The 69,020-nt window shown below is 46.7% G+C and overlaps 3 protein-coding genes and 1 long non-coding RNA gene across 6 annotated transcripts; 1 reads left to right on the forward strand and 3 right to left on the reverse strand.

Moving 5' to 3' along the window:
* Positions 1 to 29,182: 29,182 nt before the first annotated feature.
* LOC109785094 (uncharacterized) lies at positions 29,183 to 30,710 on the reverse strand. The gene is made up of 3 exons (XM_020343700.1): positions 30,633 to 30,710; positions 30,385 to 30,531; positions 29,183 to 29,863 (listed from the first exon to the last, which is right to left on the reverse strand). The coding sequence occupies exons 1-3, from the start codon at positions 30,708 to 30,710 to the stop codon at positions 29,183 to 29,185; spliced, it is 906 nt and encodes a 301-aa protein (XP_020199289.1).
* Positions 30,711 to 31,215: 505 nt separating this feature from the next.
* Positions 31,216 to 36,361, forward strand: LOC141028607 (protein synthesis inhibitor I-like). The gene is made up of 5 exons (XM_073506102.1): positions 31,216 to 31,635; positions 34,631 to 34,728; positions 34,842 to 35,636; positions 35,784 to 35,955; positions 36,311 to 36,361. The coding sequence occupies exons 1-3, from the start codon at positions 31,495 to 31,497 to the stop codon at positions 35,626 to 35,628; spliced, it is 1,026 nt and encodes a 341-aa protein (XP_073362203.1). The 5' UTR covers positions 31,216 to 31,494; the 3' UTR covers positions 35,629 to 35,636; positions 35,784 to 35,955; positions 36,311 to 36,361.
* Positions 35,632 to 40,442, reverse strand: LOC141028608 (uncharacterized). Of its 3 annotated transcripts, none has more exons than XM_073506103.1 (7): positions 40,285 to 40,442; positions 39,878 to 40,104; positions 37,499 to 37,695; positions 37,346 to 37,412; positions 37,165 to 37,259; positions 36,809 to 37,090; positions 35,632 to 36,724 (listed from the first exon to the last, which is right to left on the reverse strand). In XM_073506103.1, the coding sequence occupies exons 1-4, from the start codon at positions 40,338 to 40,340 to the stop codon at positions 37,386 to 37,388; spliced, it is 507 nt and encodes a 168-aa protein (XP_073362204.1). In that variant the 5' UTR covers positions 40,341 to 40,442; the 3' UTR covers positions 35,632 to 36,724; positions 36,809 to 37,090; positions 37,165 to 37,259; positions 37,346 to 37,385. The 3 variants fall into 3 exon arrangements, with proteins under 3 accessions (XP_073362204.1, XP_073362206.1, XP_073362205.1); XM_073506105.1 differs by having other exon boundaries at positions 35,836 to 36,724; positions 36,853 to 37,090; positions 40,295 to 40,422; XM_073506104.1 differs by having other exon boundaries at positions 36,437 to 36,724; positions 36,853 to 37,090; positions 37,346 to 37,695; positions 40,295 to 40,422.
* A 1,001-nt stretch (positions 40,443 to 41,443) lies between these two features.
* LOC141028609 (uncharacterized) lies at positions 41,444 to 59,149 on the reverse strand. Its single transcript, XR_012190836.1, has 3 exons — positions 58,872 to 59,149; positions 53,781 to 53,820; positions 41,444 to 41,633 (listed from the first exon to the last, which is right to left on the reverse strand). It is a non-coding gene; the product is annotated as an uncharacterized lncRNA (long non-coding RNA).
* Positions 59,150 to 69,020: the final 9,871 nt, after the last annotated feature.

Genomic DNA, 69,020 nt, shown 5'->3' on the forward strand with positions numbered 1-69,020 from the left:
AACATAGTTTACAACGCTGGTGTGCAAATTAAAGGTTCTAATACAGTTTATGTATCCAGATATTTTGAGTCATGCTGATTAATGTACTTCACATATTTGTTTTTAAGCTAAGAGCTCCTAATAATCGTTTATCCTCTGTGTAGTTGCTATTTCAGTGATAGCTCCTAATAAGTGGCTCCTAAGATGTATTGTCAGGAGTTGTCTCTCGACGATGAGATTAGGTATATAGCTTCTTGCATAGTTTTTTTGTTAGTATCATTTTCTCTAGATTTGGTTAGCTTATAGAGCTAAGAGATAATATGGTAAGAAGTTTCTATCAAGTGGTTGAACTCCATTTCTCAAGGTCATTTAGGTAAGAAAGCGTCATTGTACTGCAACCAATAACATAAAACTGGATTATCTAATGGGTAATGAAACTAGCATTTTCCCTATTTATGATGGTCGAGATCATTACTCATTTGTGCTATGTAACCTTATTTCACTTCTAGAATTGTCCAAAATTTTCATACTTCAGTACAGGTTCACCTATCGTATCCTTTTTAGAATCCATCTTATATGAGTACATTTTGTTTATCACGTGACACATGTAAATCTAGAAGAATGGTTGATTCTTGTTATGAACTATCTTCCAGCTTTGTGTTATGCTCAGTTTGTATGTTAGGTACTGAACTATGGATGGTTTGGTTTGAGCAGCTCCATTTTACAGATATCATAAAATAGAAATTTCATTATCATCTGAATGCAGTAGTATTGAGTTTAATGGTCAGTAAATGATCCCTTGTTTCATTTTAGTTAATGTTTGTGTCGTGAAAGACAGAGTTACAAATCTACATGAGTACAAAGGGTTTGGAATTCAAAATTGAGAAAGATCTAGATAATGTAGGTTTATTTCTGTTGGCGTGAAGATAATTGATTTTACTTCATTTATCTCCTCTAGACGTGAGGTGTTTTTCTTTTTGCCGGCTATTAAAGATTTTGAACATGCTCAAACTATATCAAATCCAATAAAAGTGAACAAGCTACACACTTCTCTTGACCCTCCCACCCCCTTGGGTACTTTTGTACCAGGTATGCAACATAGTAATTGAACGCGGATCTAGATTGCTTAATTTATGACTTTATGATGGTGGGTGGTTTGATCTCAGGTGCTTAGATGTTTGGTGTATTTGAACAAAATATTCTACCATAGTTTTGTAGTTGAGCAAACTGAAATTTTCCTATTGACTACTGTTGAAGTGTTAAATTATTGTCTTTGTTGGGGAACATAGTATTTCAGAAATTTCCTACGATCACACAAGATCTATCTAGGAGAAGCATAGCAATGAGCGGGAAGAGTGTGTCCACATACCCTCGTAGACCGAAAGAGGAAGCGTTTATCAACGCGGTTGATGTAGTCGAACGTCTTCACGATCCGACCAATCCTAGCACCGAACGTACGGCACCTCCGTGTTCAGCACACGTTCAGCTCGATGACGTCCCTTGTACTCTTGATCCAATTGAGGCCGAGGGAGAGCTCCGTCAGCAGGACGGCATGGCGACGGTGATGATGAAGTTACCGGCGCAGGGCTTCGCCTAAGCACTACGATGATATGACCGAGGTGTGTAACTGTGGAGGGGGACACCGCACACGGCTAAGAGAAACTTTGATGTGCTATTGGGGTGCCCCCTGGCCACGTATATAAAGGAGGGGAGGGAAGAGGTGGCCGGCCCAAGGGGGGCGCGCCAGGTGTGGGGAATCCTACCTGGACTCCCTAGTCCAAGTAGGATTACCCTCCTCTTTCCTATTCCTAGTAGGAGAAGGAGGGAACGAGGAGGAGGGGAGAAGGAAGGAGGGGGCACCCCCCTCCTAGTCCAATTCAGACCAGCCCATGGGGGGGCGACCACCCCTTGAGGCCCTTCTCTCCTTTCCCGTATGGCCCACTACTTCCCCCGACGAATTCCTGTAACTCTCCGGTACTCCGAAAAATACCCGAATCACTCGGAACCTTTTCGATGTCCGAATATAGCCTTCCAATATATCGATCTTTACCTCTCGACCACTTCGAGACTCCTCGTCATGTCCGTGATCTCATACTCCGAACTATCTTTGTGTTGGGTAACGTAGCGGAAATTCAAAATTTTCTACGCATCACCAAGATCAATCTATGGAGTAATCTAGCAACGAGGGGAAGGGGAGTGCATCTACGTACCCTTGTAGATCGCGATGCGGAAGCGTTGCAAGAACGCGGATGAAGGAGTCGTACTCGTAGCGATTCAGATCGCGGTTGATTCCGATCTAAGCGCCGAACCACGGCGCCTCCGCGTTCAACACACATGCAGCCCGGTGACGTCTCCCACGCCTTGATCCAGCAAGGAGAGAGGGAGAGGTTGGGGAAGACTCCGTCCAGCAGCAGCACAACGGCATGGTGGTGATGGAGGAGCGTGGCACTCCAGCAGGGCTTTGCCAAGCACCGCAAGAGACGAGGAGGGAGAGGGGTAGGGCTGCGCTATGAGAGAGGAATTCTCATGTCTATGGCAGCCCCAAAACCCCCACTATATATAGGGGAGGGGGAGGGGCTGCGCCCCCATCTAGGGTTCCCCCCCCAAGGGGTGCGGCCCGCCCTAGATTGGACTTGGGGGGCGGCCAAGGGGGGGAGAGAGGGGGGCGCACCACTAGGTGGGCCTTAGGCCCATCTGAGCCTAGGGTTTCCCCCTTCCCCCCTTCATGCGCCCTGGGCCCCTTGTGGGAGGCGCACCAGCCCACCTAGGGGCTGGTCCCTTCCCACACTTGGCCCACGCAGCCCTCTGGGGCCGGTGGCCCCACCTGGTGGACCCCCGGGACCCTCTCGGTGGTCCCGGTACGTTACCGATAGCACCCGAAACTTTTCCGGTGACCAAAACAGGACTTCCCATATATAAATCTTTACCTCCGGACCATTCCGGAACTCCTCGTGACGTCCGGGATCTCATCCGGGACTCCGAACAACATTCGGTAACCACGTATATCTATTCCCTATAACCCTAGCGTCATCGAACCTTAAGTGTGTAGACCCTACGGGTTCGGGAACCATGCAGACATGACCGAGACGTTCTCCGGCCAATAACCAACAGCGGGATCGGGATACCCATGTTGGCTCCCACATGTTCCATGATGATCTCATCGGATGAACCACGATGTCGGGGATTCAATCAACCCCGTATCCAATTCCCTTTGTCAATCGGTATGTTACTTGCCCGAGATTCGATTGTCGGTATCCCGATACCTTGTTCAATCTCGTTACCGGCAAGTCTCTTTACTCGTTCCGTAACACATCTTCCCGTGATCAACTCCTTGGTCACATTGTGCACATTATGATGATGTCCTACCGAGTGGGCCCAGAGATACCTCTCCATTTACACGGAGTGACAAATCCCAGTCTCGATTCGTGCCAACCCAACAGACACTTTCGGAGATACCTGTAGTGCACCTTTATAGCCACCCAGTTACGTTGTGACATTTGGTACACCCAAAGCATTCCTACGGTATCCGGGAGTTGCACAATCTCATGGTCTAAGGAAATGATACTTGACATTAGAAAAGCTCTTAGCAAACAAACTACACGATCTTGTGCTAGGCTTAGGATTGGGTCTTGTCCATCACATCATTCTTCTAATGATGTGATCCCGTTATCAACGACATCCAATGTCCATGGTCAAGAATCCGTAACCATCTATTGATCAACGAGCTAGTCAACTAGAGGCTTACTAGGGACATGGTGTTGTCTATGTATCCACACATGTATATGAGTTTCCTATCAATACAATTCTAGCATGGATAATAAACGATTATCATGAACAAGGAAATATAATAATAACCAATTTATTATTGCCTCTAGGGCATATTTCCAACAGTCTCCCACTTGCACTAGAGTCAATAATCTAGTTCACATCACCATGTGATTAACACTCACAGGTCACATCACCATGTGACCAACATCTAAAGAGTTTACTAGAGTCAACAATCTAGTTCACATCACTATGTGATTAACACTCAATGAGTTCTGGTTTGATCATGTTATGCTTGTGAGAGAGGTTATTAGTCAACGGGTCTGAACCTTTCAGATCCGTGTGTGCTTTACAAATATCTATGTCATCTTGTGGATGCTACCACGCGCTACTTGGAGCCATTTCAAATAACTGCTCTACTATACAAATCCGGTTTACTACCCAGAGTCATCCGGATTAGTGTCAAAGTTCACATCGACGTAACCCTTTACGACGAACTCCTTTTCACCTCCATAATCGAGAAAATTCCTTAGTCCACTAGATACTAAGGATAAGTTCGACCGCTGTCATGTGATCCATTCCCGGATCACTATTGTACCCCTTGACCAACTCATGGCAAGGCACACTTCATGTGCGGTACATAGCATAGCATACTGTAGAGCCTACGTCTAAAGCATAGGGGACGACCTTCGTCCTTTCTCTCTCTTCTGCTGTGGTCAGGTCTTGAGTCTAACTCAATACTCACACCTTGTAACACAGCCAAGAACTCCTTCTTTGCTGATCTATTTTGAACTCTTTCAGAATCATGTCAAGGTGTGCGTTCTTTGAAAGTATCATCGGGCGTCTTGATCTATCTCTATAGATCTTGATGCCCAATATGTAAGCAGCTTTATCCAGGTCTTCCTTTGAAAAACTCCTTTCAAACAACCCTTTATGCTTTCCAGAAATTCTACATCATTTCGGATCAACAATATGTCATTCACATATACTTATCAGAAATGTTGTACCGCTCCCACTCACTTTATTGTAAATACAAGTTTCTAACAAACTTTGTATAAACCCAAAAACTTTGATCACTCCATCAAAGCGTACATTCTGACTCCGAGACGCTTGCTCTAGTCCATGGAAGGATCGCTGGAGCTAGCATACCTTTTAGCATCCTTAGGATCGACAAAACCTTTCTGATTGTATCATATACAACCTTTCCTTACGAAAACTGGTAAGGAAACTTGTTTTGACATCCATCTGCTAGATTTCATAAATGCAGCTAATGCTAACATGATTCCGACGGACTTAAGCATCGCTACGGATGAGAAAATTTCATCGTAGTCAACTCCTTGAACTTGTGAAAATTCTCTTTGCCACAAGTCGAGCTTCATAGACGGTAACATTACCGTCCATGTCCGTCTTCTTCTTAAAGATCCATTTATCTCAATGGCTTGCCGATCATCGGGCAAGTTCACCAAAGTCCATGCTTTGTTCTGATACATGGATCCTATCTCGGATTTCATGGCTTCTAACCATTTGTCGGAATATGGGCCCACCATCGCTTCTCCATAGCTCGTAGGTTCATTGTTGTCTAGCAACATGACTTCCAAGACAGGATCACGTACCACTCCGAAGTAGCACGCATCCTCGTCGTCCTACGAGGTTTGGTAGTGACTTGATCTGAAGTTTCATGATCACTATCATAAGCTTCCACTTCAATTGGTGTAGGTGCCACAGGAACAACTTCCTGTGCCCTGCTACACACTAGTTGAAGTCATGGTTCAATAACCTTATCAAGTCTCCACCATCCTCCCACTCAATTCTTTCGAGAGAAACTTTTCCTCGAGAAAGGACTCGTTTCTAGAAGCAATTACTTTTGCTTCCATATCTGAAATAGGAGGTATACCCAACTGTTTTGGGTATTCTATGAAGATGCATTTATCCGCTTTGGGTTCGAGCTTATTAGTCTGAAACTTTTTCACATAAGCGTCGCAGCCCCAAACTTTTAAGAAACGACAACTTAGGTTTCTCTAAAAGGTGTCGTCTTAATGGAATTGCGTGGTGCCCTATTTAAAGTGAATGCGGTTGTTCTAATGCCTAACCCATAAACGATAGTGGTAATTCGATAAGAGACATCATGGTATGCACCATATCCAATAGAGTGCAGTTATGATGTTTGAACACACCATCACACTGTGGTGTTCCAGGCGGTATTAATTGTGAAACACTTTCCACAATGTCTTAATTGTGTGCCAAACTCGTAACTCAGATACTCATCTCTATGATCATTCATAGACATTTTATCCTCTTGTCACGATGATCTTCAACTTCACTCTGAAATTACTTGAACCTTTCAATAATTCAGACTTGTGTTTCATCAAGTAAATACACTCAGCATCTACTCAAATCATCTGTGAAGTAAGAACATAACGATATCCACTGCATGCCTTAGCACTCATTGGACTGCATACATCAAAATGTATTACTTCCAACAAGTTGCTCTCTTGTTCCATCTTACTGAAAACGAGGCCTTTCAGTCATCTTGCCCATGTGGTATGATTTGCATGTCTCAAGTGATTCAAAATCAAGTGAGTCCAAACGATCCATCTGCATGGAGTTTCTTCATACCAATAGACATGGTTCGCATGTCTCAATCTTTTCAAAAACGAGTGAGTCCAAAGATCCATCTACATGGAGCTTCTTCATGCGTTCTATACCAATATGACTCAAATGGCAGTGCCACAAGTATGTGGTACTATCATTACTATTTTATATCTTTTGGCACGAACATGTGTATCACTGCGATCGAGATTCATTTTAGGTGCAAGACCATTGAAGGTATTATTCAAATAAACAGAGTAACCATTATTCTCCTTAAATGAATAACCGTATTGCGATAAACATAATCCAATCATGTTTATGCTCAACGCAAACACCAAATAACAATTACTTAGGTTTAACACCAATCTCGATGGTAGAGGGAGCATGCGATGCTTGATCACATCAACCTTGGAAACACTTCCAACACATATCGTCATCTCACCTTCAGCTAGTCTTCGTTTATTCCGCAGCTTTTATTTCGAGTTACTAACACTTAGCAACCGAACCGGTATCTAATACCCTGGTGCTGCTAGGAGTACTAGTAAAGTACACATTCATATAATGTATATCCAATATACTTCTGTCGACCTTGCCTGCCTTCTCATCTACCAAGTATCTAGGGTAGTTCTGCTTCAGTGACCGTTCCCCTCATTACAGAAGCACTTAGTCTCGGATTTGGGTTCAACCTTAGGATTCTTCACTAGAGCAGCAAATGATTTGTTGTTTCATGAAGTTTCCCTTTTGCCCTTGCCCTTCTAGAAACTAACGGTTTTACTAACCATCAACAATTGATGCTCCTACTTGATTTCTACTTTCGTGGTGTCAAACATCGCGAGTTGCTCAAGGATCATCTATCTATCCCTGATATGTTATAGTTCATCACGAAGCTCTAATAGCTTGGTGGCAGTGACTATGGAGAACCATCACTATCTCATCTGGAAGATTAACTCCCACTCGATTCAAGCGATTGTGGCACTCAGACAATCTGAGCACATGCTCAACGATTGAGCTTTTCTCCCTTAGTCTGCAGGCTTAAGAAACTTGTCAGAGGTCTCATACCTCTTGATGTGGGCACTAGTCTGAAATCCCAATTTCAGTCTTCGGAACATCTCATATGTTCTGTGATGTTTCAAAACCGTCTTTGGTGCCACAATTCTAAACCGTTAGCATTACGCACTGAACTATCACGTAGTTATCAAAACGTGTATGTCAGATGTTTCGTAACATCTACAGACGACGATCGAGGTTCAGCACACTGAGCGGTGCATTAAGGACATAAGCCTTCTGTGCAGCAATGAGGACAATCCTCAGTTCACGGACCCAGTCCGCATAACTACTACCAACTTTCACCTAAATTTTCTCTAGGAACATATCTTAAACAGTAGAACTAAAGCGTAAGATATGACATAATTTGCAAAGACCTTTTGACTATGTTCATGATAATGAAGTTCATCTGATTATTTAATGAACTCCCACTCAGATAGACATCCCTCTAGTCATCGAAGTGATACATGATCCGAGTCAAACTAGGCCGTGTCCGATCATCACGTGAGACGGACTAGTCATCATCGGTGAACATCTCCATGTTGATCGTATCTACTATACGACTCATGTTCGACCTTTCGGTCTCTTGTGTTCCGAGGCCATGTCTGTACATGCTAGGCTCGTCAAGTTAACCTAAGTGTTTCACATGTGTTCCGAGGCCATGTCTGTACATGCTAGGCTCGTCAACACCCGTTGTATTCGAACGTTAGAATCTATCACACCCGATCATCACGTGGTGCTTCGAAACAACGAACCTTCGCAACGGTGCACAGTTAGGGGGAACACGTCTCTTGAAATTTTAGTGAGGGATCATCTTATTTATGCCACCGTCGTTCTAAGCAAATAAGATGTAAACATGACAAACATCACATGCAAATCATAAAGTGACGTGATATGGCCAATATCATCCTGCGCCTTTGATCTCCATCTTCGAGGCGCGGCATGATCACCTTCGTCACGAGCATGACACCATGATCTCCATCATCATGATCTCCATCATCGTGTCTTCATGAAGTTGTCTCGCCAACTATTACTTCTACTACAATGGCTAACGGTTAGCAATAAAGTAAACTAATTACATGGCGTTATTCATTGACACGCAGGTCATACAATAAATTAAGACAACTCCTATGGCTCCTGCCGGTTGTCATACTCATCGACATGCAAGTCGTGATTCCTATTACAAGAACATGATCAATCTCATACATCACATATATCATTCATCACATCCTTTTGGCCATATCACATCACATAGCATACCCTGCAAAAAACAAGTTAGACGTCCTCTAATTGTTGTTGCATGTTTTACGTGGCTGCTATGGGATTCTAGCAAGAACGTTTCTTACCTACGCAAAAGCCACAACGTGATATGCCAATTTCTATTTACCCTTCATAAGGACCCTTTTCATCGAATCCGATCCGACTAAAGTGGGAGAGACAGACACCCGCTAGCCACCTTATGCAACTAGTGCATGTCAGTCGGTGGAACCTGTCTCATGTAAGTGTACGTGTAAGGTCGGTCCGGACCGCTTCATCCCACGATGCCGCCGAATCAAGATAAGACTAGTAACGGCAAGTAAATTGACAAAATCGACGCCCACAACTACTTTGTGTTCTACTCGTGCATAGAAACTACGCATAGACCTAGCTCTGATACCACTGTTGGGTAACGTAGCGGAAATTTAAAATTTTCTACGCATCACCAAGATCAATCTATGGAGTATTCTAGCAACGAGGGGAAGGGGAGTGCATCTACATACCGTTGTAGATCGTGATGCGGAAGCGTTGCAAGAACGCGGATGAAGGAGTCGTACTCATAGCGATTCAGATCGCGGTTGATTCCGATCTAAGCGCCAAACCACGGCGCCTCCGCGTTCAACACACGTGCAGCCCGGTGACGTCTCCCACGCCTTGATCCAGCAAGGAGAGAGGGAGAGGTTGGGGAAGACTCCGTCCAGCAGCAGCACAACGGCATGGTGGTGATGGAGGAGTGTAGGACTCCAGCAGGGCTTCGCCAAGCACCGCAAGAGACGAGGAGGGAGAGGGGTAGGGCTGCGCTATGAGAGAGGAATTCTCATGTCTATGGCAGCCCCCAAACCCCCACTATATATAGGGGAAGGGGAGGGGCTGCGCCCCCATCTAGGGTTCCCCCCCCAAGGGGTGCGGCCAGCCCTAGATGGGACTTGGGGGGCGGCCAAGGGGGGAGAGAGGGGGGCGCACCACTAGGTGGGCCTTAGGCCCATCTGAGCCTAGGGTTTCCCCCTTCCCCCCTTCCTACGCCCTGGGCCCCTTGTGGGAGGCGCACCAGCCCACCTAGGGGCTGGTCCCTTCCCACACTTGGCCCACGCAGCCCTCTGGGGCCGGTGGCCCCACCTGGTGGACCCCCGGGACCCTCCCGGTGGTCCCGGTACGTTACCGATAGCACCCGAAACTTTTCCGGTGACCAAAATAGGACTTCCCATATACAAATCTTTACCTCCGGACCATTCCGGAACTCCTCGTGACGTCCGGGATCTCATCCGGGACTCCGAACAACATTCGGTAACCACGTATATCTATTCCCTATAACCCTAGCGTCATTGAACCTTAAGTGTGTAGACCCTACGGGTTCGGGAACCATGCAGACATGACCGAGACGTTCTCCGGCCAATAACCAACAGCGAGATCTGGATACCCATGTTGGCTCCCACATGTTCCACGATGATCTCATCGGATGAACCACGATGTCGGGGATTCAATCAATCCCGTATACAATTCCCTTTGTCAATCGGTATGTTACTTGCCCGAGATTCGATCGTCGGTATCCCGATACCTTGTTCAATCTCGTTACCGACAAGTCTCTTTACTCGTTCCGTAACACATCATCCCGTGATCAACTCCTTGGTCACATTCTGCACATTATGATGATGTCCTACCGAGTGGGCCCAGAGATACCTCTCCGTTTACACGGAGTGACAAATCCCAGTCTCGATTCGTGCCAACCCAACAGACACTTTCGGAGATACCTGTAGTGCACCTTTATAGCCACCCAGTTACGTTGTGACGTTTGGTACACCCAAAGCATTCCTACGGTATCCGGGAGTTGCACAATCTCATGGTCTAAGGAAATGATACTTGACATTAGAAAAGCTCTTAGCAAACAAACTACACGATCTTGTGCTAGGCTTAGGATTGGGTCTTGTCCATCACATCATTCTCCTAATGATGTGATCCCGTTATCAACGACATCCAATGTCCATGGTCAGGAAACCGTAACCATCTATTGATCAATGAGCTAGTCAACTAGACGCTTACTAGGGACATTGTGTTGTCTATGTATCCATACATGTATCTGAGTTTCCTATCAATACAATTCTAGCATGGATAATAAATGATTATCATGAACAAGGAAATATAATAATAACCAATTTATTATTGCCTCTAGGGCATATTTCCAACACTTTGGTCATCAAATCACATAAGTCATAATACAAATCGTCATCAAACGTTAAGCGTGCGGACCCTACGGGTTCGAGAACTATGTAGACATGACCGAAACACATCTCCGGTCAATAACCAATAGAGGAACCTGGATGCTCATATTGGCTCCTACATATTCTACGAAGATCTTTATCGATCAAACCACATAACAACATACGTTGTTCCCTTTGTCATCGGTATGTTACTTGCCCAAGATTCGATCGTCGGTATCCTCATACCTAGTTCAATCTCGTTACCGGCAAGTCTCTTTACTCGTTCCGTAATGTGTCATCCCGTAACTAACTCATTAGTCACATTGCTTGCAAGGCTTATAGTGATGTGCATTACCGAGAGGGGCCCAGAGATACCTCTCCAATACACGGAGTGACAAATCCTAATCTCGGTCTATGCCAACCCAAAAAACACCTTCGAAGACACCTGTAGAGCATCTTTATAATCACCCAATTACGTTGTGAAGTTTGATAGCACACAAGGTGTTCCTCCGGTATTCGGGAGTTGCATAATCTCGTAGTCAGAGGAACATGTATAAGTCATGAAGAAAGCAATAGCAATAAACTAAACGATCATAGTGCTAAGCTAACGGATGGGTCTTGTTCATCACATCATTATTTAATGATGTGATCCCGTTCATTAAATGACAACACATGTCTATGGTCAGGAAACTTAACCATCTTTGATAAACGAGCTAGTCTAGTAGAGGCATACTAGGGACACTTTGTTTTCTCTATGTATTCACACATGTATCAAGTTTCCGGTTAATACAATTCTAGCATGAATAATAAACATTTATCATGATATAAGGAAATAAAATAATAACTTTATTATTGCCTCTAGGGCATATTTCCTTCAGTCTCCCACTTGCTCTAGAGTCAATAATCCAGTTCACATCGCCATGTGATTTAACACCAATAGTTCACATCACCATGTGATTAACACCCATAGTTCACATCGCTATGTGACCAACACCCAAAGGGTTTACTAGAGTCAGTAATCTAGTTCACATCGCCATGTGATTAACACCCAAAGAGTACTAAGGTGTGATCATGTTTTGTTTGTGAGAGAGGTTTAGTCAATGGGTCTGCCACATTCAGATTCGTATGTATTTTGCAAATTTCTATGCCTACAATGCTCTGCACGGAGCTACTCTAGCTAAATGCTCCCACTTTTAATATGTATCCAGATCGAAACTCAGAGTCAGATCAGTGTTAAAGCTTGCATCGACGTAACTCTTTACGACGAACTCTTTATCACCTCCATAACCTAGAAATATTTCCTTAGTCCTCTAAGGATAATTTTGACTGTTGTCCAGTGATCTACTCCTAGATCACTATTGTACTCCCTTGCCAAACTCAGGGCAGGGTATACAGTAGGTCTGGTATATAGCATGACATACTTTATGGAACCTATGGCTGAGGCATAGGGAATGACTTTCATTCTCTCTCTATCTTCTGCCATGGTCGGGCTTTGGGTCTTACTCAACTTCACACCTTGCAACACAGGCAAGAACTCCTTCTTTGATTATTCCATTTTTAACTACTTCAAAAACTTGTCAAGGTATGTACTCATTGAAAAAAACTTATCAAGCGTCTTGATCTATCTCTATAGATCTTGATGCTCAATATGTAAGCAGCTTCAATGAGGTCTTTCTTTGAAAAAACTTCGTTCAAACACTCCTTTATGCTTTCCAGAAAATCCTACATCATTTCTGATCAACAATATTTCATTCACATATACTTATCAGAAAGGCTGTAGTGCTCCCATTCACTTTCTTGTAAATACAGACTTCACCGCAAGTCTGTATAAAACTATATGCTTTGATCAACTCATCAAAGCATATATTCCAACTCCGAGATGCTTGCACCAATCCATAGATGGATCACTGGAGCTTGCACACTTTGTTAGCACCTTTAGGATCGACAAAACCTTCTGGTTGCATCATATACAACTCTTCTTTAAGAAATCCATTAAGGAATGCAGTTTTGACATTCATTTGCCAGATTCCATAAAATGTGGCAATTCCTAACATGATTCGGACAGACTTAAACATCGCTACAAGTGAGAAAATCTCATCGTAGTCAACACCTTGAACTTGTCGAAAACCTTTTGCGACAAGTCGAGCTTTGTAGATAGTAACACTACCATCACCGTCCATCTTCCTCTTGAAGATCCACACTTTGTTCTCATACATGGATCCCATCTCAGATTTCATGGCCTCAAGCCATTTTGCAGAATCTGGGCTCATCATCGCTTCCTCATAGTTCGTAGGTCCGTCATGGTCTAGTAACATGACCTCCAGAATAGGATTACCGTACCACTCTGGTGCGTACCGTACTCTGGTGGACCTACGAGGTTCGGTAGTAACTTGATCTAAAGCTTCATGATCATCATCATTAACTTCCTCACTAATTGGTGTAGGCATCACTGGAACTGATTTCTGTGATGAAGTACTTTCCAATTCGGGAGAAGGTTCAATTACCTCATCAAGTTCTACTTTCCTCCCACTCACTTCTTTCGAGAGAAACTCCTTCTCTAGAAAGGATCCATGCTTAGCAACAAATATCTTGCCTTCGGATCTGTGATAGAAGGTGTACCCAACAGTCTCCTTTGGGTATCCTATGAAGACGCACTTCTCCGATTTGGGTTCGATCTTATCAGGTTGAAACTTTTTCACAAAGCATTGTAACCTCAAACTTTAAGAAACGACAATTTAGGTTTTCTTGCCAAAACACAGTTCATACGGTGTCGTCTCAACGGATTTAGATGGTGCCCTATTTGACGTGAATGCAGCTGTCTCTAATGCATAACCCCAAAACGATAGTGGTAAATCGGTAAGAGACATCATAGATCGCACTATATCTAATAAAGTACGGTTATGACGTTCGGACACACCATTACGAAGTGGTGTTCTAGGTGGCGTGAGTTGCGAAACTATTCCACATTGTTTCAAATGAAGACCAAACTCGTAACTCAAATATTCATCTCCACGATCAGATCGTAGAAACTTTATTTTCTTATTACGATGATTTTTCACTTCACTCTGAAATTCTTTAAACTTTTCAAATGTTTCAGACTTATGTTTCATCAAGTAGATATATCCATATCTGCTCAAATCATCTGTGAAGGTCAGAAAATAACGATACCCGCCGGAGCCTCAATACTCATCGGATCGCATACATCAGTATGTATTATTTCCAATAAGTCAGTTGCTCTCTTCATTGTTCCGGAGAATGGAGTCTTAGTCATCTTGCCCATGAGGCATGGTTTGCAAGCATCAAGTGATTCATAATCAAGTGATTCCAAAAGCCCATCAGCATGGAGTTTCTTCATGCGCTTTATACCAATATGACCTAAACGGCAGTGCCACAAATATGTTGCACTATCATTATCAACTTTGCATCTTTTGGCATCAATATTATGAATATGTGTATTACTACGATCGAGATTCAATAAACCATTTACATTGGGTTTAAGACCATAGAAGGTTTTATTCATGTAAACAGAACAACAATTATTCTTTGACTTAAATGAATAACCATATTGCAATAAACAAGATCCAATCATATTCATGCTCAACACAAACACCAAATAACATTTATTTAGTTCCAATATTAATCCTGAAGGTAAAGGGAGTGTGCGATGGTGATCTTATCGACCTTGGAATCACTTCCAACACACATCATCACCTCGCCCTTAACTAGTCTCTGTTTATTTTGCAACTCCTGTTTTGAGTTACTACTCTTAGCAACTGAACCAGTATCAAATACCGAGGGATTGCTATAAACACTAGTAAAGTACACATCAATAACATGTATATCAAATATACCTTTGTTCACTTTGCCATCCTTCTTATCCGCCAAGTATCTAGGGCAGTTCCACTTCCAGTGACCATTTCCTTTGCAATAGAAGCACTCAATTTCACGCTTGGGTCTGGCTATGGGCTTCTTCATGGGAGTGGCAACTTGCTTGCAATTCTTCTTGAAGTTCCCTTTCTTCCTTGCCCTTTTACCTGAAACTAGTGGTCTTGTTAACCATCAACACTTGATGCTCTTTCTTGATTTCTACCTTCGCCGATTTAGCATCGCAAAGAGCCCGGGAATTACTTTCGTCATCCCTCGCATATTATAGTTCATCACGAAGTTCTAGTAACTTGGTGATAGTGACTAGAGAATTTTGTCAATTACTATATTATCTGGAAGATTAACTCCCACTTGATTCAAGCAATTGTAGTACCCAGACAATCTGAGCACATGCTTACTAGTTGAGCTATTCTCCTCCATCTTGTAGGCAAAGTACTGTTAGAGGTCTCATACCTCTCGACACGGGCATGAGTATGAAATACCAATTTCAACTCTTGGAACATTTATATGCTCTGTGGCGTTCAAAACATTTTTGAAGTCTCGGTTCTAAGCCGTAAAGCATGGTGCACTAAACTATCAAGTAGTCATCGTACCGAGCTTTGTCAAACGTTCATAACGTCTGCATCTGGTCCTGCAATAGGTCTGTCACCTAGCGGTGCATGAAGGACATAATTCTGTGCAGCAATGAGGATAATCCTCAGATCACGGACCAAGTCCGCATCATTGCTACTAACATCTTTCAACTTATTTTTCTCTAGGAACATACAAAAAATAAACGGGGAAGCTATACACGAGCTATTGATCTACAACATAGATATGCAAATACTATCAGGACTAAGTTCATGATAAATTAAAGTTCAATTAATCATATTACTTAAGAACTCCCACTTAGATAGATATCCCTCTAGTCATCTAAATGATCACGTGATCCAAATCAACTAAACCATGTCCGATCATCACGTGAGATGGAGTAGTTTTCAATGGTGAACATCACTATGTCGATCATATCTACTATATGCTTCACGCTCGACCTTTCGGTCTCAGTGTTCCGAGGCCATATCTGCATATGCTAGGCTCGTTAAGTTTAACCCGAGTATTCTTCGTGTGCAAAACTGGCTTGCACCCGTTGTATGTGAACATAGAGCTTATCACACCCGATCATCATGTGGTGTCTCAGCACGACAAATTGTCGCAACGGTGCATACCCAGGAAGAACACTTATACCTTGAAATTTAGTGAGGGATCATCTTATAATGCTACCACCGTACTAAGCAAAATAAGATGTATAAAGGATAAACATCACATGCAACCAATATAAGTGATATGATATGGCCATCATCATCTTGTGCCTTTGATCTCCATCTCCAAAGCACCGTCATGATCACCATCGTCACTGGCTTGACACCTTGATCTCCATCGAAGCATCGTTGTCGTCTCGCCAACTATTGCTTCTACGACCATCGCTACCGCTTAGTGATAAAGTAAAGCAATTACATGACGATTGCATTTCATACAATAAAGCGACAACCATAAGGCTCCTGCCAGTTGCCGATAACTTTTACAGAACATGATCATCTCATACAACAATTTATATGTCATCACGTCTTGACCATATCACGTCACAACATGCCCTACAAAAACAAGTTAGACGTCCTCTACTTTGTTGTCGCAAGTTTTACGTGGCTGCTACGGTCTTAGCAAGAACCGTTCTTACCTACGCATCAAAACCACAACGATTTTTTGTCAAGTGTGATGTTTTAACCTTCAGCAAGGACCGGACGTAGTCACACTCGATTCAACTAAAGTTGGAGAAACTGACACCCGCTAGCCACTTGTGTGCGAAGCACGTCGGTAGAACCAGTCTGATGAACGCGGTCATGTAATGTCGGTCTGGGCCGCTTCATCCAACAATATCGTTGAATCAAAGTATGACATGCTGGTAAGCAGTATGACTATTATCGTCCACAACTCTTTGTGTTCTACTCGTGCATATAACATCTACGCATAGACCTGGCTCGGATGCCATTGTTAGGGAACGTAGTATTTCAAAAAAATTTCTACGATCACGCAAGATCTATCTAGGAGAAGCATACAACGAGCGGGGAGAGTGTGTCCACGTACCCTCGTAGACCGAAAGCGGAAGCGTTTATCAACGCGGTTGATGTAGTCGAACATCTTCACGATCCGACCGATCCTAGCACCGAACGTACGGCACCTCCGTGTTCAGCACACGTTCAGCTCGATAACGTCCCTCGTACTCTTGATCCAGTTGAGGCCGAGGGAGAGTTCCGTCAGCATGACGGCATGGCGACGGTGATGATGAAGTTACCGGCGCAGGGCTTCGCCTAAGCACTACGACGATATGACCGAGGTGTGTAACTGTGGAGGGGGACACCGCACACGGCTAAGAGAAACTTTGATGTGCTATTGGGGTGCCCCTGGCCACTTATATAAAGGAGGGGAGGGAAGAGGTGGCCGGCCCAAGGGGGGCGCCCCAGGTGTGGGGAATCCTACTAGGACTCCCTAGTCCAAGTAGGATTCCCCTCCTCTTTCCTATTCCTAGTAGGAGAAGGAGGGAAGGAGGAAGAGGGGAGAAGGAAGGAGGGGGGCACCACCCCGTCCTAGTCCAATTCAGACCAGCCCATGGGGGGGTGGCCACCCCTTGAGGCCCTTCTCTCCTTTCCCGTATGGCCCATTAAGGCCCACTACTTCCCCCAACGAATTCCCGTAACTCTCCGGTACTCCGAAAAATACCCGAATCACTCGGAACCTTTTCGATGTCCGAATATAGCCTTCCAATATATCAATCTTTACCTCTCGACCATTTCGAGACTCCTCATCATGTCCGTGATCTCATCCGGGACTCCGAACTATCTTCGGTCATCAAATCACATAAGTCATAATACAAATCGTCATCAAACGTTAAGCGTGCGGACCCTACGGGTTCGACAACTATGTAGACATGACCGAGACACATCTCCGGTCAATAAACAATAGCGGAACCTGGATGCTCATATTGGCTCCTATATATTCTACGAAGATCTTTATCGGTCAAACCGCATAACAACATACGTTGTTCCCTTTGTCATCGGTATGTTACTTTCCCGAGATTCGATCGTCGGTATCCTCATACCTAGTTCAATCTCGTTACCGGCAAGTCTCTTTACTCGTTCCGTAATGCATCATCCCGTAACTCACTCATTAGTCACATTGCTTGCAACGCTTATAGTGATGTGCATTACCGAGAGGGGCCCAGAGATACCTCTCCGATACACGGAGTGACGAATCCTAATCTCGATCTATGCCAACCCAACAAACATCTTCGGAGACACCTGTAGAGCATCTTTATAATCACCTAGTTACGTTGTGACGTTTGATAGCACACAAGGTGTTCCTTCGGTATCCGGGAGTTGCATAATCTCATAGTTAGAGGAACATGTATAAGTCATGAAGAACGCAATAGCAATAAACTAAACGATCATAGTGCTAAGCTAACGGATGGGTCTTGTTCATCACATCATTATTTAATGATTTTATCCCGTTCATCAAATGACAACACATGTCTATGGTCAGAAAACTTAACCATCTTTGATTAACGAGCTAGTCTAGTGGAGTCATACTAGGGATACTTTCTTTTGTCTATGTATTCACACATGTATCAAGTTTCCGGTTAATACAATTCTAGCATGAATAATAAACATTTATCATGATATAAGGAAATAAAATAATAATTTTATTATTGCCTCTAGGGCATATTTCCTTCAGTCTTTGCATACTACACATGGACAATACTCACGAACCTTTTATAAGTTATTGTTCTGTTTTGGAGTGTCCATAAGCTATACGGTGCCGTGAGCATAACAATGATTTCTGCCTGTTACTGTGTTCAATGATCAATTGATCATGATCATTATATGCCGCAGATGCACAACACACTGTAGATAGAAATTACATATATCTGGGTTGGATCTTTGGAACATTTGGTTTGATCTAACTTAAATATATTTATTCTTTTACTTTCAGTTATTACTTTTCATCTAATATTATACCGTGTTGCTTCACAACTTCATCTCATCCGATGTTATATTACTGGTCTACTGCAATTCTTTTCTGATACTCTTGTAGGTCATACTTGGACTAATTGGTTTGTTTTACTGACTAAACTCACGTATACCTTCCACCTTCAAGGCTTGGACAAACCACTTAGTTCATCTAGCAGTTGATGTTAGATCATACTGGATGGAATATAAACACATTCATAGCATTTTAAGTTGTTAAAGCTTGTTTGGAATTTTCAGGTACCGGCGGCGGCGGCTACGATGGCGACGACGAACGGGACGCAGAACAATGGCTACAACAACATCTCGGCATCCACAAAGGCAGACTTGGTGAGCTCTGCTTTTTTCTCTTGTTAATTTCCGTTGTCCGTGCTTTGCATTGATTCCTTTTTGAACTGAAAAAACTCTAGTTTGGATTAGTTTGCAAAGTTTTCGTTGTATAAGTGTAGGCAAATTGGAAAGTTTCCATAATGTCGTTGCCTGATCCAAAACTCTGTTTCTGTACTGTAAGAGCTTATAGCCATGGTAATCTAAAAATATAAGAACATGCCACTGAACTGACACGTGTGCCATCTATAAACACAACCCGCTTTATTATGTTAGCTATAAAAAACCATGAAACCGTAAGGGAGGAGAGCAATGTCAACTGACCTATAATCATAAACGAGAAGAACAAATTCTCGGTTACATGTCTTCATGTTGGCTCTGCAACCTTTGGTCACCCGGCACCTGTTGATGTCTCTCCTTCTCTTTATGGTTGATAGCGTTGGTGGACATGGACACGAGAAACCATGGCAACATATGCGGCTTTCCTGATGATGATAATAGTATTCTGATTCTGAGCAACTTCCAAGTGGTGCTTACATGGAAGAGTATGTGTGAATAGATGGTGCTTACATGGAAGAATATGTGTGGATCGAAGGAAGGGTACCATTTTTATTGATTCTTCTCAGAGAAAACTGGTTGATAGATTGTTGATGAATATCTATGTTTTCAACTTCAATTTTTCATATAAGAATTTATAAAGCTCATCATCGTTGTCATGCTGATGGGTAAACAAGAACAGCAGCCTAATTAGCAATGCACCTGACCGCCTCAAGAGGCGCGCCCCAACCACTAGTATAAAGGCAAGTGGGAGAGAGAAAGAACCATCCCCCCCCCCCCCCCCCCCCAAGAGAGAACGGCCGCGCCTATCTCCACCTTGCGAAAACCGCTCGTAGCTTCGTCCGACATCGCCATTGCCGGTGATCAGACTCGCAAGTTCAAGCAGAAGAAGAAAAAAACGCGTCCATGCCTGCCAAGATCCCAAAACTGTAGTATATACAAAACTAAAAGAAGAAGAAGAACCAACAACAAAAGAAAAAATAATAGAAGAAAACCAGAAGAAAAGCCGAATAAATAACAACATAAAAAGGATCAGAAATAAATAAAAAACTAAAACTAAAACTAAAAAACCAAATAGTTTTTGTTTTTGGTTTTTGTTCTAGTTGTGCTGCCTCTAGAGGGGCGGCCCGGGCGAACCCTAACCACCGCCCCTACCCCCCATCCACCCGCTTTCCTTGCCGCCGCCGGAGGAAGCCGGTGAGCGAAGCTCGTCTAGCAGACGGCGGCGGCGGGCTTGCCTCCTTCCTCCTCGAGAAGGCCTCTGGCTAGCGCGCAGCGGTGCCCCTAGGCACTATGTGGGGGGCGAGTCTGGGTGCTGGGGGGCGGCCCCAGGGATTCTCAGTGGGGTTATGCCACCATGGCTGCGCGGGCAGCATGGGGGTCGGCCGTGGCTTCCGGTGGCGACAGATTTGGGGTTCTCTTGCCCAGATCCGTTTGCTACGGCGGGTGGTGGCTCGGGGCGCTAACCGGCAGCCTCCAATGGCGTGGTTGGAGATGGTCGAAGGTGCGGGAGCGTGCTGGGGCTGGGCATGACCCGGATCAGGTGTCGTTGGCGTCTAGGGTCGGTTCTGTCCGGCGGCCGGCAGGGCTGCGGGCGGCGGCGCGTCACGGGAGCTAAGGATCCACCCCATGCTTGGTCTTCGGGATGTCTCACGTGGCGGTGGTGGTGGCTTGCTGTGGCGCGCGATGGAGGTGGTGCATGGTTGCGGCTTCGATCTGGGTAGGATGCGATGCCCTTCTGGATCTGGTTCGTGTGCTGGTGGCGGATGTTGTGCTATGAGATACGCTCTCCTCCCACTGCGGCGGGCGGCCCGAGAAGCCCCGGGCTTGGGGATTTGTGGTCTGGGGTCGGGAGAAATCCATGCTTTGCAATGTCCGAGGCTGACAATGGCGACGCCTACGGGCGCCGTTCCCTCCGTGGAGGCGTTGTCTTGGCCCCGATCCATCTCCCTCCCTCATGCTCGGGGGAAACCCTTGGTCTGACCTACGGACTAGACGATGGCAACGCCATAGTGTCATTCCCTCCTTGGAGGCATCGTCTTTTTGCTCGAGGTGTCCTAGTGGTGCGGCTCAAGTTGGTGTCGGCCATGGCTCTGAGTGTGAGTCTCCAAGGCGCAATGCACAGCGTCGTCGGCGCTCTCTCGACGATGCCCACCCTAGGTCTACCCAAGCCCTGACGACTTCCTCTTTGGCGCAAATGGATGGGGTACGTTGGTTTGTGCTGTCGTCGGGTGTTGGTCATGTTAGGTCTTTGACTTTGGTCGTGACGCTTCAGGCTTCAGGTGGACACGTGCTACCCACGATGCCCACATAAAAGCCAAAAAACATGTTCGTGGACACCTACGGAATTACCTCATTCTTATGTGGTACATGTAGGCTATTTTTTAGAAATGGAGGATGTACCTCCGGTCTCTGCATCGTTCATCTGAACGATGCATGCTGCCATATTATTAATTATTCACAAAAACCATACAAGGTGATACATCAATAAGCCTGAAGCCACCAACTTGGCAACGTTGTTGCTACTCCTATCCCGTTGATGAAGGTGTGCCGAATGTCCGGACCTAATATCAAAAAGATATCGCACCAAAACCTAACATCTAAGCCGGTTGTCCTATCCAAGCCACTACCTGGATTGGGACACACCGATTTGACACACTCCCAATAAACACCGCACGCTCAAGGGATACATCTGGGCTATCCCAAGAAAACCACATTACCCGCGTAGCCCCGTGGCGCCCGTGAGGACCAGAGTGAGGCGACCAGCAGCCGGAGCGCCGCGGCTAGCTCCGCCCCCATGTGTCCTCCGTGCCGTCGCGAGTCCTAGTAAGAGCTTCGCCGGCGCCGCCTCTAGCGTGTACCTCCACGCGATCACCTGCGCCGATCGTACTGAGGTAGAAGTTCTTGGCGTACTCCTTGCAGATCTCGCCGCAGTGCATAGGCCTTCTAGAGCCCGCCGCTACGCACCTCCAGCTCCCTGACAACGGCGGGCGGCGCTGCCTGCTGTAGTCAGAGCTGCCGCTTGAGCAATGTCTTATGCTTCACCACCACGTTGTACACCTTCGGCTCCAACGAGACGACGGCGACGATGCGTCTTAGGCCGGGATGACTGTCGGGCTCACCTGGTACGCCATGCTACGGCCGCCCGCGCCGCTGGCCTCCCCCGGCTCGGAGTCGCCGAGGCAGGCGTACTTGAGCGAGCAGAGGACCCACTGCTGCCGTTGCGGAGCACAGGACGACGCTGTCCCGGCCGACGTCACCGGCGCCGAGACCGCCGGACGAGGCTGGTCAGAGCAGCACCATGGTAGTGGCCATCGATGCTAGAGCTTGCCGCCGCAGAGCAGATAAGAGGAAACAGAGTTCTCTGTTTCTTCCCCTGCAGGAGCATTCAGCGCAGGCATGTACTGTATGACGAAATGGATTCAGCAGGACCACGTGCTGTGTTCCTCCCGGCCATCCATGTCCTCTTCACCAATCAGTTGCACAGATATGTAAGCACAAAACAGCAGCGCCATGCTTCACTCACATCCGTATTCCATCCACATGAAGTTTTGAACGATTTAGTTGATGGCAATACTGATGTGTGAGAACTATTTGTTGCATCTGCATCTGTAGGTGGGTGATATCCACCATCCTGGGAACATTCACCGGTTTTGGCATGGGCATGATCGGCCCCGGCATCCGGCCAACTGTCAGCCAGCTGCCGATGAGGAACAGCGTAAGGCCGCCGTCGACGTCGAGAATCCGGCGGTGTTCCAGTGTAAACATATGTTGTTTAGAGTTAATTGCAAGAAACTACCACACTTCGGCACGTTGTTACGAGACAGTACCACTAGTCACATTTTTTGCAGTTCAGTACCAACTCAAAGCCTAAGTGTTGCAAAACGGTCTGACAGCCGTATAAGCACGTATTGACCACGTATCTGACCGACCGAGCCCACGTGTCAGGTGCCACGGTGGCCTACCCGCGCGCATCTGCTCGGTCACTCGTCCCAGCCGGCTCAGTCGCACCATGTAGGTGGGTCAGGTCGAACCCGTACGGGACGAACCCTAGTTTCCTCTCCCCTCTCCCTCGTCTCCCTCTCCCCTCTCAGGCGATGGCGGCGTCGACTCCCGGCGGCGGTGACGGTGCGGGCGGGTACGGAGACCTTCCCGGCCTCGGGAGCGATGACCACTTAGGTCTGGACGACGTCGACGGCTCCAGTTCGTACTACTCCAGCGCAGACGACGTGGATTTGGAGGAGGAGGCAGCGCTGTCCATGGAGGACAGGCTGAGGCTGGCAGAGATATGGGTGGCCAACCCTAGCAGTAGCCATCAGTGGACCAGTGGAGCAGCTGGCGGTGTGCTGTAAGTCCCTCTCTTCTCTCCTTCTTTCTGTATATTTCAAAACAGGGGGCTAGTGTTAGTTGCTCATGATGTTGTTTGTACTGTCAATTGTAGTTTGGATGATGCTGTTTGGGATGTTGGGATTCATTTTGATACACAACATAATCTGGATAGGAAGATATGCAACTCAGATGTGAGATTTCTGAACTTATATGCACTGATGCACACACAAGGTTATTCCTTCTCTGATGAACTGTACCACATGAAGAATTTAGGCAGTGGAGAGGAAAGAGAGCATGTGTTAGAATTGATTGACACAAACATCAAACTGCAGCAACTTAAGAAGGAATATGAGCATAGTTTAGTTCTGAATTTGCTAGTGAGGGCAACAACACCTTTTGTACGTCAAATAGAAGAAGATTTAGTGAGATCAAAGTACAGCAATGTCTGTCAGAGGAGAGAACAAGATTTAGCAACTATATTGTATGAACCACCTTTAGTGTATGATCTCAGTGAGCCTGCAGTTCTTGCTGTTGATAAAGAAGGTGTTGTTTTTCATAGTCAGTGCACACAAGAGAGCAGAAATTTCAGTAAGGGGAAGCTGAAAGCTGTAATGGAGGAAGAGGCACTGCTAGAGGAGGGACATAATAATAGTGATGACTGTGAGGATGCATATGACAGTGATAACAATCCTTTCTGCATGGAGAAGTACAGGATATGTGAAGACACAGAGATAATTGAGGGGAATAAACTAGCAAAGCAAGAAGTTGAAGATCAATATTCAGATGGAAGATTCAGAAGAGGAACAAGTACATTATGAGGGTGACACTGAGGTTGAGGATTTGTTTGAGATGGAGGAGGAGGAGGAGCAGGAGAAGGACGATGAGGTCAATGTTGTTGCAACAGAAGAAGCAGCAATGCAAAAACCTGCAAAAAGGAGAAAGAAGCTGGTAGTTAGGAGAGGCCCTACTACTAGGTCATATTCAAGTGTGTTGGAGGAGGTGAAACCTGATTTCATTCCTTCATCAGATGAAGAAGATGATGGTTTGCTTTTTGAGGATGAAGATGATGGACATGAGCCACTGTCATTTGTTCTACCTAAAGGGAGGAAGAGTAGGGCCAAGAAAAGGAAACCAAGGATCTGGTACAATGACAAACTTGAGCAACCACATCAGCAGTTATGTCTGTACATGTGCTTTAAGGATCAGCAGCAATTCAGAGATGCTTTGTTGAGCTTGCACATCACACAGGCCAGAGACTTCAGGTATCACAGAAATTCAGACCAAAGGATCATTGCCTGTTGTAAGAAAGAGCACTGCCAGTTTTGCATAGTTGCTGCAGTTATCAAAGGGGGGAAGACTTTTGCTATTAAGAAAATAAGGCTGGAGCACACTTGCCCTGGCAGCACTGAGACATCAAGGATTAGTGCCAAGTGGCTTGCAAAGACCTATGAGTCACTGTTCAGGTCTGATCCAACCACAATGATTAACAACTGCAATGAGAAGTATGGTGTTGATGTGCCAAGGCACATGGCCTATAGGACCAAAAACCTTGTTGTAGAAGCTGTGCTAGGAAGCACAAGAAGCAGTATCCCAGACTTAGGGATTTGCTCAGACCATCATGGATACAAACCCTGGTAGTAGAGTTGTAGTTACAACAGTTACTCCAAAACCAACTACAAAAATACCACATCCAGAACCAATCTTTCATGCTATGTTCTTCTGCATAAATGGAGCAAGGGAGGGATTTCTCAATGGATGCAGACCATTCATTGGTTAGTTATGCCATTATCACTGCTGCTCAAATCATTGTTATTTGTACATCACAATCTTTTTAGTTCATTGTTAACTATGCCAATATAGTTTAGTAATGCTTTATAGTTCTTTTTAGTGACTGAAATATATAGTTTAGTAATGCTTTATAGTTATTTTTAGTGACTTAAATATATAGTTTAGTAGTGCTTTATAGAAGTTTAAATTGTTCTTTGGTTGCAACAACAGGTGTTGATGGATGCTTTATTAAGCTCACCACTGGTGCTCAAATCCTGGCTGCCACTAGAAAAGATGGGAATAATAATATTTTCCCACTTGCATTTGCTATTGTTCGACAAGAGGACACAGTTAACTAGTGTTGGTTTCTACACCAACTGAAGATATGTCTAGGAGGAGAAGTTGGGAAATTTGGGCGTTATACTATCATGTCTGATAGACAGAAGGTATGCATGCATCTTCCTGTTATGTTCTTGCTGTTATGTTCTGCATTAGCATGTTATGTTCTAGATGCAGTAGTACATCAGCTAAGTCTAGCATGCTATGTGAACAGGGGCTACTAAATGCAGTAAACCAAGTTTTTCCAAACTGCCATCAAAGATTTTGCCTTAGACACCTCTATGCAAATTTCCAGAATGCTGGGTTTAGGGGGGAAGATCTTAAAAAATGCATGGATAATGCCAGCTATGCTTATAACCAGCACAAGTTTAACATTGCCATGAATGACTTGAAAAATGAGAGTGAGGAAGCTTGGAAGTGGCTAAGTGGAATACCTAAGCACACATGGGCTAGGCATGCTTTTGACACTAACTGCAAGACAGACTTGGTTGTTAACAACCTGTCTGAGGTGTTCCACAAGTACATCCTAGATTTTAGGAAAAAACGTATTAGGACTATGATTGATGGTATTAAGGACAAGCAGATGGTGAGGTGGGATAATAACAGAGAGAGAGGAAAGGCATCTCTGTAGGAGATTACACCACATTATGCTGAGAAGCTTGAGGTGGAAAAGGAAAGGGCCAGATTCGGACACCGAAAGAGTTTCGGGGGTTACCGGATAAATACCGGAGTACCGGGGGTTACCGGAACCCCCTCCCCCCCGGAGCTTAATGGGCCTACATGGGCCTTAGTGGAAATAGAGGGCAGCAAGGGAGGTGTGGGCCCCCCCCCAAGGCCCAAACCGAATTGGTTTAGGGCAAAGGGGGCCGGCCCCCTCTCTCCTCCTCCTCCTCTCCCTTTGCTCCCCCCTCTCCTACTCCTACTAGGAAAGGGAGGAGTCCTACTCCTAGTGGGAGTAGGACTCCCCCCCTTGGGCGCGCCTCTCCCCCTTGGCCGGCCACCTCCTCCCTCCCTCCTTTATATACGGAGGAGGGGGCACCCCATAGACACAACAATTGATCCCTTGGATCTCTTAGCCGTGTGCGGTGCCCCCCTCCACCATAATCCACCTCGATAATATCGTAGCGGTGCTTAGGCGAAGCCCTGCGTCGGTAGAACATCATCATCATCACCACGCCGTCGTGCTGACGGAACTCTCCCTCATAGCTCGGTTGGATCGGAGTTCGAGGGACGTCATCGAGTTGAACGTGTGCTGAACTCGGAGGTGTCGTGCGTTCGGTACTTGATCGGTCGGATCGTGAAGACGTACGACTACATCAACCGCGTTGCGCTAACGCTTCCGCTTTTTGGTCTACGAGGGTACGTAGACAACACTCTTCCCTCTCGTTGCTATGCATCACCATGATCTGCATGTACGTAGGATTTTTTTTTTTGAAATTACTATGTTCCCCAACAGCTACTCCACCTGCAAGATCAAGGAATGAAGCCACTCCACCTGCAAGATCAAGGAATGAAGATACTCCATCAGGATCATAGTAGCCACCAGCAAGGACTGCTACTGCAAGATCTGCTTCTGCAAGATCTGCTACTGCCAGATCTGCTAGAGGGTTAGCTAGTGCAAGATTTGCAAGGCCTTTCACTGCCCCAAGATTTGCTACTGGAGCTTCATCTTCCGGTCCTTCTACTTCTGGTGCTCCTTCAAGTGTCCTAGGGAATTATACTCGCTTGATGTAATTCTTTACTGCCAGTGGTAACCATTGAGTGATAGAATGATTCTGATGGTTGCATGTTGCAACTTTGGTCTGATGTGTACCAGAAAATGCTTATGGATTTTGCTTCTGAACTAAGTTGTTTGTGCTACAAAACCATGTATGTTCTGATGTAGTACTAAGTTGGGTCTGATGTGTACTAAGTCTCATCTGGTCATTTGTGAACATATCATGCTCCTGTCAACATATTATGCCTGCAATATTTGGTCATTTGGCATTATTCAAGAATTCAATGCTTTTTGTGTTATTGCAAAGATGCTCCTGTCAACATATCATGCACATAAATTTGGTCATTTGTCAAGAAACCATGCTCATGTCAATATTATTCAACATTTTAGATGAGTTTAGATCATGCTCAAACTGGATGATAATGCCATAATGGCCACATACTTCATTACTAGGATCAACATACCAAATCTTTTTTACAAAGACACCTAGCTAACACATTACTAGGATCAACATGACTAGGATAAACATTCAGTTCCAGCAACACCTGACCACAACCATTCAGTAAACCAAGGATCAACCTGACCACAACTTGCATCTTCAGTGCCAAAAGATCACTTGAGTCTAAACTACTGACCAGTACCACTAAACCTGACCACAACTACCACTAAACAAGCTTACTGCAGCAGCATCTTAGCTGTCACTAAACCTACCACAAAGACAAGAAAAAGAAAGACAACATTCTGATATTTCCCCTTCAGTGCATCTATCTCTGCATTTTTCTCATTGAGCTGGTCTTCCAAAGACATAGCCACCACCTCTCTTCCTCTTTGAGCTTCAGGCAGAGCCACAACTGCAGTGTCATCTTCAAACACAGCAACACTTGATTCACCTCTCAGCCTACACACTTCATCCCGCAAATCTCCGATCAAATCACTCAAAAACTTGGGCAGATGATCATGATGCCATTCAACAAAGCCACAACTACCATGCTGTACCAACAGAAATCAGGGTTTGAGAGGGGAGAAGATCTAATGAACAGAAAAATAGAACAAAAATGAAGCTCACCATGGCATCCACGCAGGCGTAGTACCTCCGCCTGGGTTCTGATGGCTCCATGAGATCCATCTCGGGGCCTTCCAACGCGGCCTGCACCAGCAGAGCTTCTCCGGCTCGTACGCCATCGGGCTCTCACGGTAGGGCACCGGCGACCTCGATTCGTCCCCTCTCCTTCCAGAGGCTCGACGGAAGCTGGGAGCCTGAGAATGACCCGAAGACCACGACATTGCCTTGGACGCAGCCGCCGCCGCTGCCGCCCCCTGCGAGATCGCCTCCGCCGCCGGCCCGCTCAGGAATCGCCTCCGCCGTCGCCTAACCCTAGTTTTTCCCCCAAATCCCCAATCCGTTTCCTGTTCGCCCCCACGCATTGCTGTTATAACCAGGGCCACCACTCAGAGCGTTTTTTGGCTATAGGACAGTGGCCACGTTAGCGTTTTTTTGGCTAAAACGTCACTAAGGTTTGATTTGGACCAGGATTCGTTAGTTTAGAGGTATAACTTGAGCCATCTAACAGCCATCAAAGCAACATATTTCATCAGAGGTATAACTTGAGCCATCTAAGAAAGCATTAGCTAAATAACGTAGCATAGTGGAGTTCAACATAACCATAGATTCTTACAGCCATAATTAATAGATTCTTACAACATTAGCTAAAGACCATAGCATAGTGGAGTTCAACATTGTTCACAACTACTACATCCATACATTACACTTCACTAAACCACCCTTCACAAAAGATTAGCAAAGCCTTCTATCAAAGCAACATATATCATGATAGGTATGCTCTACTTCATCTACCAGATCATCTTCATCTACCTCATTCCTTCAAGATGTCATGGATCAACTTCAACTTCTCTTTGCTCTTCTCAAGTGAATTGAACTGAACAGCTAGCTGGAGCTTTAACTCATCCCTGCATTTTATCAGATTCTCATGTCCCCTCTTGAGATCATACATGTGAAGGTTCAGCTGCACATTCTCTTCTGTGAGTTTTTTCACAGACTTGGTGAGCTCATCAACCTGAATCTTTAAATTGTTGTTGCCTTCAGTTAGCTTTTCCTTCTCTTTCAAATGATTCGTCTTCAGGTTCCTAATGACACTGCCTTGAGCTTCTAGCAGGTTCATCAGCACTTTATACTTCTCTTTCAGCTTCAAGTTCTCTGCCTCTTTCTTCTCCATCTCATTCTTCATGCCAGCCACAGCTGATGCACTGGCAACCTCAGCTCTCTTCTCCTTAGCTTGCACATAGCTCAAATCCAACACCCTGTCCTCCTGTGCACCGAGAAGTTGATGGACATCTTCAACTAGTTTGTCATAGTTGGCATCCAGATTCCTTTTCTCTTCTTTAAGGTGGTGGATAGTAAGTGAACTTTCCAGGTTATCCTTCCTCCTAGCATGCCTGCTGTCTTCAAACATTTCCCAAAGCTTCAACAATGCATTTTGCATTGTGGGAGGCCACTCTGGGTCAACCCACGCAAGAAAACCACAATTCTCACTTTCCTGTAATATAGTAAACATTTATATTGTTACTCTCTCAAGAATTACAATTATGAAAGGGCACTTTTAAAAAATCAACTAAGAGCATAAGAACTACAACCTATACATGTGGTCAACTAAAAAGTGCTACTTCTACTGCAACCTATACTGCCTCAATTAAAAATTAGCATTTACACTGCTAACTAAGCTGCTGGTCATATATACTACTACAAAAAAGTGGGCAATTTAACTAAACATGAATATACATGAGCACATGCCTACACAACATGTTGCAGTGAGCTTCAGTACTAATAAATAACTAAACTATGAGCATCTCCACTACCAACTAAGCTGCTGCCCATATATATTACTAACATCAGGTGGCATGTTTAACAAAGGTGAGCATCAAAGCTACTAACTTACTAATAAATAACTAAACAATGTGCTTCATCATCAGTAGGAGTACTCCATCAGTAGTACTAACTTACTAAACAGAGGCTACCAACTATATTACAGTGAACATAGAGAGAGAGCATGAATCTTACAGGCTGAGCACAAACTAGAAACCTCCTGCCCGTCTCAAATGATTCAAAAGCTACACGACGCTCAGTTGGCAGCCGATGCTCCACGCAGAGCCCTTCTGATGCCTTCTCCAAGCCATTGTAGTCTTGGTCTTCAATGCTAGCAGGAATCTACAGGAGCAAATCCCCAAATCAGAAAACCAGATCAGCAAATCCCCAAAATCCTTAAATCAGAAACCCTAACCCTAACTCACCCTAGCTCTACCACTGACCTGATAATGCATACCGTCTTCGGAGGAGGAGATCTGCAGGTTGGACAAGTCATCGCTGCTCTCATCCTCGAAGACCATGGCGCGGCGGCGATGGCGGACGCGGCGGTCTGCGCGGTGAGTGGCGGTGGATTGGAGCGACGAGGGCGATGGGGCGAGGAGAGGGACAGAGTGCGGTTGGCTCCGGTCCGACGAGCCCCGACCCAGCTACATGGTGCGAACGAGCCGGGCTGGAACGAGTGACCGAGCGGGTAGGCCACCGTGGCACCTGACACTTGGGCCGGTCGGTCAGATACGTGGTCAATACGGGCTTATACGACTGTCAGACCGTTTCGCAACACTTAGGCTCTGAGCTGGTACTGAACTGCAAAAAAAATGACTGATGGTACTGATTCGTCACGACGTGCCGAAGTGTGGTAGTTCCTTGCAATTAACTATGTTGTTTAGTTTGTAGCTATGTGCCGTTGGTTGATGCTTGGGAGTTTGGCGCTCCAGCGTAAACAACGTAAGCACAGGCTGCACAACACAGCGTAACGGTAGTGGAAGGAAGCGATGTGCTTTAGGCGGGTATCCCATTTGTCTCTCCGTGGATGTAGGATGTAGTATTATCGCTTATCCCACATACTCGTCTAAAACACGATTTGCCCTTTTATTTATTGCTCCACACAAAGGAATCCCCTCCTCACGCTGCTCTTGCTCGCCACCTGCCCGTGAGCACTGGGCCTGCGCCGCCACGATTTTCCCTTTTTATTTATTCCTCCACATTCCCCTCACGCTGCTCTTGCTCGCCACCTGCCCGTGAGCACTGGGCCTGCGCCGCCACTCTCTGCGCACTCCCGAGACGCTGCCGCTGCCCGCTGCTACGATGGACTGGGAAGAAGCGGCGACTTTGCAGGTGGAGGCCGTAGCGGCGGCGGCGGTTGATTTGTCGCCGGTGGAGGCCGTAGCGGCGGCGGAGGAGGTTGAGGCGGACACATCAGTCAACCGCAGCATCGTCAACAATCAGGTACCGATGCCTTCTCCCCCTTTTATGTATATATATATACTCCAGTGGAAGTAGATTCCAGCAGTCTTTTTTAGAATCTGAGCAGTTTTTTACTAGACTAGATCTTAATTAGAGGAGGATATGTCTAATCGATCTGTCGGTTAAGCGGTGACAAACAATAGCGGCGGCTGCTACGGATCAGCCGGATGATTTCCCCAGGAAATCATCCGGCTAGCCAGCCGTACGATTCAGGCGCGGTGGCCGTTCGATTCATGTGATGCAGCCAGTCTTCCTTTCCTTTCCCCGGGTCTACACACAACGCGACACCACATGAGCTTCAACGCTTCCGCCGTGGCACCGGCGCCGGCGGCCACCCAGCAGCGGATGCTGCGACCCCGACGAGACACGAGGCTGCGCACTACCTGTTGCATCTCTCGCCACGCGGCAGCACTCGTGCTGCAAAAAATCAGAGCGACGCCGGCCACCGTCCTTGCCATTGGTGCCTTGCAGCTCCGCCACCCCCACTCTGACCGTGGATGCTTTGCAGCACTGCCGCCGCTCCCGCAGCACTAGTGCCTCCACCACAGCACCGACGCCGCCGATGAGCGCTGCATCGCGCATCACTGGTTCCTCTTCGCAGCGACACACGTGTTGCATAGAACCGCCGACAGCACCGACGAGCGTTTTGCAGCACTGGAAGTTGCCGAGGAGCGCCGTGTCGCTGTGCCCGCTGCCGTCGATGAGCGCCGCATTGCCGGCAACACTGACGGGAGTTGCATCTGAACATTGCAACTACCCCTCTCCACGCTGCATTGAAGCTCCGCCGCCGCGCGTGCACCACCATGCGTGTTGCGTTGTCAGCTTCCGTCGCCGGCGAGATACACGGGTCGCAGCAGCAGGTGGTTTACGCGAGGGAGAACTCCGGCTCGACGCGCCAGCGGTCACACGCTGAAGCTCCATTGCAGCGTCCTCGGCAGCACGCAGTGCTCCATTACAACGCCGGCTGACGTCGATGAACGTTGCATCGCAGCACCGGTGGCCGCCGAGGAGCGCCACATCGCCGGCAGCACTGACGAGAGTAGCATCTGAACATTGCAACCCGCCCACGCTGCATTGAGACTCCGCCGCCGCGTGCACACCACCGTGCGTGTTTCGTTGTCAGATTCCGTTGCCGGCAAGATACGCGGGTCGCAGCACCAGGTGGTTCACGCGAGGGGAACTCCGGCTCGACGCGCCGTCCGTGGCATGCTGAAGCTCTATCGCGTCGCCCTCAGCACCACGCGATGCTCCATTGCAGCGCCGGCACGCGATCCTCTATCACAGCGCCGGCGGTCGCACGCTGAAGCTCTATCGCATCGCCCTCAGCAGCACGCGGTGCTCCATTGCAGCGCCGACACGCGATCCTCTATCGCAGCGCTGGCGGTCGCACGCTGAATCTCCATCGTAGCGCTGGCAGGCGCGCGAGGAAGCTCTATCACAGCAACCCGCGACGCTCGGTGATGCAACCGGCGATGTTGCATCAATTTCGCGGTCGGGATTTGGATGCGCGGGAGGGTGGTCGGCGTCTGAATCCTCTCTATATTCACGGTGGCGGGGAAAGTGGTGGTAGCGGCCGAGAGCTGTCTCCATATCCGGCGAGAGGTAAGGGGGTAAGAGCATCTCCAAAAGCCGCGCAACGCGCGACGCGTTAAAAGTCAGAATACAGCGCCGGGTGAGCCAGGTTTTGCGCGCGGCGGTGCGCTGGCTCCAGCGGTCGCCGCAAAATAAAGCGCGCCCGAGCCGCTCCAGCAGGCGCGCTATATTTTATAGAAATGCGTACATAGTTCAGTCTTCTCCTACAATACATAGTCCATAGTACATAGTTCTACTATACATAAATAAAACGAAAAACTACTACTACTCGTCATTCTCCGACTCGGACTCTGCCTCGGTGATGTCCTCCTCAGACGTTGGAGCGTAGGCGTCAAGGAACCGCTCGTCGCGGGAGTCCCAGGACTACGCATCTTCTAGCGCGATGTTGTATTTAGCGACCGCCTTTCGCGTTCGCTTGTCCTCGTGATAGGCGGCTCGCTCCTTCCTCCTCTCCTCCCTCCCCGCCCTCCTCTCGGTGAAGAACTGTTCCTCATTGATAATATCTTGCGGGAAGCGTTGCCTCCACAACGCCATGGCTTCCTCGTCCATCTCGGCCAGGCTAAGACAGCGCTCCCGCCTCCGGTTTTTGCGCCGATCCTCGTCGGTGATAAGCCGCGGGAAAGGAGCCAACTCATGTGCCCGCTCCGGCGTCGCCACGTCAGTGAAGTTCATGTCCCAACGGGACCGTCGGAGGCGCCACGCCGCAGCGTCGTACGCGCGGGCACCGTCCTGGGCGGTGTCGAAGGTTCCGAGGCCGAGGCGCACGCCACCGCCCAACCGGATCGAGGCGGAGTATGTGCCGGACGGACGCACGCGGACGCCGCGGTAACCCGAACCTCCCCGGCGGCGAGGCGGCATGATGGCGCGGTGGTGTCGTGTCGGCGGCGAGGAGAGAAAGCGCTAGAGGGAGCGAGAGAGAGTGGCAGAGGGCGCCGCAATTTATAGGCGCGCCGAACGCGGTGCGCCAAATCTAGCGTGCGGGCTGCCGCCTTTTCCCGCGCGCGCGCAATCGTTTCCCGCCACCGCTGGAGCGCGCGAAAACGTCCCGCACGTGCTAAAAGCCCAGTTTACCGCGAGCGCGTCTTTTGGCGCGGCTGTTGAAGATGCTTTAAATGGAGGAGAAAGATAAGTTGCGGGCGAGAAAAGTCGCGGAGAAAAGATATGACTGGGAGAGATATGGATGCGGTGTGTGTGGGACCGAGCAAATGACTCGGTAGATAATACTAAGAGTTTTCCTAAACAATAAATAGGCTTGTATCTCATGAGATTTACGACACTCAGTTTTAGTATCAACCCCGGCAGCGGCAAAAAATAAATATAAAAATATAAGTACGTACCAAAAGACAAGTACTCATAATCATCTTTGTCTTCATTTTTTGTGCAGAGACTCACTCCTATTGCAAAGCTTCTCATTACATTGGTAGGAGTTGTAATTGCATTTCAACCTGCTAGTGCTATCAAGATTCCTGAGAGTATTAATGGGTATGAACCTCTTTTTTTTGTTTTTATTTTCCTTATACTAAATGCATAAATACAAGTATACAGTATGCGAATATTTCATGGCCTTTAGTAATTAGTTCTTTTTTAATTGGCAGAGTGCCACTTATTGGGATGGAAGCGGATCTAGAGGACTATGCTAGGTTGGCTCGGGAAGGACGTCGAGTAGCCAAAATGCGCTCGCCATTTACCATGTCAAGGGAAGGTCTGCCTGTGCTTGAAAATCAGACTGGAGTTGCAAAACCACCGCCGGCCTGGTTATATAACAAGATTGTAAATGGCCATGATCAGGTGGTATTTCTGATTAGAAGCGATAACCTGTATATCGGTGGATACATAAATCCCCAAGGAATTATCCATTCATTCGCCGAATATTCAAGTATGCTCCCCGGATCCATTTCTCTAGGAATCGGTGGAAGTTATAGAGACCTAGTTGGTCGTAGGTCAAACCTTGCAAACCTTGATCTAGGCAAAAGGGCAATGAAGAGAGCTTTGAAGATTCTTTCTCGGTACAAACATGGAGTCAGCGACTTCTTTCAGATGACAACTTCACTGGCAAGGTACTCTGTAGTATTATGTGAGGCACAGAGGTTCACGGAGATTCATGAATCTTTACTTGATAAATGGAACTCAAGGACTGGATACTATATTCAGCGGCCTAAGGAGCTCTTAGTTAGCTGGGCTTCACTGTCGTGTGGTGTGCTGGAGAAGTGGAAACCCACCCTCAAATATGGTAAAACCTATTATTATGAGACATTGTGGAACTATGACAATGTACGGTTCAAACTTAGAACATCAAAAACAGGAGCTCCATATCTCTTGAGACTGCTGATAAAGGGCAAAAGATGCCAGGATAGCATAATGGGCTGGGGCCACCGCCCTTAGGTATGCAGGCAAGTATTTTTCTTTCGTTTTATTCATACCATGCAATTTACAATGCTGAATTGGATACTCTGCCCACCATTAGTACCATGAACTTTCCTGGGGTTTTAGATCCATGACAGCAGCCTTGAGCTGAATGTGCTTTTGTTGAACTACAGGTGTGGAGAAGGGCAAGATGGAGTGCAGTGATGGAGTGCTACCCCTCCTCTGGATCTGAAGCCTAATAAGGAATAAATAAAAAGCTACAACACATGGAGTTGACTTGGTTCCTAACTCCATGCTGAATAAATATTCTTCTGGGATGTTACCCTGCCAAGTTGTGTTGAACATGTATTAAAGCATAGGGGCACTTATATCTCCCCTAATAATAATAATTAAACCGGGTACTTGTCTCCCCAAACTCTGGTTTTTCAGTTGGTTCGGTTGGCATGGCACGGCTCGCCGATTTTTCATTCTGTCGATATATCCGATTACCTCTGTCATGTCCGATTACCTCTCATCCCATCGTCCGTATCAATAGGTTGCTGCACTTTGCTTCCTTCATCTGCGTTTTAGGAGCGTCTCCTTGCTGCGGGCATGTTGTTCTCTTACGACCCTGCGTTTTGCAGATGCTACAGAATCTACTCCTCTTTGCTCAGGCCTTCATACAGCGTCTTGTCCCTCGTGTTCATAGGCCTCCCTGCAGTCCTCATCTTCAGGGGTGCTCCCAATCACGAAGGAGGTTGCTGTGCCCTGACATCCTGTCGTGTGCGCTGTCAACAGTTACTGCCTGCTCAGCTACCTTGGTGGCTTGCTTATTGGTAGCACGGTCCTCGAGCCCAAGCCCATCCCTGGCATGCTCAAATGGCGTCATCACAACAATGGCTTGCTCGAACAGACTCATCAGTCTTTCATACGCTTCCACACTCACATCTTCGAGCTTAACCAGCTCTAGTGCCTTGACGTACATTCTTGTATGCCTGAATGTTAGCGCGGTGGCACAGAGCTGGTCTCCCTGGTAATGCTGAAGGTGATCTGGCAAAACATCCCTCACATCCCTTGTCCACCTTTTTACAATGTGCCTTTCTGGTATCTCTGTCATGCCACGATAGTCCATAATCTGTCTCATGCAAAACAAATAGTATAGGTTAGCTCCCAGGATTGGGCTAATGATCAGCTTCACAATTTCTGTACTTGTGCACACCTTAAGAACATGACAGCATAACATGCCCATATGTTCGAACATACCACATTCACATTCAGATTCTGCTCAATTGTCAATCATCTTCACCAGGAAAACAACCCTGCTCCATTTCTCCCTTCTTTTCAGGCCGAGTGTGTGTTGCCCTGTATAATTCATTGTTCTCAGCCTGTTCGACCCGATACCCACCCAACTAGTACAAAATTTGGCCGAATTGCTCGCCCGAGTGTACACCTTGCTGGCATGTATTTCAATTGACGAGTTCGTTTTGAGGACGTCGCCACCCTGAATGTGAAACGGTTTTTGTCAGCTCACTCATTCAAGACTAGACTCTTCGTCACAGAACAGTTTTAACTTACAATCTTGGTTCTTTTCTCCTCGTAGCTCTCATCGGACTGGCGATCAAACTACAACCTCATGTACACCCGCACCTGTTCTCATGCAAAGGTTTCCCCTAGACAAACCAACGAGAATATTTGTCAGCACGGTACATCTTAAATTCAGCTCAGCAACTTACATATCTTAGGCTGAACTCCCTACCGAGCGTCCACAAACAATTTCCTGCATTGTCTTCCACTTCTCAGGATTGAGCCGGCTCTTTCCATATCTGATACTCCATCCATCCCAAAATGTAAGATCATTTTTAACACTTTTACACTATCATATGACAAAAATGATAAAAAATGATCTTACATTTTGGGACGGAGTGAGTATCAATCTGTGCTCCCAGGAATACAAATTGTAGCAGTGGTATGCCTTTGTCAGTGAGTTGAAGGTGTTGCCCAGCTCCAGCTTGATCACTTCTTCGCCATCCCTCTCTGCAAATCCTCTTATCATTTTCTCCAGAGCACCCATTCTGCTAGCGCATGGCGCTCGCAACCACGCTAACTCTGTCCAGCAAAATAGAAAGAAGATTCAGTGCATAGACGGCGGACTCAGAAGTCAGAACCCTACACTTCTACTTCTCTGCTACCAGAACAACAAAAAAATCAGAGCACACAACACCTAATCACAGCATGCGAGCATTAGAGCATATCCACTCGATTTGGCCCCCCCAGGGGCGCTCAAATAGCGCCGCCTGGGGGCGCGCCGGCGAAAATCTCGGCGTCGGGGCGAGATGTTTCCCAACCGCCGACCCAAGGCCGGCCCCAGACGCCGTTTTTTTGTTTTTTTTCAAAAACAAAACTCGGCCACAGTTCAGCCAAACACGACGCAAATTCGAGCAAACTTGGCGAGTTCATTGACATATTTACAGGAACTTGTGAAAAACAAACTAATAAAGGAAACCTTCATGGCGAGGAGCACCGGCTCGACGACGCACGGCTCCTTCTTCGGCCTAACGAGCCGGGCAGAGGTGGGGAGGGCTCGTTGATGGCGATGCCGCCGCCGCGGGTGCGCCGACCGAGCGGCGTGTCTTGGGGCTCCGGCTTGACAGGGCGGAGAGCGGGTGAGCCGGAGGAGCGGGAGCGGGAGCCAGACAAGGAGGACTCCGGCTCCATGCGCCTCGGCGTCCACGAGCTGCCACACCGGAGGGAGAAGGTGGGGGCCGACGGGTACTCCAGCCGCGGCGTGTTGCCGCCCTCGATGTATTAGAGGACGGCCTCCAACGTGTGGCCTGGCACGCCCACCATCGGCGGCACCCTTCCGAGTTTTGGAGGCCGCGGGGTTCGATGCCGTTGGTGGCCTCGAGTTGCTCGGCGTGACGCCGCCTGAAGTACGGCTCCCACAGCGTGCTGTCAGAGGTGAACCTCGGCCCGTCCCTCGCCGACTGCGGCAGTGAGGCGTGGATGCGGGCGATCTCCACCCACGGGTCCGCCCCAGAGGGAGGCGGCGGCACTGGACCCTGCCGGCGCTCCTCCACGACACCCGCATGTCCGGCGGGGCCGGGTAGCCGGCCTCGTAGAGGAGGCGGGCCTCGTCCTCGCGCAGGGGTAGCGCTCGGCAATGGGGAAAAAGGAGGGACGCCAAGGAGAGAGGAGAGACGGGAGCGTCGGTGGTAGAGAGAGTGCAAGTGTGCGTCTCACCGGTGTGGGAGAGGTGGCTTTTATAGCCGCGGGCGGGCGGCGAGCGTGTGTCCGCCGTGTGTATGCGTGGCGGGAGAGGGCCGGACACGCATCGCCATGCCTTCGCTGCGGCACCCGTGAGGCATCAATGGAAGGCTGACCAGCGCGCCAGCCTCCCCGCGGGAAACCGAGGCGATGAGGACGATGCGGGCGCGGGGTCGCTGACTCGGCGGGCCCGCCGTTCTTTCGCCCCAAAACCGATTGCCCTGGCGCCCCCGGGCGCCCCCAGCGCGCTGGGTTCGGCCTGGGTCTGCCGACGCCAAATTCGGCCCTAACTGGCGAAAAATGGGCTTTTGGGGGGGGGGGGGGGGGGCGCGGCTGCGCTTTCAGCGCCAACGATAAGAAAGGGCCTTGGGGGGCTTGCTGGGGGCGCCGCTGGAAATGCTCAGTATTTCGATACATCCCAAGCACACGACCCCATCAACAACAACACCCCTCCCCCCGGCTCTATTCCGTACGATGGTCATCCTTAAATCAATCTATATAATTCCTTACGGGGGCACAAGACAGGCATGACCGCATGAGCTTATTACTTTGTTTTCCAATCCCCACAAGCACAACAATAGGATAGCGGGTGCAGCAAAATCACTGAACTTTTTTTGGGCCATGCCTGCGCATTTGGTAATATTTGGGAAGGGGTATGGGAGTTTAGAGTAGGGAGTTGTATTAAGATTAAACATGGGATGAGACGTCTTATTCTTAATCCTCTGTTTGGCACACAATACAAATTATGTGTGAGATTTAAAGAGAAACAGTATTCCCTTATTTGTTTCATGGGAATTGATGAGTAACTAGACATGGGAAGTTAACGTAATTTATGATGAAGGGCTAAGATTGACTCACTAAAACAATTCCTTTCCAACTCCCACCCCCTCCCGTGTTAATAAAATGGTGGGAGTTGAAGCCTAAAGTCCCATGCCTATTCCCTTCTGAATTTCCAATCCCTCGATTCAAACAGTAGATTTGAAGTCTCGTACCCTTTCAATTTCCATTCCCTAAATGTAATTACCTCCAACCAAACACGCTGAAGATTCAGCCGGGTGGTCGCGGATATGGTTTGATCGCAGACTCGCCTGACTGACTAGACTGTTCGCATCGTTCCGGGCGGGGTCGCCGCCATTGAAGTACGCAGCCACAGACGACTCCCGCACGCCTACTGGACCGCCACTACCGGCCTCGCTCCCGTCGTTCAGATCCGAGCCAGCGGGGACAACCCCATCGATGAAGATTGGCAACCTGCCACAATGGGTCAGAGAAATCAGCGAGGCGGCGCCGAAGCTAACAAATCAAACACTACAAAACGCCGCCGGCACAGCCACACAGCAAGGGCCGGCACGGCCAGCCCGCAGCGCAAATACCATATAGGATTGGGGAGGGGAGGGGCGAGAGGAAGGGGCAAGGGGATGGGGTGCACACCGCCGCTCACCTGCACACCGGATCCATGGGTAATCGCCACCGGCGCTGCTAAGCATCGCCGTCCTCTCGATCTCCTTCTCCAGCCGCCGCCCTCCTCTCTGTTTTCTGCACTCGGAAACGCAAAAGCAGCCCGCTGTTGCGTGTTGTGGCCGAAAAATTTCTGGACCGTGGTACATGTATAAAGCGTTATTTTTTTTGAGTAACGTATAAAGCGTACCTGTACCAGCGGTCCATGCGCACAGCCCCCTCCCTCCCCATTATCTCATCTTGGCTACCTTTACATACGGCTACTGCATTGCAAAACCAGAAGCTCATACTATAATGATGATGATTAGTTAACTAAAATCTGAAACTCTCTGGCCATTTTCTCTAGCTGATAGCAAGAATAATGAACAGCAAGCACTATACCCGATTAGTGTAGCGAATGCCTAATCAAGGTCCATCTGAATATAATTTAATTGTGTTTGATTTGGGCATGCATATAAGTTTGATATCCTGTTGCGGACAGTTGTTTCTCATTTGTTGTTGACCTGATCTAGATCCCTGAACTCTTGTGCTTTGAACCTGAACCTGAAGATTTTATAGCTGTTCAAAGCACTATAAGAAACCTGTTAATACATGACAGTTCATGTCCGTCACAGACCAGGCGAAAACTGTCATGCGTGGCCATGCATGACAGATTTGAATTCCGTCATGTATATCGCGTCATAATTTGACATCAAGTCGTCCATGACGGTTCTCGGCCGTCAAGGATTAGCCCGAGGCCCGCGCAGCCCAAACCAGGCCCTAACCTTCGTGACGGACGATGCCACGTAGGATTTCTGAATCATAAATTGGAATGACGTGGCTGCCTACATGGAAATTATTTTCGTCACGAAAATCATCATGGATTTAGGCACAATTTCAATTTAGTCCCATTATCTCTTTCTTTCCACCCAAGTTTCACCAACACATTTTTTAGCATAACTTGTTACACAGATCATAATGGCAACTTTCACCAAAGACAAGCATTTCCAAAATCGCGTACATACATATATCAATTAATATGCGTCCGCCCGCAGGTATCTACAACATTTGCAATTCACAATATTCTCCATGAAATAATAATTTACAACATATACAAAATATATCACACAACAAGATTAGGAAATAGTAGAATCCAGGTTACATAGACATAACATACAAACTATTAAGGTTTTTATTATAGGTCTTGCCGTCAGCCCTCCAAATGGCAATTATCACGTCATGACAGATTGTGATGGGCTGCACCGAGTAGCCCGCTACCCAATCATACCAAACATATTTACAAAACAACAGATATTGGTCGATACGGATAGATAACAAGAGAACTGCAAGAAAGTGAAAAATGGATTACATGCTGTCAAAAAATCGTAAATCTTATAGTGCCTACAAATGAGGATAACATAGTATCTACAACATATATGTTTCATTTATATCCAAATTAATTAAAACAGCCAAGTTACAGGTAAAAAATGAAGTGTTATGTACTTGTGCATACCATCCAAACAAGAAACAATTTATTTTTTTGCGCACTAGGCATGGGATTGATAGAAGAAGAGTACAAGCATGGGATTACAACGCTTACAAGGCCATGTGCGCACTAGGCATGGTGTACAAGCGAAGGAGCACAACAGATGGGGGTATGCTCAGCCCCGCGACCGAAAACTAGAGACTAAGCACCGGGGATAATGTTTTGCATTCCGGTGGCGCCCGCCTTGGTCCATAGTCGCGCCTCGTCCTTGATGGTGTCGGAGGTGAGGTTGATCGATGGTGTCGCTCCGTCAAAAATGCAAGCGTTGTGGTGCTTCCAAATCCACCAAGCTGAGAGGATGATGAGGGAGGATAGACCCTTGCGCATGGAAGCGGGCGCGAGGTCGAGAGAGGATTGCCACCATAACTGGAATGGTGTGCTGGGGTCAGGGAGGTTGATGGGCACACACGCCCAGCCGAGGATCTCGTGCCAAATTTGGCGAGAGAAAGAGCATCCGGCAAGAAGGTGGTGCATGGTCTCCTCCTCTTGGTCACACAGGGCGCAAGTGTCGTCGTGGGGCAATCCGCGGCGAGCCAGGCGTTCCGCGGTCCAGCAGCGGTCTTGCATGGCCAGCCAAAGGAAGAACTTGACGCGGAGAGGAGCCCAAGGTCGCCAGGTGAGCCGCCAGAAAGGGTCTTCACAAGCTTCGAAGAATAAGGCCTTGTAACAGGAACTTGCAGTATATGTAGCAGAAGAGGTCCATCGCCAGCGTAGCGTGTCCGGCTCGCTGGAGAGATTAGTGTGCCGCACCAAACACCATAGCTCGACGTGCTGCACCATGGCCGCCGGCCCAAGCGCGCCTCGGATATCCTGCACCCAAGAGCGCTGGTGTAGACCATCACACATGTAGCGCTCCTTCCGAAGGCGCCTTGGGACGAGAGCGAGAACGAGAGGGGCGATCTCGGCCACAGACCTGCCAGCGATCCAGTGGTCGGTCCAGAATCTGCAAGTATCTCCAGCTCCAAGCTGCCAAGTCGTGGAGGCTTTGAAAATTGCACTCGCGTTCGCGTCGTGGGGGATGTGAAGGTGGCTCCAGGGGCGAGTAGCGTCGGTACGTTGCAGCCATAGCCAACGAACACGAAGAGAGATGCCCGTACGCTGTATGCCTCGGATGCCGAGGCCACCGAGGGAGATAGGCCGGCATACACACTGCCAGTTGACGAGGCACTGACCACCGTTGGCCTTGTCTGATCCTGCCCATAAAAATCCGCGGATGATCCGGTTCACCTTCTTGATGGCAGTGCTGTTGAAGGCAATGGCCATGAGGAAGTGCGTGGGGATGGCACTTAGGACATGGTGCACAAGGGATAGGCGGTCTCCCTTGGATAGCATAGATGCCCGCCATGTGGAGAGCTTGCGCCCAAGCTTGTCAATGATCGGTTGCAAGCTCGTCGAAGAGGCCTTGCGGACTGAGAGGGGCAGCCCGAGGTAGGTGATGGGAATGTGAGTGACGGGACACTGCATCTCCGTGGCTATAGCAACAATGTGATCCTTGGTGCATTAGATAGGAGCGGCCGAACACTTGTCAAAGTTGGTTTGCAGCTGTGACGCCCGGATAATTAGGCTACAGTAATTCCCTGCTAATGGGGCCACATCACCACGATCACTGTTGTTATTCTCCCGATGATTCAATCCCGTTCAAATTCAAAATTCAAAATCAAGGCAAACGATAAAAGTTTTCAAACATTAAAACTAAAATGTTCAAATTGGAACAAATAAATCCTAAGTAATAATGGAGGAGAAACCACACTTTTATAAAATGTGTAAATACTCTAAAATGAGCAAAACAGCAGCTACATATAATTAAATGCTTTTTATAATATATAAAATATTAAACTAATTTATTTGGGAGCCCAAGTTATTGTGACATTAGAATAAGTAGTAACACTATTTTAGGAACTAATTTAGCATTTTATAAAACTATAGTAAATAGAAAGTGAGATAAAACAGTAAAAAGGAAATAGATAAAAGAAAACCAAACCAATAAAAAAAAAAGGACCCCCGGGCCAACCGACCCAACAGGTCGGCCCAGTCAGCCACCAGGCCAGCCCACCCCGTCGCCTTATCCCCGCACCCCCCCTGTGACCTAAAGCCACGTCCCCCACTCCCCCACCCACGACTCTTCCTCCCTCGCACGCTCCCTCCCCTTGTTTCCAGATCGGGCGCCCCTGGCACCGATCGATGCCGCCGCCTGCGCCCGACGTCCTCCCCGCCACCTCAGACTACGCCGGGAGCACCGCCTCCGCCGTCTTCGTCAACTACAAGGACGTATCGGAGCTCGGGACCTCTGCCTCGCGCCGATCGAGCCGTTCCCTTCCCCGGATCGCCGTCACCCGCCGCCGGACCTCGTCGCCTCGCCGCACGTCGTCCCCGTCGTCCTCACCACGCCCCGCTGCCTAAGACCCTACAACCCCGGTGAGGCCCCCCGGCCTCTCCTTCTCTCCCCGCGTCGTCGCCCGTTACCGCCCCATCTCCGTCGTGGCCGCCCCTGCCGCGCTGGCCGCTGCTGCTGCTCTCCAACGCCTCGCCCGTGCGGCCCCGCTTCGCCCTGCCGCCCGCTTCCCCCACTGCTGCCCACCTCGCTCGCCGCTGCCTCCCGCCGGAGCTCCACGCCGGCCGCCGCTGCTGCCGCTCCCCACGCTCGCCCGCGCCTCTGCTCGCGTTGATCTTACGAGGCCGGGCATGACCCAGAAAAGTGTGTCCGGCCAAATGGGATCGAGCGTGTTGGGTTATGTGGTGCACCCCTGCAGGGAAGTTTATCTATTCGAATAGCCGTGTCCCTCGGTAAAAGGACGACCCGGAGTTGTACCTTGACCTTATGACAACTAGAACCGGATACTGAATAAAATACACCCTTCCAAGTGCCAGATACAACCCGGTGATCGCTCTCTAACAGGGCGACGAGGAGGGGATCGCCGGGTAGGATTATGCTATGCGATGCTACTTGGAGGATTTCAATCTACTCTCTTCTACATGCTGCAAGACGGAGATGACCAGAAGCGTAGTCATCGACAGGACTAGCTACCCCCCTTTTATTCTGGCATTCTGCAGTTCAGTCCACTGATATGCCCCTTTACACATATACCCATGCATATGTAGTGTAGCTCCTTGCTTGCGAGTACTTTGGATGAGTACTCACGGTTGCTTCTCTCCCTCTTTTCCCCCTTTCCTTGCTATCTGGTTGTCGCAACCAGATGCTGGAGTCCAGGAGCCAGACGCCACCGTCGACGACGACACCTACGACACTGGAGGTGCCTACTACTACGTGCAGGCCGCTGACGATGACCAGGAGTAGTTAGGAGGATCCCAGGCAGGAGGCCTGCGCCTCGTTCGATCTGTATCCCAGTTTGTGCTAGCCTTCTTAAGGCAAACTTGTTTAACTTATGTCTGTACTCAGATATTGTTGCTTCCGCTGACTCGTCTATGATCGAGCACTTGTATTCGAGCCCTCGAGGCCCCTGGCTTGTATTATGATGCTTGTATGACTTATTTATGTTGTAGAGTTGTGTTGTGATATCCTCCCGTGAGTCCCTGATCTTGATCGTACACATTTGCGTGCATGATTAGTGTACGGTCAAATCGGGGGCGTCACAAGTTGGTATCAGAGCCGACTGCCTGTAGGAATCCCCCTTTCCAACTCCTTGGCCGAAGTCGAGTCTAGACATTGCAAAAACTTTTACTAACATGGCTGTGTGTCTTACGGGCCCACGTCGCCATTGGGTGGTATTAGGATCTTTTACTCCTTGTCTCTGGGACTCTGATCTCTCTTCTATTCGGGTTAAGTGAGTTTTGCTAAATCTAACATTAGGATCTCGTTATCGCTTTCACCCGGAGAGCCCCTTATTACTAATGATCGTCTGCTGCACGTGAAGACCCTGAAGATACTCTCCGCTGATAACCCAAGAACTTGTGTTCATCGCTTTTACAATTCCCTTTCATCGATGAACTCCTATGGATAACCACGTATACTCGCAATTCATACAATGTTTCCCAGTTGATCTTGTTACTACAAGATACCCCGTAATGCTCTCTGTTGTTCAAAGAATCCTTTGAGCTTACTGCTATGCTGTTCTTTGACACCTGAATACCCCTACGGATAATTCTCGCACTTACCGAGTATCCGCTCATCCCCAGTTGAATTCAAGTATATCACAAAAGTGTTCAGAATACCATTCGATCTTCCGAAAATCCTCAGGAGCCTATTGCTCTTGAAATTCTTGCTTGCTTGCATTATGGATAATCCCATAAGTCTCGTAATCTTATAGTCATTCCTTGTCATTATCATTTTGAGTCTGTTGATTCAAAATATTGCGAATGCTCACAATCCTCAATCAGATCCTAGAATTCTTCCTTCTGGCTCAAACGTCATTTTTAACATGAGCTGGATCTCGACCTATCAAATTGCCATCGATTGTACCCCTAAGCCTACTCACTTATCCATCCTTGATCAGAGCGTTGCTTCTGACCCCCTGATTTGGAAATCATAATTCTTTTTGCATTCGAACTTTGAGTTAGTCAGTTGTTTCTATAATCAGATCTCCTTGCATTCTTCTTCCTCTGGTTGAGTACCGATGCTCACATCAGATCCCTTGTGGACCATCGGTTCCTTTGTTGGATTTTATCCGACAGTGTCCTTCCTATTGAATAACCTTGTGAGTCTTTCCATGGGTATATAATGCCTTTGGTAAATTGTATCCTCTGTTTTCTCAACCATGCTCCGTTTTCGAGCTGGTGGTATTTACTGTTGAAGCTGGTGGTATATGATTCCACGATACCCTGACGGGTTGAACCTATGCCTTCCTTAATATGTGTGAACTCAGAAGTTTTCACGAGTCATACTCATCTGGTATTTCACGAGGTAAAACTTTCAACACTATGCCTTTATCAAAGCGAGGAGTGAATGGAAGGTTATACAGTGAAGAAGTGGGAGTCGACCTTGAACCTTTGTGTTCATGCCCATGGACACGATGTAGATCCTATCATGGAAGCTTCTTATAATAATAACTATTTCCCTGGTATAATATCATCTGGTATCGGTGAATTGATCCTTTGCGATCGTGGTTCCGACCATGTTCTCCTTTAAATACCATTTCCTATGCAAGTTTAAGTAATTGTCTTCTATAGAGCAATACCCCAATCCACCCTCTACTTTGATTTGTCGTCGAGTATTGCCCCCTGGTATCTCGAGACTATCACGGAACCGCATAACTTCTTATGAGTTCTTCATCAAGTACTACATTCTCACGGATTACTATTTTTCCTGGGTTTTGAGTGGTTAATCACTCGAGTACCCCGACAATTGAATCGAGTCCGCACTACGGTTCAACAACTTTTAGTAATGTTCCTTACTTACGAGTTTGTACCCGATCGCGTCATTCCTAGCCTGTTTGGCTATATCATTATCTTGATGATTTTAACTGTGCTACCTGGTCCTTATTCCCGGAGCACCACTTCGACGATGAGCTAAGCTTACGTCGATTTTCCTCGTCATATCGTTTCACCTCGAACAACAAACTTGACCCCGAGTTTGTGTGCTACCCGTGGTTCCAATAACCTTTCGCTTTCATCATTCCTTTGACTTGATGTCATCGTCGATCGATTACATCTCCATGAAACCTCTCGACAAAATTTGTCATGATCATCATCAACATTCTGAGTTCCTCCAGGATATCAATTGAATTCATGATGAGAAATACCATCCTTGCCCCTCGATGATTTGTGTTATCATCGGCAACATTCTTGCTTTCCCTTCAATACAAACTTGTTCATGTTTTGTGTTGTACCTTGAGATCCTTATTATCCAACTTATGTTATGTTCTACCTTGGAGTATTGCTATCTCTTATGTCAAGGATATTGTGAGAATTTCTCCACCTCTTGAGAATTCTTGATATAGTAATACTTCTCGCCATCTCCATTTGCTTTCTGATCCCCGTGTTGTTTCTAACCTGAATACCGACAATTGAACTAGGATGCGTGAATTCAAAACTTCTAGCAATCCTATTGCTTTGGAGCTAATGGTCGATAGTTCATGCTTAGACTATTGGTTAATGAATCATCATTCGAACATTGATCGTGCTACCTAGCCCATATTTCGGGTGCACCGTCAACCAATGTTCAATCGTGTATGTTTCCTCGAGCATACCTCATTATATCATTTGAACTGACAAAAGTTATCTCCTTGTTCACATAAGTGTGGAAATCCCTCTTTTTGGAAATCTCGAGGAATTGTCGCTGAGTCAATCAGTCACCTCCTCACCTCCCCTTGATTTAATGATGAACTCTTGTTTCGGAACTTGGTTTCATAGTTCATTTCCCGAGAATCTTACAATGTCATCTCGACAATTCGTGTTGCACCTTTCTTCTCAGGCATCCCGAGTCTGAGTTATCCTGACACCAATCAGATCTGAATCTCGGTCAGATATGATGGTTGGAACATATTTCCAAGAGTTGTCACATTGGTCTATTCATGACCCGGTAAGGTGATGTCATGCCTAACACACCTGGCCAGAGGACCTATTGTTATAGGTTTTCCCTTTTAGCAAGGTTAGCTGTTCTTCCATGAGGAAATTGTAAGACTTATTCTATAAGTTGTTCCTGATGGGTCCTTTTTGTTTCCTAAGTCTGATCCTCACCTGTTGACCATGTCAATGCTACCTCGAAGCATGTCTATGGTACTCCGATTTTCAACAGGAACATTTGAAGCCCAATGCTAAATGTTTCCTGCTCAATTATCCAAACACCGTTGTATGGGTAATGTCATGAAATTTCTCTCCCCTACCTAAAGAGTTTTCTACATTATATCCTGTCATGAATATCATGCTCAGCTTGTCCTTGGGAAGGATATACCCTTGAAATATGTGTTTAAACACATTTTCCTTTCCATTCTTCTGTTTAATCTGATAATCATATTTTCCTTTCCATTGTTTGGTTTAACCTTTCTGGTGATCTATATGATCTAAGCAGTAATATTCTCCTGCTTATGTAAACACCTCGGTGTACAACTCTGTCAGTAAGACCCTGTTACTATTGTTGGTGACATTTCGGTAACCACCGATGGATGAGAATTTTGCCTAATGGTCCGCCTCATTTCAACGGGCAGGGAAATGGTTCTCTTCGTCCCTCGCCCTTGGTACCGACGATGTTGCTGACATATAACTGACAGGTTAACCTCTGACATGCCTTGCTATCATGATCGTGCAAGATGTCACCGCCCTTCCTACTTTTAACCCACATGGTGGGCCCATAACCCACAGTTCCACAGGATCGAAACCTGACTCTCCTGAAAACACCCCTGTTCCCATGGTTGTTCCTCGCGCGTGGCCTTGTATGTAATTCATGAGCCACCTTCCGAGAGATCATCAATTCTGGCATCAGACAAAATACTTATTTCCGTTGCTTTGAACCCCTTTCACGCCCTGTAACAGGCATAGAATGATTGCCTGCCCGCTCGAAACTTTCCATGACACCTCCTCACGTTGCTCTTGATATTTTCTTAAGTTTCAGTTCGAGAGTTACTTACCGCCACCTTCCCCGATGTTAGCTACCAGATAGTCAACCTTGCAGAGGTCCGTTCTCCCGGAATACCCACCCTTTATTCTTTCGTAAGTACGATGGAAATCCCGAAGGAATGATGACGACTTCATCATGATGACCTGAAGCGGAGAAATGAAGACCTCAACGTAATGGATCGACCTCTTCGAGAAGAGCAACCAAGACCGAGAAGAATCGTTAGAATTTCGTAACCAGGACTTTCCCCCTTACACCCCTCTTAAATCTCGGGACGAGATTTCATGTAGTGGAGGAGAATTGTGACGCCCGGATAATTAGGCTACAGTAATTCCCTGCTAATGGGGCCACATCACCACGATCACTGTTGTTATTCTCCCGATGATTCAATCCCGTTCAAATTCAAAATTCAAAATCAAGGCAAACGATAAAAGTTTTCAAACATTAAAACTAAAATGTTCAAATTGGAACAAATAAATCCTAAGTAATAATGGAGGAGAAACCACACTTTTATAAAATGTGTAAATACTCTAAAATGAGCAAAACAGCAGCTAAAACCAATAATTAAATGCTTTTTATAATATATAAATATTAAACTAATTTATTTGGGAGCCCAAGTTATTGTGACATTAGAATAAGTAGTAACACTATTTTAGGAACTAATTTAGCATTTTATAAAACTATAGTAAATAGAAAGTGAGATAAAACAGTAAAAAGGAAATAGATAAAAGAAAACCAAACCAATAAATAAATAAAAAGAAAGACCCCCGGGCCAACCGACCCAACAGGTCGGCCCAGTCAGCCACCAGGCCAGCCCACCCCGTCGCCTTATCCCCGCACCCCCCCTGTGACCTAAAGCCACGTCCCGCACTCCCCCCCCCCACGACTCTTCCTCCCTCGCACGCTCCCTCCCCTTGTTTCCAGATCGGGCGCCCCTGGCACCGATCGATGCCGCCGCCCGCGCCCGACGTCCTCCCCGCCACCTCAGACTACGCCGGGAGCACCGCCTCCGCCGTCTTCGTCAACTACAAGGACGCATCGGAGCTCGAGACCTCTGCCTCGCGCCGATCGAGCCGTTCCCTTCCCCGGATCGCCGTCACCCGCCGCCGGACCTCGTCGCCTCGCCGCACGTCGTCCCCGTCGTCCTCACCACGCCCCGCTGCCTAAGACCCTACAACCCCGGTGAGGCCCCCCGGCCTCTCCTTCTCTCCCCGCGTCGTCGCCCGTTACCGCCCCATCTCCGTCGTGGCCGCCCCTGCCGCGCTGCCCGCTGCTGCTGCTCTCCAACGCCTCGCCCGTGCGGCCCCGCTTCGCCCTACCGCCCGCTTCCCCCACTGCTGCCCACCTCGCTTGCCTCTGCCTCCCGCCGCTGCTGCCGCTCCCCACGTTCTCCCGCGCCTCTGCTCGCGCCCCCCCGTCGCCCGGGCAAGCTACGGCCTCGGGCACGCGCACCACACCCGGGCGCCCGCTAACGCCGAACCCACTTCCCCCCTGGCCCCATGACATGTGGGGACCAGCCCCTGGAACATTAAAAAATAAAAATAAAAATATTAATTAATTAAAGACTTAATTAACTTAATTCAGCCTAATTAACCTAATCACTTAATTAAATTAACTAATCATGTTTAGTTAACCTAAGTCAATGACAACCGGGACCCACGCGTCAGTTTGACCAAGTCAACTGACTGTTGACTGCTGACATCACCCTGATGTCATGCTGACGTCATAATGACATTTCCTAATTAATTTAAGTCTGTTAATTCTAAAATGAATTAAAAACTTTGAAAATTAATATAAAATAATCCGTAACTCGGATGAAAATACTTTCTACATGAAAGTTGCTCAGAACGACGAGACGAATCCGGATACGCAGCCCGTTCGTCCGCCACACATCCCTAGCATAGCAAACTCGCAACTTTCCGCCTCCGTTTCATCTGTCCGAAAATGCGAAACATCGGGAATACTTTCCCGGATGTTTCCCCCCTTCGTCGGTATCACCGCCTACCGCGTTAGGGCACACCTAGCACCGCGCATTGTCTTGTCATGCACCGCCATGCTTATGTTTGCATTGTATTTACTGCTTCTTCCCCCTCTTCCCTCCGGTAGACTACAAGACCGACGCTGCTGCTGCCCAGTTCGACTACGGAGTTGACGATCCCTCCTACTTGCCAGAGCAACCAGGCAAGCCCCCCCCTTGATCACCAGATATCGCCTAGTCTTCTCTATACTGCTTGCATTAGAGTAGTGTAGCATGTTACTGCTTTCCGTTAATCCTATCCTGATGCATAGCCTGACATTGTTGCTACAGTTGTTACCCTTACCTGCTATCCTACTGCTTAGTATAGGATGCTAGTGTTCCATCAGTGGCCCTACACTCTTGTCCGTCTGCCATGCTATACTACTGGGCCGTGATCACTTCGGGAGGTGATCACGGGTATATACTATATACATTATATACATGACACATGTGGTGATTAAAGTCGGGTCGGCTCGGTGAGTACCCGCAAGTGATTCTGATGAGGGGGCTGAAAGGACAGGTGGCTCCACCCCGGTAGAGGTGGGCCTGGGTTCCTGACGGCCCCCGACTGTTACTTGTGGCGGAGCAACAGGGCAGGTTGAGACCGCCTAGGTGAGAGGTGGGCCTGGCCCTGGTCGGCGTTCGCGGATACTTAACACGCTTAACAAGATCTTGGTATTTGATCTGAGTCTGGCCATTTGGTCTATACGCACTAACCATCTACGCGGGAGTAGTTATGGGTATCCCGGCGTCGTGGTATCAGCCGAAGCCTTCGTGACGTCAGCGACTGAGTGGCGCGCGCCGGATTGGACTGGAACGCCACTAGGCTAGGTCTGCTTCCGGTCGCGTACGCAACGTGCAGGTGTGCATAGGGCGATGGGCCCAGACCCCTGCGCGCATAGGGTTAGACCGGCGTGCTGACCTCTCTGTTGTGCTTAGGTGGGGCTGCGACGCGTTGATCTTACGAGGCCGGGCATGACCCAGAAAAGTGTGTCCGGCCAAATGGGATCGAGCGTGTTGGGTTATGTGGTGCACCCCTGCAGGGAAGTTTATCTATTCGAATAGCCGTGTCCCTCGGTAAAAGGACGACCCGGAGTTGTACGTTGACCTTATGACAACTAGAACCGGATACTGAATAAAATACACCCTTCCAAGTGCCAGATACAACCCGGTGATCGCTCTCTAACAGGGCGACGAGGAGGGGATCGCCGGGTAGGATTATGCTATGCGATGCTACTTGGAGGATTTCAATCTACTCTCTTCTACATGCTGCAAGACGGAGATGACCAGAAGCGTAGTCATCGACAGGACTAGCTACCCCCCTTTTATTCTGGCATTCTGCAGTTCAGTCCACTGATATGCCCCTTTACACATATACCCATGCATATGTAGTGTAGCTCCTTGCTTGCGAGTACTTGGATGAGTACTCACGGTTGCTTCTCTTTCCCCCTTTCCTTGCTATCTGGTTGTCGCAACCAGATGCTGGAGTCCAGGAGCCAGACGCCACCGTCGACGACGACACCTACGACACTGGAGGTGCCTACTACTACGTGCAGGCCGCTGACGACGACCAGAAGTAGTTAGGAGGATCCCAGGCAGGAGGCCTGCGCCTCGTTCGATCTGTATCCCAGTTTGTGCTAGCCTTCTTAAGGCAAACTTGTTTAACTTATGTCTGTACTCAGATATTGTTGCTTCCACTGACTCGTCTATGATCGAGCACTTGTATTCGAGCCCTCGAGGCCCCTGGCTTGTATTATGATGCTTGTATGACTTATTTATGTTGTAGAGTTGTGTTGTGATATCCTCCCGTGAGTCCCTGATCTTGATCGTACACATTTGCGTGCATGATTAGTGTACGGTCAAATCGGGGGCGTCACAGCAGCCCAGAAGCGAGGGCAAAGACGTGGAGGAGCCTGCGAACCGTGGCGAGGTCGTGAGAGTCCGGATGGCAGAAGATGACCACATCGTCGGCATAAAGGGATATGCTCGAAGCTGCGTGACGGGTGGTCAAGCGATGAAGGAGGCCCAGCTGAACCGCACGTAGCAGCATGGAGTTCAGCACGTCGATGACCAAGGTGAAGAGCATGGGTGAGACCGGATCGCCTTGACGGAGGCCGTGAGCGTGGTCGATCGGAGGCCCTGGGTGGCCATTGATGAGAACTCTCGTGGAGGCCGTGGAAAGGAGCATGGAGATCCACTCGCGCCAACGAACAAGAAACAAAAATGAAGTGTTGATACTTGACAGTTAAAGCTTAGATAAAAAAAAGTGAAAATAAATCAAAAAGCTACGAAGGAGACAGTACTGGACCTATATAAGAATGTAAAATTTTAGCCCAAGGATACAGTTATCAAGAATCCAGCTGAAGAATTAGTATTTGAAAGGAACAATAATATATTCACAAATGGAGATGCAAAATTACCAGCAGCGGTGAGTTGACACGTTTCTCAGCAACCAGGACACTGCAATCCATAGCAGAAGGATTACATGCAGACCAGAATAAGAACACCAACTTTTCAACATTAAAGGTTACAAAAAGTAAGACATCAAGTTTCATCAGGAATACCACTAGGGGAAAACTCATATGACTGGAAATTATGAATTAGTTCTCCAACAAGAGATTATGTTTGGAATATCTGTCATTTGGTGCAGAAAAAATAAAACTACATTATGTGTGTGTACATCTAAATCCCAAAGATGCAGATTGTTACAATATTTCATTATTTTATTGTTTCAATCATGTCTAATGGAGCAGCTTGTTCAATGGTAATCTTGTGCCTCTCCCTCTCACTCAGGGAGCAGCTTATTCAGTGGGGTAAACTCGTATGCTTAGCTTTCTTCCATCTACAAAAGCTGAAAGGGAGAAGGAGAATCACACAAGTTAACCACCGAAAAAGCTGCTCCGTGAGTGAGAGGGAGAGGCACAAGATTTACCACTGAATAAGCTGCTCCATCAGGTTTATGCACTTGGTCCCCATCAGGTTTCAAAAATATATATAATTGTAGTTTATGCACCGGTCCTTCCATTAACTTAAAACTATTTTTTTTCATGCATCCTTTTCTAATGCATAACTCCGCCTATGTTGTCTCAACATAGCCGGTCCCAAGCCCGGGTAAAGGAGGAGGGTTGTGATAGGCTTGGCGAGCCAACGTAAAAACTCAGCCACTCTTATGGAGATGAAACCCAATAGATTTTCGTTGGGGCGTAACCCTCTCAGCGACGCGCCACATCGGAACCCGGGTGTGGTGGAAAATGGGCAAGGGCCGGGCCGTTACCCCCCAGGTGGCGCGCCGTATCTTGATCTGGATACGGTGGCAAGTGAGTGAGGATCGGGTCGTCGCATCCTTAGTGGCGCGCTACATCGGCGCCCGGATGTAGTGGAAAATGAGCAAGGGTCTTCGCATTTGACTCGACGAGTGCAAAGGGTAAGGAAGCTAGCCGAGCCTAGGAGGATTCGCTTAGGTAGCTGGAATGTAGGGTCTCTGATAGGGAAGCTCCGGGAGCTAGTTGATGCAGCGGTGAGGAGAGGTGTTGATATCCTTTGCGTCCAAGAAACCAAATGGAGAGGACAGAAGGCGAAGGAGGTGGAGGATACCGGCTTCAAGCTATGGTACACGGGGACGGCTGCAAACAGAAGTGGCGTAGGCATCTTGATCAACAAGAGCCTCAAGTATGGAGTGGTAGACGTCAAGAGACGTGGGGACCGGATTATCTTGGTCAAGCTGGTAGTTGAGGACTTGCTTCTCAATGTTATCAGCGCGTATGCCCCGCAAGTAGGCCACAATGAAAACACCAAGAGGGAGTTCTGGGAAGGCCTGGAAGACATGGTTAGGAGTGTACCGATTGGTGAGAAGCTCTTCATAGGAGGAGACCTCAATGGCCACGTGGGTACATCTAACACAGGTTTTGAAGGGGCGCATGGGGGCTTTGGCTATGGCATCAGGAATCAAGAAGGGGAAGATGTCTTAAGTTTTGCTCTAGCCTACAACATGATTGTAGCTAACACCCTCTTTAAAAAGAGAGAATCACATCTGGTGACTTTTAGTAGTGGCCAACACTCTAGCCAGATTGATTTCATCCTCTCGAGAAGAGAAGATAGGCGTGCGTGCCTAGACTGTAAGGTGATACCTGGAGAGAGTGTTGTACCCCAGTATAAGCTGGTGGTTGCTGACTTCCGCTTTCGGATTCGTGTCCAGCGGGATAAGCGTGCCAAAGTCGCTAGAACGAAGTGGTGGAAGCTCAAGGGGGAGGTAGCTCAGGCGTTCAAGGAGAGGGTCATTAAGGAGGGCCCTTGGGAGGAAGGAGGGGATGCGGACAATGTGTGGATGAAGATGGCGACTTGCATTCGTAAGGTGGCCTCAGAGGAGTTTGCAGTGTCTAGGGGAAGGAGAAGCGAAGATAAGGATACCTGGTGGTGGAATGATGATGTCCAGAAGGCGATTAAAGAGAAGAAAGATTGCTTCAGACGCTTATACCTGGATAGGAGTGCAGACAACATAGAGAAGTACAAGATGGCGAAGAAGGCCGCAAAGCGAGCTGTTGGTGAAGCAAGGGGTCGGGCGTATGAGGACCTCTACCAACGGTTAGGCACGAAGGAAGGCGAAAGAGACACCTATAAGATGGCCAAGATCCGAGAGAGGAAGACGAGGGATATTGGCCAAGTCAAATGCATCAAGGACGGAGCAGGCCAACTCTTGGTGAAGGACGAGGAGATTAAGCATAGATGGCGTGAGTACTTCGACAAGCTGTTCAATGGGGAGAATGAGAGTTCTACCATTGAATTGGACGGCTCCTTTGATGAGACCAGCATGCGTTTTGTGCGGCGAATCCAGGAGTCTGAGGTCAAGGAGGCCTTAAAAAGGATGAAGGGAGGCAAGGCGATGGGCCCGGATTGTATCCCCATTGAGGAGTGGAAAGGTCTCGGGGACATAGCGATAGTATGGCTAACCAAGCTTTTCAACCTCATCTTTCGGGCAAACAAGATGCCAGAAGAATGGAGACGGACTATATTAGTACCAATCTTCAAGAACAAGGGGGATGTTCAGAGTTGTTCTAATTACCGTGGAATTAAGCTGATGAGCCATACAATGAAGCTATGGGAGAGAGTCATTGAGCACCGCTTAAGAAGAATGACAAGCGTGACCAAAAATCAGTTTGGTTTCATGCCTAGGAGGTCGACCATGGAAGCCATTTTCTTGGTACGACAACTTATGGAGAGAGATAGGGAGCAAACGAAGGACTTGCATATGGTGTTCATTGACTTGGAGAAGGCCTATGATAAGATACCGCGGAATGTCATGTGGTGGGCCTTGGAGAAACACAAAGTCCCAACAAAGTACATTACCCTCATCAAGGACATGTACGATAATGTTGTGACAAGTGTTCGAACAAGTGATGTCGACACTGATGACTTCCCGATTAAGATAGGACTGCATCAGGGGTCAGCTTTGAGCCCTTATCTTTTTTGCATTGGTGATGGATGAGGTCACAAGGGATATACAAGGAGATATCGCATGGTGTATGCTCTTTGCGGATGATGTGGTGCTAGTTGACAATAGTCGGACGGGGGTAAATAGGAAGTTAGAGTTATGGAGACAAACCTTGGAATCGAAAGGGTTTAGGCTTAGGACTAAAACCGAGTACATGATGTGCGGTTTCAGTACTACTAGGTCTGAGGAGGAGGAGGTTAGCATTGATGGCCAGGTGATACCTCAGAAGGACACCTTTCGGTATTTGGGGTCAATGTTGCAGGAGGATGGGGGTATTGATGAAGATGTGAACCATCATATCAAAGCCGGATGGATTAAGTGGCGCCAAGCTTCTGGCATTCTCTGTGACAAGAGAGTGCCACAAAAGCTAAAAGGCAAGTTCTACAGGACGGCGGTTCGACCCGCAATGTTGTATGACGCTGAGTGTTGGCCGACTAAAAGGCGACATGTTCAACAGTTAGGTGTGGCGGAGATGCGTATGTTGAGATGGATGTGTGGCCACACGAGAAGGATCGAGTCTGGAATGAGGATATACAAGATAGAGTTGGGGTAGCACCAATTGAAGAGAAGCTTGTCCAACATCGTCTGAGATGGTTTGGGCATATTCAGCGTAGGCCTTCAGAAGCTCCAGTGCATAACGGGCGGCTAAGGCGTGCGGAGAATGTCAAGAGAGGGCGGGGTAGACCGAATTTGACATGGGAGGAGTCCGTTAAGAGAGACCTGAAGGATTGGAGTATCACCAAAAGAGCTAGCTATGGACAGGGGTGCGTGGAAGCTTGCTATCCATGTGCCAGAGCCATGAGTTGGTTGCGAGATCTTATGGGTTTCACCTCTAGCCTACCCAACTTGTTTGGGACTAAAGGCTTTGTTGTTATTGTTGTCCTTTTCTAATGCATACATATAGAGACAAACTTAACTGAACTCGTCTCTCTCTCTGAACAAACTGAAATTCTCAAGTACACGTACATTCCGTGAGATACTGAAATTCTCAAGTACACATACATTCAGTGAGATACTGAAATTCTCTATTACACGTACATTCAGGACATGGTCTAGTTCATTGATTAGAAAGCAAGAAGACTTGCACACATAGTAGAAGTTCATAAGTTCAGCCAACTAACTTGTACATACTTAGTTCAAGCAGGACATGGTCTGATTCATTACATTACAAAGCAATAACCTATGCAAAAAAGAAGTAAACAAAGTAAAATTAGGTACTGCAAGCCTCACCATTTAAAAAGATGTTCATCACAGAAATGCATTACATATTTTGTTTAAAACCAGTCTATGAATGCAGAATAAATGCAGGGGATTGGTTTCTCAATAGAGAGGCAAGATTGAATTGGCAGCAGTACCTAATTTTGTTTCTAGTTAATAATTAGCAGCAATAAGCTCATTAAGATCTATGATAAGCCAAACAACCAGCACTAGTTGGAATAAAAAAACAAAGATCTTACCCTGCTATTGAGAAACTGATAAAAACAAACAAGCCAGCTAGAAATTTCCGCAAAAAAAAGCCAGCTAGAAATGGAGCAATCATGTAGATTCAATCTGGAGCAAAATATTCACTTCCACGCAAGAACTAGCACTTCAAAAGCTTCAGCAATAATCACACATCGATAGGAGGACATTAATCTCTTGCTGTTCCGAGGACTAAGATATAAGATAGCTAAAGAAAATGAAGATGGAAAATCTGTCTATTCTTTTAGATTCGTAAGAAAACTTTGTAGCAATGTAAATTCTAGTAACATGCAACTGGCTGCCCTGGTCAAAATCTTCACACCTAGTCATAGCAATATTATTTTCTTTCTTCCAACTGAAAAATAATTCATGATCTGAAAAATCGAACATAGAAGAGGCTATCTCAAGATATGAAGTGCTAAGCAACATCATGGACAAAAATTACAGAGAGGACAACCTAGTTGAGACAAGGTCCCTCGTGTACGACCTAGTTGGGACAACCTCGTCGGCATGCACAAAAAAATTTGTGGAACAGAGGGGATGGGGAGAAGCAAAGCCTCACCAGATCTTGAGGAGGAGCATGAGGAAGAGGTGTCGGCGAGATCCAGGAGGACGCCATTGGCACACGGGCATCGCCAAGATCCCAAGGTCAGCTCGCCGTAGGACGTCGCCATCCTCCCGCATCTGCTACCGCTCGGGGCCCTTCTCTTGTGCCGCACGTTTCGTCCTCCCCTGACCGGCCAAGGACGTGGTGGTCATCGTCGTGGTAGTTGACGATGCAGTGGTTTTCCAGATCTAGAAAGAGGTAATAGATGTCAGGGAATAGAGTGGCGGCAGTTGACGGTGCGGTGGTCATCGTCCTGCCTCTAGGAGAGAAGAGGGAGGGCCGGCGGTGAACTTTGGGAAGAGGGAGGCGATGAGATCTTGGGTGGCGGCGCTGTGTGGGGAACGATGGGGAAGCAGGAGGGGGCTGTGCAGGAGGGAGAGAGGAGGGGGCGGGGAGGAGGGTTAGGGTTAGGCTTTTATACGGGCAAATGTCAGGCGGGCTGTAGCGGGCTTTGGCGGGCTTGCGGGACAGTGCACTTGGCCTGTCCATGACAATTTCTGAAAACGTCACCCGAAATGTCAGGCGGGCTGTAGCGGGCTTTGGCGGGCTGTAGCTTGGAGGACTTTGTGAGCATTTGAACATGTTCATTCGGAAGTTTTGGTGGGGGAGTAAAAACGGACAACGCAAACCCCATTGGGTGTCTTGGAAGGCTATGACGCAGCCTAAAGCAATGGGAGGTTTGGGCTTCAAAGATTTCGAGCTATTTAACTTAGCAATGTTGGCACGGCCTGGCGCCTGTTACAAGAGCCGGAGTCTTTGAGTGCTCGTATTCTGAAAATTGTTTACCACCCCAATACTACCATTCTTCAAGCCAACCTGGGGAACCATCCTAGCCCAGTCTGGAGGGCTATCATTGAAGGGCGTGACACTTTGAAACAAGGGCTGATCAGACGCATTGGCGACGGTGCAACGACCAACATTTGGGAAGATAACTGGCTCCCACGGGAGGAGATGATGAGGCCTTATGGCTGCATTGCAGCAATTCCACCTGCGGTTGTGTCTGACCTAATCGATCCGACCTCAGCCACTTGGAATAAGGAGTTGCTAGAAGCCACGTTTATGCAATTTGATGTGAAGGTTATCTTGAGCATCCCCCTATGCACAATGAACATGCAAGATTTTTGGTGCTGGGCTCACGAGAAGAGTGGCAGTTTTTCGGTCAGATCGGCGTACCGAATGCTAGTGTCAACACGGCAAAGGCGAGAGGCATGGCTGGATGGTACATCGGGGTCGTCGACTACCCACTTAGAGGAGGGAGCATGGAAAACTTTATGGAGGACAGAGGTACTAGCTAAATTTCGTATGTTCTTATGGAGACTCTCAAAGCACTCGCTACCAACAGAGGACGTCCGTGCTCATCGACACATGTCGACTTCGAGTTCATGCGGGATATGTGGCGCGCCGGATTCATGGCGGCACTCCCCCCTTGAGTGTACAGTATCCAGATGTACTTGGGCTCTCATCGATGAGGATCTGGGAAGCAAGCTAGCAGTGAACACTGAACCGAGTGCAAAGAATTGGCTTTTCTCGCTACTAGAAACACTATCGCATGATCAGTTTGTGCTAACTGCAGTTACCCTTTGGGCAATCTGGACTTCTAGGAGGAAAGCCATCCACGAAGCTATATTCCAATCTCCACATGCAATACAATCTTTCATCTCTCGATTTATTGCAGACTTGAACATCGTGCGGTCGAAACAACCAACACAGCGGAGATTGGCCAATGTGCAACCAGGAACCACTAATCGACCAAGAGCTCCTGCGGCAAATTATGCTATGATTCACGTGGACGCGGGCGTACGCGCCCAAAGAGGTGGGTCGGCAGCAGCGGTCTGCAGGGATAGCCACGACAACTTTTTGGGAAGCTCAGCGCTAGTTGTGTATGGAGTCAGTGACCCAGCGACGTTGGAGGCGATAGCCTGCCGGGAAGCTTTATTTCTTGCTGAAGATCTTCATCTCCAAAGATTCATCATCTCTTTCGACTGCAAGCAGGTGGTGGAAGACATCATGAAGGGCAGCAATGGTCACCACGGAGCAATCATTCATGAGATAAAATCTAGATCAACCCCCTTTCTTTGTAACTTTATTTTTGAAAGTCGTAGTGTTAATGTCGAAGCTCATAGGTTAGCAAAATTTGCTAGAAACCTAGCTCCGGGTCGTCATGTTTGGCTTGGCCAGCCACATGATCCAGTTTGTATCCCACCTTCTGTGGAATTTGATCAATAAAGTGGCTTCATTCCTAAAAAAACAGATTTCTTGTAGTGAAGGAAGAGATGCTGAAATGGAACCTCCATCAGTGTACTTGGCCTGTGACTACTGTAGTGTGGGTGCTTGTGTATTTAGTGTCCTTTGAATGTCCAGTGCTGGGTCCTTTCAATGTCCACTGATGGGATGCACACACTTCTATGAGTAGCGAACTCATAATTTGTAGTATCGCTGATGGTTCAAATAACAGAAAATTAAGATTATGGCAATACAAAGGAAACATAAAAATCTGTTTTATTATCATCCCAGGTTTCACAAAATTCAAACATACATCATTTCCATGCGAGGTTACATATTTTAGGTGCTAGCGAACTGTTGAAAGAAACTCGAATGTTTGAGAAACACTACTCATATCAAGCTCTATCACTTGCATATCCATGTGCTACCCACACTGCATTTTGTTTTTTGAAATGGTCGCCTCCTACCTAGCACCGCCTAGGAACTTCTCAGGCGGCAGAGTTCGGCTGCCAACAAGGTCGTCTCACACCCCCTCTTCTTCTCTCATTGGTTCGATTCAATTTTGATGCTCCGTGTCTAATTTGTTTCCTCACACATGTCGTCATCTTCGTCAAGTTGCATATCTCTTATGTATAGTTTCAACTACATTGAAGTTTTGCATCCATTTTCATTGCATCACTTATCACAAGATCTACCCAATAAATCCTTGTATAGTGACGAGCATCTACAAAACAATGATGTTCGTAAGGATTTGGTCTACGAACAGGGATGTATACAAGCAGTGCTTATCTTGGAACAACCAAAAGACAAACATTTAGGAATGTTTGACAACGGTGAAGCACAGAAAAATACCTAGCAAAAACAAGCAAGAGGGCTAATGGAGATTATTTACAAGGGCCACATGAGCTATTTTCTAATGCTTAATTTGCAACTCGGTATCAGGTGAGCGTCGAATAACATCAATGCATCACTGCAATTTTCTATGTCATCTTAATTTAGCCACATGAATCTACCTTATGTTTATCTTTGCATAGTGCGTATATATTTTAGGCTAGTGCATCCCGTTTAAATGAAGTAAGCTAGGTAAGTAGGATTGAGTATTTGTAGATCTCAGGCACCAGACTACCAAACACTTGATTATTCAAGCACAACATTACTACCTAAAAGATTAGTAGTCAGTTCAGTGGTGAAGAATTACCAAGTAGTTAGAGTTTTTCTTGTTTGAGTACAACAAAAGTAGTTTATTCTTTCGAGGAAAGAGGTTAATACTGGCTCCAAATAATTAATATGGTCCATGTTGTATAAAGGAGTTTTTTATTTTTTGAGGAAGATGTACTACACTAATTTAATGTATATTATTCGATACATGAGTATTTTCCATATTGGTAATAAAATAATTGTTCACATATGCTTGTCACTGTCACATTTTCTTGGCATGTTTTCCAACACCACCCCTATTGAGTGTATGCCTATACCCATCAAACTAACTCTTTACTTTCATGGCTTTGTTGTTTTTTCAAGTATTCTAGCTATCAGATGTTCCATTAGTCAAATCATCATCTTGTGCAGTGATGTTCCATTAGCTACTAATTGATGATACAACAATGATTTTGAGGTATACTGTGGGTAAATCGCCCATGTACCTTTGTGTGAAGTTTGTTGAAATGATTTTGGGACTACGGCGCAGATAATACTTCCCTATTAAGGCTCGCAGTATACCCCTCCACACTGCTCTGTCAAGTTTTCTTCTTGAAAGACTATTGTCATATGATCTCCCGATACGTCTCTTTCCAATTTGCAAACTGTACAATAATTTATAATTACTACTGTACTCTTATTATTCCCTCTGATTGGATTTTAATATTGTGGCTCACTTATCCATAGTTGAATATTAGGGTTTTGCAAAGTTATGATTGGCGTTAGCTTCTTGTCTTTGTTGGTATTTTCCTTGCACCAGTTGTTGTCCTTATTCCTTACCGCTTTGTTCTGTAATGGCTGATCTTTTACCCCAACTTATGCTTTCAGCTCTCCTTTACTTTCTCTCGGAAGGAAATATGCCCTAGAGGCAATAATAAAGTTATTATTTTCTATTTCCTTATTTCATGATAAATGTTTATTATTCATGATAGAATTGTATTAACCGGAAACTTGATACATGTGTGGATACGTAGAAAAAATACCATGTCCCTAGTAAGACACTACTAGACTAGCTCGTTGATCAAAGATGGTTAAGTTTGCTAATCATAGACATGTGTTGTCATTTGATAAATGGGATCACATCATTAGGAGAATGATGTGATGGACAAGACCCATTCGTTAGCTTACATTATGATCGTTCAGTTTTATTGCTATTGCTCTCTTCATGTCAAATACATATTCCTTCGACTATGAAATTATGCAACTCCCGGATACCAGAGGAATGCCTTGTGTGCTATCAAACGTCACAACATAACTGGGTGATTATAAAGATGCTCTACAGGTATCTCTGAAGGTGTTTGTTGGGTTGCCATAGATCAAGATTAGGATTTGTCACTCCGAGTATCGGAGAGGTATCTCTGGGCCCTCTCGGTAATACACATCATAAGAAGCCTTGCAAGCAAAGTGATTAATGAGTTAGTTGCAAGATGATGTATTACGGAACGAGTAAAGAGACTTGCCGGTAATGAGATTGAACTAGGTATGAAGATACTGACGATCGAATCTCGGGCAAGTAACATACCGATGACAAAGGGAATAACGTATGTTGTCATAACGGTTCGACCGATAAAGATCTTCATAGAATATGTGGGAGACAATATGAGCATCCAGGTTCCGCTACTGGTTATTGACCGGAGAGGTGTCTCGGGCATGTCTACATAGTTCTCGAACCCGTAGGGTCTGCACGCTGAACGTTCGATGATGATATAGTATTATATGAGTTATGTGATTTGGTGACCGAATGTTGTTCGAAGTCCCGGATGAGATCACGGACATGACGAGGAGTCTCAAAATGGTCGAGAGGTAAAGATTGATATATAAGACGATGATATTCGGACACCGGAAGTGTTCCGGAGGGTACCGGGTACATATCGGATCACCGGAAGGGGTTCCGGGCACCCCCCCAACAAAAGATATGGGCCTTATGGGCCAAGAGGGGAAACACACCAGCCACAAGGGGCTGGTGCCCCCCCATATGGGCCGGCCAAAGAGGAGAAGGAAAGAGGGGAAGGGAAAACGGAAAAGTAGGAAGTACTACTTCCTTCTTCCCCCTTTCCTTCCCCCTTTGGCAATTTATGGAAGGGGGGGGGGCACTTGGGAAAATCCAAGTAGGATTCAAATCCTACTTGGGGTGCCCCATGGCTGCCTTCCCTCTCCCTCCCACCTATATGATGAGGAGGGGTGATAGATCTCCGTCGTATCTATAATTTTTTATTGTTCCGTGCCAATATTCTACAACTTTCATATACTTTTGGCAACTTTTTATACTATTTTTGGGACTAACATATTGATCCAGTGCCCAGTGCCAGTTCCTGTTTGTTGCATGTTTTTTGTTTTGCAGAAAATCCATATCAAATAGAGTCCAAACGGGATAAAAATTGACGGAGATTTTTTTGGAATATTTATGAATTTTGGGAAGTGGAATCAACGTGAGACGATGCCCGAGGGGGCCACGAGGCAGGGGGCGCGCCCCAGGGGGCAGGCGCGCCCCTGACCCTCATGGACACCCCGTAAGGCGGTTGTTGCCCTTCTTTCGCCGCAAGAAAGCTAATATCCGGATAAAAATCGTGTTCAAATTTCAATCCAATCGGAGTTACGGATCTCCGGGAATATAAGAAATAGTGAAAGGCCAGATCTGGGAGCGCAGAAACAGAGAGAGACAGAGAGACAGATCCAATCTTGGAGGGGCTCTCGCCCCTCGCATGCCATGGAGACCAAGGACCAGAGGGAGAACCCTTCTCCCACCTAGGGATAAGGACAAGGAAGAAGGAGAAGGAGGGGGGCTCTCTCCCCCTCGCTTCCGGTGGCGCCGGAGTGCCATCGGGGCCATCATCGTCACCACAATCTAGACCAACAACTTCACCGCCTTCATCACCAATTCTTCCCCCCTCTATGCAGCGGTGTAACCCCTCTTTTACCCGTTGTAATCTCTACTTAAACATGGTGCCCAATGATACGTCTCCAACGTATCTATAATTTTTGATTGTTCCATGCTATTATATTATCTGTTTTGGATGTTTAATGTGCTTTATCGTACACTTTTATATTATTTTTGGGACTAACCTATTAACCGGAGGCCCAACCCAAATTTCTGTTTTTTTGCCTATTTCAGTGTTTCGCAGAAAAGGAATATCAAATGGAGTCCAAATGGAATGAAACCTTCGGGAACGTGATTTTTTGAACAAACGTGATCCAAAGGACTTGGAGTGGACGTCAAGCAATCAACGAGGAGGCCACGAGGCAGGGAGGCGCGCCTGCCCCCTGGGCGCGCCCCCACCCTCGTGGGCCCCTCGTAGCTCCACCGACCTACTTCTTCCTCCTATATATACCTACGTACCCCGAAAACATCCAGGAGCACCATGAAACCCTATTTCCACCGCCGCAACCTTCTGTACCCATGAGATCCCATATTGGGGCCTTTTCCGGCGTTCCGCCGGAGAGGGCATTGATCACGAAGGGCTTCTACATAAACACCATAGCCTCTCCGATGATGTGTGAGTAGTTTACCTCAGACCTTCGGGTCCATAGTTATTAGCTAGATGGCTTCTTCTCTTTCTTTGGATCTCAATACAAAGTTCTCCTCGATTCTCTTGGAGATCTATTCGATGTAATCTTCTTTTGCGATGTGTTTGTCGAGATCCGATGAATTGTGGGTTTATGATCAAGATTATCTATGAACAATACTTGAATCTTCCCTGAATTCTTTTATGTGTTGAAAAGAATTCTACATAAAAGAATTCAGGGAAGATTCAAATATTGTTCATAGATAACCTTGATCATAAACCCACAATTCATCGGATCTCGACAAACACACCGCAAAAGAAGATTACATCGAATAGATCTCCAATAGAATCGAGGAGAACTTTGTATTGAGACCCAAAGAGAGAGAAGAAGCCATCTAGCTAATAACTATGGACCCGAAGGTCTGAGGTAAACTACTCACACATCATCGAAGAGGCTATGGTGTTGATGTAGAAGCCCTCCGTGATCAATGGCCCCTCCGGCGGAGCGCCAGAAAAGGACCCAAGATGGGATCTCACGGGTATAGAAGGTTACGGCGGTGGAAATAGGGTTTCGTGGTGCTCCTGGATGTTTTCGTGGTACGTAGGTATATATAGGAGGAAGAAGTAGGTCGGTGGAGCTACGAGGAGCCCACGAGGGTGGGGGGCGCGCCCAGGGGGCAGGCGCGCCTCACTGCCTCGTGGCCTCCTTGTTGATTGCTTGACGTCCACTCCAAGTCCTCTGGATCACGTTTGTTCCAAAAATCACATTCCCGAAGGTTTCATTCCGTTTGGACTCCGTTTGATATTCCTTTTCTGTGAAACACTAAAATAGGCAAAAAAAACAACAATTTGGGCTAGGCCTCCGGTTAATAGGTTAGTCCCAAAAATAATTTAAAAGTGTATGATAAAGCACATTAAACATCCAAAACAAATAATATAATAGCATGGAACAATAAAAACTTATAGATACGTTGGAGACGTATCACCTACTAGATTGATCTTTCTTGCAATGGGAGAAGTGCTTAGCTTTGGGTTCAATCTTGCGTTGCTCGATCCCAGTGACAGAAAGGGAAACGACATGTATTGTATTGTTGCCATTGTAACATCCCAAAATTCTAAATTTTGGAATGTTATATTAAATTGATAGTTTTGATTGTTTGCTTGACTGTGATGAGTGAATTTGAGTGAAATTCAAAAACTTTTGAAAGTTAAATGAGAGGGAATGAAATGACTTTCCCAAACTTTCACCTTTGCTTTCTAATCTCCGTGAATTCAAGTTCTTTTCAGATACAAAATCCTAGAGAGAAGATGACATGACTTCTTCCATTTAAATAAAATGAAAAGGGTTTTGAAAAGATTTGAATTTCATTTGGAAATATTTCAAATTCAGAAACTTCAGGCAACTCAATGATTTTCATGAGAGAAGATAAAATGACTTCTTCAAAACATATGAAATATGAGTTGGAAGTTTAAAAGGATCAAATTTAAAATCCTTTTAGAAATTATTTTCAATTTGGAGTTATTTGGGTTTTATTCAAATTATTTTTCTCCAAAAATAAAATATATGGAAATTAGGGTAAAATGAATCCCTACATTAGAAAATTGGAGAGAAATAAATTTGAAATCATTTTGGTATTTTTAAAATGATTTTTATTGGATTTTATTGCAACAGTAGCACATTTTGCTTTATTTGAATTTGTGTGGATTTTATCTGACGTTTGCAAGTGATGAGATGGGCCATAACCCACAGGCCCCATGACCTGCCAAGAAGCAAGCACACTCTTGCTGAAGGAAAAACCCTGGAGGAAGTTACGACTTTATCAACAGACGATCTTATAGGAGTTTACGCAAAACCAGAGAGATGTGAAGGAACGATAGATGTTTTTGTTCAGCTTGCAGAATCAATGGATTTATCCGAACCCAGTTCGTTGACAAGAGAAATTCTACAATTCTGGCATGGATGACCGAGCGTTAGAATGCGAGATTCACTAAACCTTATACAAGGTAATGATTTGGGTGCGGGATGGATTGATCAGCATACCGACTTACTCTTATTGTTCGCCTTGCTATACGGGATGGTAAATCTGAGTGACTTGCCTATAGTAGAGAGACGACGATATTAAACCTTTTTTGATCCTTAGAATGGTATAAGTATTTTCCCTTGTACAAGGTAGCTGCTGCCAATCGTAGGATATACGGTGAGGTTCAACCCAGACCCATTTCCTGCAGGAGAAACCATAAATTGTTGACCACCATGAGATATCGATAGTCGTTTAGTATTGGCGCCAGACCCGTCAGCTAAGAAGACCCAGTCTCGGAATAACCTTACCAAGATGGAAGGACAGAAGAATTGAGAAAAATGTTATGCCACTACCGGAAGAGCCCAGAGAAGGAATTATCCTGAAGATCTGAGAAGATAGACACCGTCAACAATAAGGATGGAGTATATGAGTTTTGATGGAACCGTATCAATGCTTCAAAGGGTGGTAGCACCCCTGACCCCCCTGTGATGATCGATGGATTTTGAGAAGACCCCGAACCTAACCTATTTCTTTCTAGCCTCTCCGAATCTCGAGGACGAGATTCATTTTAAGGGTGCGAGGTTTGTAACATCCCAAAATTCTAAATTTAGGAATGTTATATTAAATAGATAGTTTTGTAAAACAACTTAAACATATTTTTGAAAGTTTAAAATTTGATTTCAAACAGATTTGTATTTGAACTTCGTTTGATCATAACTCAAGTTTTATAACTCCGATTTGAGTGGTTCTTTTTGCAAATCGAAGCTCTTGACCTAAACTTTCTGATAAGGCCAAATTCACATAATTTTCGTACTGTTAGAAATTGTTTTACGATGCAAGAGTTATTTGCTTGGTTCTGATGTTTTCTGAATTGTCTTCTTCATTCTTTCTGATCCTTTGAGTGATTGCTTATGTGTGGTTACTATTGCTTGCTCACGATAGATTGACCAGAGTGTGACGAGTAAAACTATCAGGAGTTATGAGTGCGAATCATCTTCATCATCAGTACAAGGCAAGTTCACACTTTGATCATATCCCTTACATACCCAGTTTTTATGCATTAGTTTCACCCTCAAACATTGCATGAGTACATATTGATAACATGTGGGTATTGGGAAGTAGTTGATGAGGTAGGAACCTATTGTCCTGCATTCAAACCT

This window comes from Aegilops tauschii, unplaced genomic scaffold, assembly GCF_002575655.3.
Source record: "Aegilops tauschii subsp. strangulata cultivar AL8/78 unplaced genomic scaffold, Aet v6.0 ptg000246l_obj, whole genome shotgun sequence".
In the NCBI taxonomy this organism is placed as follows: domain Eukaryota; kingdom Viridiplantae; phylum Streptophyta; class Magnoliopsida; order Poales; family Poaceae; genus Aegilops; species Aegilops tauschii.

What these genes read in the sequence shown, in the direction of transcription:
- LOC109785094 (XM_020343700.1), bottom strand. Translation starts at nt 30,710, where the DNA reads ATGGTCTTCGAGGATGAGAGCAGCGATGACTTGTCCAACCTGCAGATC. An exon ending in AAGACGGTATGCATTATCAG is followed by an intron (nt 30,532 to 30,632) that starts GTCAGTGGTAGA and finishes TTGCTCCTGTAG; the next exon opens with ATTCCTGCTAGCATTGAAGA. An exon ending in TTCTAGTTTGTGCTCAGCCT is followed by an intron (nt 29,864 to 30,384) that starts GTAAGATTCATG and finishes ACTATATTACAG; the next exon opens with GAAAGTGAGAATTGTGGTTT.
- LOC141028607 (XM_073506102.1), top strand. Translation starts at nt 31,495, where the DNA reads ATGGACTGGGAAGAAGCGGCGACTTTGCAGGTGGAGGCCGTAGCGGCG. An exon ending in GCAGCATCGTCAACAATCAG is followed by an intron (nt 31,636 to 34,630) that starts GTACCGATGCCT and finishes TTTTTTGTGCAG; the next exon opens with AGACTCACTCCTATTGCAAA. An exon ending in ATTCCTGAGAGTATTAATGG is followed by an intron (nt 34,729 to 34,841) that starts GTATGAACCTCT and finishes TTTAATTGGCAG; the next exon opens with AGTGCCACTTATTGGGATGG.
- LOC141028608 (XM_073506103.1), bottom strand. Translation starts at nt 40,340, where the DNA reads ATGCTTAGCAGCGCCGGTGGCGATTACCCATGGATCCGGTGTGCAGGT. An exon ending in CGGTGTGCAGGTGAGCGGCG is followed by an intron (nt 40,105 to 40,284) that starts GTGTGCACCCCA and finishes CCATTGTGGCAG; the next exon opens with GTTGCCAATCTTCATCGATG. An exon ending in TACTCACTCCGTCCCAAAAT is followed by an intron (nt 37,413 to 37,498) that starts GTAAGATCATTT and finishes ATGGAGTATCAG; the next exon opens with ATATGGAAAGAGCCGGCTCA.